Genomic DNA, 72,089 nt, shown 5'->3' with positions numbered 1-72,089 from the left:
TTCATATTATTTCAATTTTCTAGAGGCATATGCTACTACTCTGCCCTGCTGCATCAATACACATCTGAACCCCCTCAAAGACATGTCACAGTAGATCACATAACCATCACCTCCCAATGGAATAGTCAATAGTGGTGTTGTGACGAGTCTCTGCTTCAATCTCTAGAAGCTCTGCTCATAACTGTTGTCCCATTCAAACCTGACATTCTCTATGGTTAGTCGCATCAAAGGCCCTGATAACGCTGAAAATCTCTCTACAAACTGATGGTAATAACTTGCCAATCCTAAGAAACTCTTGACTTCCTATACGTTCCTCAACTTGACCCAATTCACCACTACCTCTATCTTGCTAGAATCCATAGAAATTCCATCTCCTGATATAACATGCCCCAAAAAAGAAACTTTCTCTAACCAGAATTCACATTTGCTAAACTTGGTATATAATTTCTTTTCCCTGAGCATCTGAAGTACTAGCCTTAGGTGCATCTATTGCTCCTCAAAACTCCTCGAGTAGACCAATATATCATCAATGAAAACCACAACGAACTAGTCTAAATACTGGTGAAAGATTATATTCATCAAATCCATGAATACAGCAGGAGCATTCGTCAAATCAAATGGCATAACTAGAAATTCATAATGCCCATACTTGGTCCTAAAAGCTGTCTTTGAAATATCTTCCGCTTTAACTTTCACCTAGTGATAACTTGACCTAATGTCGATCTTGGAATAAACCCATATACCCTAAAGGTGATCAAATAAGTCATCTATATGGGGTAGAGGTTACTTGTTCTTAATTGTTATTTTTTTTATTTCTCTGTAATCTATACACATCCTCAAAGACCCGTCTTTCTTCTTTACAAATAACACTAAAGCTCCCCAGGGCAATACACTAAGTCTAATAAACCCTTTATTCAAGAAGTCCTGCAACTAATCATTTAATTTTCCAAATTCTGTTGGAGCCATACGATAAGGAGCTTTAGAAAGTGGCACCATCCCTGGAAGTAAGTTGATAGTAAAATCTATCTCACGATCGGGAGGCAACCCAGGTAATTCTTCTGAAAATACATCTGAAAACTCCTTAGCTACTGGTGTACTGACAAGCTTCAATTCATTTTCTGTCACCTCCTTTACATAAGCCATAAACCCCTGACATCCGTCCAGAAGTAATCTTCTCGCCTGCATGGCTGACACTAACTGAGGTGGGGATTGCACTCGCAACCCCACAAATATGAATTCTGGCTTTCTTGGTGGTCTAAAAATCACCTCTTTCAGATGACAGTCGATACTAGTATGGTTAGTAGCCAGCCAGTCCATACCCAGTATTAGATCGAATTCATGAAAATCTAGCACAATTAGATCAGTTGGTAATACTCTCCCCTAAATTTATACTCAATAGCCCCTGAACACCCTACGACACCTCACCATTGACCTTGTTAGTGTTGCTACTGATAGTTCAACATCTAATAATTGTGTCTCCACACCAACCAACTTAACATACCCCGCAGACATAAAAGAGTGGGTGGCACCTGTATCAAATAAAACAATAGCTTGATACGATAAAATAGTAAAGGTACTTGTCACAACATTGTCTACGGCCTCTGCATCTTCCGTCGTCAAAGCATAAACCCTCGCCGAGGCTACATTCCTCTGCTGGCCTCCATGAGGCACCTGATAATCTCCTCGGTGTGGTTTGGGAGCAGGTGCGGTACCAGATGGTGTAGGGCAATCTCGTACTAAATGTCCTAGTACACCGCAGTGATAGCAAACTCCTCTCCCTACTCGACACTCTCCTAAGTGTCTCTTTCCACACGTTTGACAAGCTAGGTAAACCTGCATACCCTGAGTCTCACAACCTCTCGTCTCCTACCTCTGTTCCCTACCATAGTTACCTCTCCTCTACTGGCTCCGACTAGATCCCTACTGATAGCTTAAGGTGTGGACCTCTTCTTCTATCCCTGCTCCTTTACACCTATCCGCTCACCAACCTCAGCCATAGCTGCTCTGTCTACCAACTCGACAAAGTCTTGCACTTTAAACACTACTACCTGCTTATAAATTTCTCTCCTCAGACCCCTTTCAAACTACCTCGCCTTCTTTGCCTCATTAGGTATGATGTACAGGGTGAAGCGGGATAACTCTATAAACCTCACCGCGTACTGCTGAACTGACTGCTGTCACTGCTTCAAATTCAGAAACTCCTCCACTTTGGCCTCCCTGATAGTGGCCGAAAAGTACCTGTCGAAGAAAAAATCTTTAAACCGGCACCAAGTCATAGCTATAGGCACCGCCCTCTGTTCCTCTAATAATTTCACTGCAATTCACCATCTTTCAGCCTCCCCTGTCAGTTTAAAGGTGGCAAATAAAACCCTATGCTCCTCCGTGCACTGCAGCACTTCCAAAACTTTCTCTATTTCCTACATCCAGTTTTCAATGACTGCAAGTTCTACTCCTCTTGAAAATTTCGGATGATTCATCTTTGTGAATTTCTTTATCATGTACCTGTGGCCTACAGACGGGCCTCCCTGCTCTCTAGAGCTCCGTGCGATCTCAACCATGACCTACTAAGCCAAACTACATAATACTCCATTTGAATCAAATCTGCCTGCACCCGAGGGCCCTGATCCCTCATTACCGCTCGCATGAGCATTGCCACTACCCGGATCTATCCTAAAAAATACAAATAACATAGCTTAGGGACCCCATCCTTATAACTTACTTATCTAAATCAAAACTCATATTATCTCTCTATTTTGACATGCTTATCTTAATTCAAGATTCAGTCCTACACTTCAAAAACACAACCCCGCAATAGTTTACTATAACTTTCCTGAAATCGTCACCCAGGAAAGACAGAAACCACCATGAAAGTCCTGCCTCCAAACTACAAAAAAAAACCTCAAATTCTTTTCCTATACTCTGGTATTGTTTCCACTACACTCTAAAGTCTACAGAACCTAGCAACCTAAGCTCTGATACCAAACTATAATGACTTGCTAATTTTTCATATATTTTTTTCCACATAATAACATACATAATATCTAGCTAAACTGTCATAGTCATGGTCAACCTGGACCCATGGCTATTAGGGATATATCTGTCATAAAACTCTAATACCTAAGCAGCGGAAAACATAAAATCATATACATGCCATAAATACCAGAAACCATACTAGAATTTTAATAAATCTGTCATAAAACATATACATACATCCCAAAAGACCAAGATGTATCCTAGGGTCATAACCCAAAAATCCAACCTACCATAGCTCATCCACTTACCCTACAGATAGGGAAGCTCAATCCACTTCTACTGCTGTAGGGCTCTATCTGCCCTCCTATGTGGATTTCCTGAAAATTGTTAATAATATTAGGGAGAGACACATCTCAGTAAGGGAGACAAATTAATATCAGTGTGTGGCAACATGAGTATTTTTTTTCATGGTATACATGTAAACATAACATAATTCATAATTGGTATAACAATTGTATCATATTGCATAAAACATGGTTTATCATAACATAACGTATCATACTAAATTTCTATACTGAGAAATCATCATATATAATCATATCATACGTAACTTATTACCCAGGATAGATAGGTAGTTAGCTATCATCATGTCTTACCCCCCCCCACATGACAGGGTTGTGCGGCCCGAAGGCGGAACCTAGCAATGGCTAGCCGACCATGCTAAGTCAAACATAAGTCTATAAGTACAATGGGCCTGTTCCACCTGTGCCAGTCTACCAGGGGAACTACAACACTCCCAAAAAGCCACATCGACTGCCATCTCCCACACTCTACATAAGATGTGTGGTAGTACTAACATATTCATAATTGTAAACATATAGCTACTTTAACGACCTGCTTAGTTTACTACATAATCAAATATCATTTACTTAAAACATAACAAAGTAAACCCGAACCCGTGGGTGATGGGGACACACCTGTCATACACACCAGAAACCTAAGCAGCAGTAAATGTAAATTTCATTCACCCAACTATAGAATACAATATATCATAGTTAACTACATTCCACCATATATTGTTTATACATAATCTTCACAATACCAAAAAAATAAATCTAGGATCTTACAACAAAAACCTACGGACCCTAGTTCAAAAACTCACCCTCCTAGCGGGGTAGTTAAAACTGTCTCAACGGCGGGCTCGGTCCGCCTATCTTTCTGGGTTCCCTGAAATGGTTTAAGCTGGGGTAAGACATCTCTCAATAAGGGAAATAAACTAAATACAGTTGTGTGGCAACATGAATATTTGCATGCTATAATAGATATACAATACATATCACATTTTTGAAAACACTAATAATATCATAACTGAAAAATCATACATTTCATAGTCATACTAAATCATATTGTATTTCACTGTTCATAAAATCATCTGATATAACTAGAAATTCTGAAATTTACCAAAGATGAATAGCTAGCTGATGTCATGTATTACCTCCCATGACGGGTTGTGCAACCCGAAGGCAGGACCAGACAATGGCTGCCGGACCACTGTTGAGTAAAAAATATTTGTAATTACGATGGGCCTGCCACACCCTAGTCCGGACTGCTAGGTGGACGTCTACAACTCTACACTGGAAACCACATCGACTATCCATCTCCCACTCCTTCTACTAGCAAGGGCAGTTAGCACAAGTCTGAACTGAACTGAACTATACAATTACGGTACCGTGCTCCTAAAACTAATCTGAACTATCATTCAGATTCTAATAACATAGAGTACATGATAATATATTGTTTAACATAAATAGATTGATAGCATTTTCTAAATTCTGTAATAACATAAATAATTACGACTTTGCGTCGAATACATGCATAACAGCGGCCTTGCATCGAATAACATAAATAATTACGACCTTGAGCCGGTTATCAATCACGGCCTTGCATCGAACGCATCATACATACTGATGTGATTGAATGTATTGTTTATCATATATTCTGAAATCATAGTTTACTGTATTATCATGTTATTCCTAAAGATAATTGAATCATGTTTTTTCTGTAAATCTAACTCAACATAATGTAATATACGTAAAATAATATTCATGACACACAGATTGAATAAAAACATGAATTCTGTTCTGAAATCACATTTCCTAATATTCCATGCTATAACAATAAATATCCCTGTGTAACAGCAGTATTTTCCCAAACATACATTTTCTCAAATATACTCATATATATTACATGCTTTCTGAAAATTAATCTACTACTAAATAATAATATTTTTTATGAAAAATTATTGTTTTAGTTTACTCCCATACCTGACTACTGGAAAGCCCCTAAAATCACTAGTTTTACATACGCAGGGTTCCTCGTTCAACACCCTAAAAAAAATATCTCCCTGAACAAAACTTCAGTATTTCTTCGAGTACTACATATTCTATAATTGTAGGAAAGTCAAATACTAAATAAAAAGTCTTACCCTAAATTTGGGATGGAGTCCAAGTTAGCCCCATCGACGATCCACTCTAGAAGACTTGAAGAGAACTTTCCCAGGAGTGTCGTGGGGGCCTCGGATGGTCGAACCAGCAAGAATCAGGCCCAGAATCCTAGAAAGAAGGGGGAGGGGACGAACAAGAGAGAGAGCGAGAGAGGGAAATTCGGCATGAAAATTTTGCGCTGAAAACCAAGTTTGAGCTATTTATACATCTACACTCGTCGACGAGGCCACGAAGGAAGTTTGTCGACGAATGCTTATTCCTCATTGACAAAATTCAGAGCTAAAAATAGCCTCTCGGTAACTTCTCATCGACGAGACGCACCCCCGTCGACGACCCCACTAAGCCACTTCATCAATGAACGCAGACTTGTTGTGACCCCCTTTTACAATTTCCTTCCTCTCCTCCCTTTATTATTTAATTAATATAATTCATCGGGTCTCTACAGCTACAGTGTTATGCTTCATAAAACTAAACTAAACTATCCGGGTTCTGATAACATATAATACATTCCATATTAAAACATAATTGTTCCGTAATTCAGAGTAATATTTGACATAAACATATTTCATAATTTCTTACAAACCGTACGTAATCACGGCATCAACGCCGGCATAATTCATAACGTAATATTCACAGCATTTATGTCAGCTTATTTCATAACATAAGGATCACGACATTTACGCCAGCATATTTCATAACATAAGGATCACGGCATTTATGCCGACATATTTCATAACATAATAAACATAATTTCTTACACTTTTCAACATACTTTTAAAACCATAGTTCCTGTACAATTTTTAGGGTTTTCCTGAAAACTACTATAACATACTAATTTGGAAAAACTCATAATATTCCAATATAGCATAATTTCATGAAAATATTGTACTCATGTCACACAAATATACATAACCTTATAAACTCATAATTAATTCTGAATCATATTTTCATACAAAACATGCTTAAATAATTTCCCTGTTCAACAGTAATATTCCCAAAACATAGTTCTAAATCATACATATTTTCCTGAAAATAAATGTTGTATAATAATAAATAATTTTATGAAAATATTGACTTAATTTATCCCCTTACCTGACTTACTGAGAAGCCCACAAAATACTCAGAATTTACACCCGTGTGTTCCCTAGTTCAACACCCTAAAATTGCATTTTTCCCAACCAAACTTCAGTATAATACTATCTAAAGCATTTTTCTTAGTCCAGAAACACCAAATAACTTATAAAATCTAAAATAACAAACTTACCCAAATTTTGGGATGGGGCCCAAGTTGGCCTAACTAACGAACTACTCTAGCAGACTTGAAGAGAATCTTCCAAGAATAGCGTGTTTGTTTCCGATCATCGAAAAGGCAAAAAACAGAGTCGAAATTGAAAAGAGAATGTAAGAGAGACATAGGAGAGAGAGAGAGAGAGAGGGAGGGTTTCCTGAAAATTTTTTCACAAAAAATCTGGAGTTAGTATATTTATAAAATTAAAATTCGTCGACAAGACATGTCACCTCATCGGCAAGTCCATTAAGAGAGTTCGTCGATGAATACTTACTCCTCATTGATGAGTTTCAGGCCTTGAAAATAGCCCTCTTGGTAATTTCTCATCGACAAGACACACGTCCCCGTCGATGAGTCCAAAAGGCTACTCGTCCACGAGCACTCTGCACTCGTCGACGAGACCTTGCTGAAACCCCTTTTAAAATTTATTTTCTCTCCTTTATTTTATTATTTAATTACAATAATTCTTCAGGTATCTACATTATGTGCCAGCAGATAAAGGCTGAGCACCAGAGACCCGCGGGATAAATGCAGCCACTTTACATCCCTGAGTGGAAATGGGATCATGTCTCTACGGATTTTGTAACAAGGCTACCGTCGTAGATCGGTTGACAAAGACCGCTCACTTTATCCTTATCAAAGTCAACTACTCTATGGAGAGACTGATAGAATTATACATTCAGGAGATAGTGTGCTCACATGGTGTGCTAGTATCTCTAGTCTCAGACCGAGATTTCCGATTTATGTCACGATTTTGGAAGAGTTTTCAGGAGGCTATGGGGTCACAATTAGCATTCAGCAAAGTTTTTCATCCTTAGACTGATGGGTAGACAGAGAGGATGATTCAGATACTTGAGGATATGATGCGAACTTGTGTGCTGGATTTTGGGGGTAGCTGGACCCAATATCTGTCGCTGGTTAAGTTTGCATATAATAACAGCTATTAGGCCAACATTGGGATGGCACCATATGAGGTTTTATATAATAGGAGGCGGCATTCTCCATTATACTGGGATGAAGTGGGATAAAGGCGAGTATTGGGACCAGAGTTAGTACAATAGGCATGTAATAAAGTCCGACTTATTAAAGAAAGAATTAGTACAGCTCAGAGTCGGCAGAAAAGTTACGCAGATACACACCGTCGGGAGTTAGAGTTTGATGTGGGAGATTGGGTATTCTTGAGAGTAGCTCCACTGTGAGGGTCTGTGAGGTTTGGGAAGAAGGGTAAGCTCAGCCCTAGGTACATTGGCCCATTCGAGATACTTGAAAGAGTGGGGTCAGTTGCCTACAAGCTAACTTTACCACCAGCTCTATTCAGAATACACGACATGTTTCATGTTTCCATACTGAGGAAATACATCCCAGACCCATCCCACGTGATCAGTTATGTAGAAATAGAGCTTGGAGATTCACTGGCATACGAGGAAGCACTAATGCAGATCTTAGATAGGAAGGAATAGGAATTGTGCACTAAGAAAATTCAGTTAGTAAAAGTCTTGTGGAGGAATCATGTCATAGAGGAACCTTCGTGGGAGCTTGAGGAGGAGATCAGACAAAAATACCCACACCTATTTAATGGGGAACAATATTAGTCAGTATTGTTCAGATAAAGACAATTTTGTTTATTCAGTATAGAGTGATAAATGTATAGTGTATTTTAGATTATAGGATAGGAAGTGTTTTGGTTTTGGGAGAATTTTTTTTTATGGGTATATTTGTAATCTCCCAGAACTGCTTATGTAACCACGGTATTCCTCTGCTATAAGTGAGGGTAATTAATAAAATAAGTAACTCATTTTCCTCGATGGATGGCATTCAATACAAATAGCAAATTTCGAGGACGAAATTTTATAAGGAGGGGAGAATGTAGTAACCCAGATAACTATGAGAATTAAATAATAAATAAATGAGAGGAAAAAAGAAATTTTAAAGGGGACGCAGTAGGGCCTCGTCGATGAACGTTGTTCTTGGGCTCGTTGACGTGGACGCGTGTCTCGTTGACTAAAGTTTACTGAGGGGCTATTTTCGGGGCCTGAAACTCATCGACAAAGGTTAGGTGTTCGTCAACGAACTCCCTTCTTAGACTCATCGATGAGGTGTCATGACTCATCGATAAGGACACGTGGACAACACTCTATATATAGCCCCAAAACCGATTTTTAGCGAAAAAAATTTTCATTTTAATCAATTTTCTCTCTCTCTAACTCATTTTCTCTCACTTCTCTCTACAAATTCGGCTCCGTCTCTCCCTAATTTGACAATCAGAAGCCACCGCAGTGATCTTAGGGAGATTCTCTACAACCTACCTAAAGCAGAAATTCGATTTGGGAAGTTTGGGAACCATCCCAAAAATCAGGGTAAGTGAATTTTTAGGTATTTCCAGTATTACCAGTTTTATCTGAGCTTGGAATTTGTATTGTGAGGGTATATACTAATGTTTTGTGAAATAAAATTAGGGTGTTATACTTTCAGGGTTAGGGTGTTTTTGGAACCCTACATGCATGGGTTGAGGACCCCAACATATATTTTTCCACAAGCCTGGTATATTAAAGTTTAAGAAATTGTGAATATGCAGGTTCAGGAAATATAAGTGAGATGATTTACTTAGGAATTTAGTGATTTACAAAGAAATTTGTATAAATGTGTTATTTCAGGATTTTGAGGATAGTGCGCCGTAAGCATGAAAATAGAGTTGGAGGCGAGCCTCCCAGCCAGTTAAGGAAGGGGAATATGCTATTCTAGGAATTTTGGTATGGTTGTCAGTAAATTATATGTTTTATTAGATTATTATTCAGTACACAAATTATTAGTATATCAGAAAATACAAATTTTATAGTATGAGAATACATTTAATTAGTTATGTGGCATGAGCTCGTAACAGATCAGTATAGAATTTATATAGCATTTAGATATCATGTTTTACAGTATTCACAAATTACCATGATTTCCAAAACTTTAAAGTCATAACACTATGACATTATAGTTTATACAGTTCAGATATTACAGACCAATTATTATAAATATTTTAGTTCAGTTATTATGGTACCTTCGTATCAGTTTACGGTGTTATGGTTATTTTGAAATCATGATGAAATAATAAGGTAATACATATAGTATATACAGTATTAGACCCTGATGAATTAGATCAGTTCTCAGCAGAGCACAGTACCGTTGCTATTTCAGATCAGTTTGCCAGCTACCATGCCACGGAGTTTGTGTCAAGGCGGGGCTGAGGATTGGTGGAGAGCAGTTTACCAGCTACCGTGCCACGGAGTTTGTGTCAGGGTTGGGTTGAGGAGTGGTAGAGGTTAAATCAGGATGTACAGCTTTCCAGGGTATTATCACAGTTACTTTTATGTAGATAGATTTATAAAACAATAGCAAATATTCTATAGTACTAGAATTATGAATAAATAGTACTCAAGAAATGTCAGTTGTATTTTAAACTATATGAATGTACGATGTATTATGATATGTTTTTCCAGCTAGATTTAGTTTCAGTTATCTGTCAATATAATATGTTTGTAAGCTCAATTGTCACACACTAGTAATGACATATTTCCTCTTACTGAGCGTTGTCTCATCCCAAAGATTTAATATTTTTCAGATGATCCAATTACGCGAGCGGATTAGGCTCGCAGATAGAGAGGGCATTTGAGTATTAACCAGGAGTTTTTGGTATATGATACTGGGATGATGTGTATTTATGTAATTATGTGTTGGGGAAAACTGGATTCTGGTATTATAAATATGGATATATGTTTTTTATATTTTCCACTGCTTAGGTATGTAATATGAGCAAGGTTTGTTCAGTGCTCACTTAGAGCCTGGGGGGTTATAGCAGATAATTCAAAGGTATCAGAGTAAATAGGTAAGAAGAAAAAAAAATGGTATAATTTTTGGGTCGTTACAGTTATCTGAAGGCAAACCTCGTAGGACCTAGGGAAAAATGGATTTAAATTAATATTACTTAATTATTTAATTCTTTCTTAGTTCATAAGTTTAAAGGTTGTGATAACTATAGGCTCAGGAAGTGGTGCGTGCTTAAAATTCCAAATCTTAGTATATGTATACACTATACACTATTACCATACTAAGAATCATAAGATTAGCAAGCCAATATAAAATTTGAATAAAATCCACTTTCAAATGGATATGGCATCTTTGTTCGGTAAATAATTCTTAATGCTTAACCCATGCCTAAATGTTGATATCCTAAGTTAAGTATATTTTTGTCCATTGCACAAATTTGGTTTTAGGGAATTCATCATATATTGTTTTGCCATCTAACCCTAAGCCTATCCTTAAACATGAAAGCCTAATCAAATATTGGTCGTCACTCTAGGCTTAAGTACTAATGATCATTAGTCCCTATTCTAACTAGTGCTTACTTAAAGACATCCTTCCATAATCAAAATTAGAGGCAACCACTAAGGGATTCAAGTTTCACTGATCAATCAAAATATTCCCTTTTGTACTTAAAATATAAAAATCTTCTAATTTTGGTTCACCATATCCTCCACAGGAAATCCTTAACAAACCACGATCATATTCGGTAAGGTTTCACCCATTCCTTGGTTCGTATCCTTGCTCCTCTGTGTGATCATATCTAAAGGATACTTTCCATTCTCTAAAGAGCATTGTTCACAATATTCATAAACTCCTAAATACTCTTTGCTCAATCTGTTTGGACATATCCACTTCCATTAAAATATTTTGAATCATGTCCACTCATAATAAATACTGTTGACCTAAACATGGCTTACGAGTCTTAATTTTGATGATAACAAAGTAAGGTTCTTTAATTTGCTTCAAAGTTGTGGTGTTTCAGGAAAAACATATAGCATACTTCACAAGGAATCATTTGAAAGCTTATATCAAATCCAGGTGATAAATATGGAAAGCTCAAGGATCAATGAAGCTCAGAATTTAAAACAATAAAGATTTGAAAGCTCATATCTAATTCAATATTGAAAGATCAAGGATCATTGAAGCTCAGAAACAAAGAGAACTCAAAGCAGCAATGAAGAGTCAAATGTGTCATTAGGAAATGCTTTGTAAGTACTTCAAGTATATTTCAAGTATGAATTTTTTGTTGAAGCTCATTAGGCAAAAGAGACTTAGAGATCTTATTGTAAACTTGGAAAATATTTTTTAAAGAAAACAAATTAACATTCCAAGAAATGAGGAGCAAAGAGAGTTAGTTCAAGTATATTTTGAAAACAAGAATTTTGTCTTGACTGGATCCTGACTAAACTTGTCAGTCAGCTGCCAACTTAAGGGTTTTTAAAATACATAGACAGAAGGTTGTCAACCTACTACCTAGATCTTGACAGGCATTTGATGAGGTAATCTAAGAAACCTATCTGGGTTTCATCAGACTACTATCACCTTATTGCTTGTTTTTTTAAAAACTGAGAATTTCAGTGACAGACGACTACCACCCTACTATTTGTGAAAAATACCTATGTATTTTATTGACAGGTGCCTGACCAAATTTCATCAAGCTACTACCACATGGTAGATTTCAAATTTTATAATGGACAAATTTTTGAAATTTAGATTGCTTGGGGCTCATACTTGGTTAAAACTTGGACACCACACCATGTAAACTTGGGGAACAAGTTAATGATTTTCTACATCTATAAATAAGCCTTAAGACCAATGAATTCAATACCAAGAATCAAATTTAGCATTCAAACTCTCTCAATTGCTCTCAACACTCAAAGGCTCTCTCACTCTTATCTTGTGCACGAAAATTTCTGAGGCTTTACTGATGCTAAATCACCAATCTTGTGCTACAATTCTGAATTCTTTCAATCATTGAAAGAACTATTCGGTGATACACTCTCTTGAGGTTCAATTTAAGTTTCATATTTGAATTACTTTGAAGTGTATAGATTGAATTTGTACTAATCAGCTCTTTTAAGAGCATCTCTTGTACACCTTCTTTTGAATCTTGTCTTGTAGATTGATTGATGGTTCAGGTGCTTGAATCATTGGACCGAATGAGAGGATATTGTTTGGAGAGGCACACTCTAGCCTAATTGAAGGAGTGGTTATTACGGTGTTGTTCCGCCGGAAAGGAACTAATATAGTGAAATCCTTTGGTGTTTTGCCAAAGGTGAGGACGTAGGCTGGGGATAAGCCGAACCTCGTAAAAACTTGGTGTTCTTCTCTACCCTACTCTTTAATTTATGCACTATATTTATATTTGTGGATGCTAAGTGCAGGTTGCAAGACTTAAACATTGAAATTCAAAGAAGACTCTTAATTTTAGAAAGTACATTTCAATTAACCATTTGCTGAAACCCACAAAGGAGTACGTTGATTAATTTGTAGAAATTTTGATTAAGAGAACACAACACAACCCAAATCAAAACAAGACTTGCATTCATATTACACGGTTGTTACCAAAAAGTTGAAAGCAATTCAATAAGGTACAACTTCTTGGTTATTTTGATTATTAGCATTGATCATTGTGTGGTTGGTTTGATTGTTTAAATTTTCAAGCAACTTATGGTGTGTTTTGGTTTTTGATTGTTAATTGATTGAGTTACTTAAGTTTTGGTTATAAAGTACTAAACAAATAAGTAAAGGATTTAAAAAGAACTTAAAATTTTTAAATAACCCAATTCACCCCCCTCTTGGGAACACTATTCTACTTTCAAATACTCTTTTGAACTTAATAATAATTTTATTGTTAATAGTATTTAAATGATCTTCACCAGCTCTCAAACTTTAAATCAAATAATTTAGAGCTTCATCTTTGTGAATTAAGTTAAATGACTAATATGATTGCTATAGGTTTCAACATATATGAAAATACAATAACTGAGAAACCTATGCATGAACGATAAGAAAGAAAAGCCATTTGAACTTGTACCTCTCACACGTAATGAGATTCATAAGAAAAAAGGCAGACATTGGCTTATCACCTTAACAAATATTCATTGTGACTTCTTGGTCCGATAAGCCTAGTGCATTCAAAGTCAAGATTAAATCATTGAAAATCTTAAGAACCTTGGCTAAGATATTTAGAGATGAAAAAGGCATAAAATGATTAAGTGCATAACTCAGAGGGAGCATATATTTTTTATGGTCATACAAATTTAAATGCTCTCATGATCATATTTTATATGCCTTAATGGACAACAGCACTATATTGAACTCAAATCTATCCACTGCTCTTTACTATTTATATTCTTTGATGGATTGATTATTTTTATGAAATGATAATTGCTACATGATTGCATGCTTAGTCTAGAATGCCTCCTGCATGGCGGATGCAGTAATGTGAATTGCATGCTAGTAGTGGTTTTTAGGTTGTTGCATGATTCATATGTATATTTTGTTGAAAACAACCATTTATTAGGTACAGGTTTTATGCGAAAATATCCGATTTACAGACGGCATGCTACCGAAATTTCATTAAAATTTTCCCAAGTAAAACCATGTACATAGATGATTATGATAAAATTAATGTTAAAATATTTTTGAAAGGATGAGTGAAAACTGGAAATTTTAAATTTCATCCTTACATAATCATCAGGTATTTAGAGAGTTAAGCACCTTCCCCATAGAAAGAACATAAATGACTCATATGCATCACTTTCGCTTTTTGAAATATTGAGGCTCTTCTAAAAAACCCTGAACAGTATATCTTACTTTTAAAGCTTTATGATTTGATATGAAATGTTCTTGAGTCATGAACTCTATTGCACGCCTTAATATACATTTTTGTATGCATCTATGGTCTATAGGGAGACTATACTAGGTAGATGATAAAAACAACATCAATCCATACTCATTATAGTTGTGCTTTTGGAAAAAGACTTATACTGCTTGGCATACTTAATGGAATTAATCTTTATCAAGTATAAGCAGTTCCCTGTATCTAAGCATGGATTCAAATTGAAAGGGGGAGCATCAAAAACTAAACTCTTATCTTGATATGTTCTTCACAACCTTTAGCTTAGATTTATTGTGAATTCACTATGGCATGTGCTTAATCATGATGATTTTGTTGAATATCTTGAATGAAAATATATTGCTTTGCCACATGATCTTTGTATTTTCCATATGATCCTATTTTAATCTTCTGATATATCTTGTGGATCAATGTGGTTGCTCTTTCTGGCCATATTATCGATTGCTCTTAAATGCCAAATTAGAATGACATTGCTTGCTTAAGCATTGAATTAAAAAAAAAATTTTGCAAGCATCTGCCCCCCAGTACTTCTTGATGACATGAGAAAGGGGATATATATTTGTATACATATATATATATATATATATATACATATAATTTTCTTGGCAAGAAATGATTTCACATGCGATATATTTTGTTTCTTGCTTGTGTGCTAAATTGCTATGCCCAAATTTTTAAATCAAAAGGGGGAGTTATATTTTCAAAATCATATATCAAAAAGGGGAAATGTCATTTTAAGCTAAGATTCTTTTAATGATCCACTATTTTTTCTTAGGTTAACCCTTTTTGCTGATGCCAAAAGTGGGAGAATTTATATAAACGCAAAATGCTTGACCAAAAGGGGGACTTTGTTTAAGGTAAATGTTTTTATGGGGTAAAATATCTGAGTTGCATGCATGCATGTGTTTGTGCTATAACGATAAAACTAAATGCATATTATTTGAGATGTCTTCTTTTGTGAATATGCTTGACCTATATTGTTTATTGTCAAGTTATGCATATTCTTAGGGGAAGCCTTTTAAGGCTTGTCCCATTTTGCTCTGATGCGTTTGTCATCATCAAAAATGGGGAGATTGTTGATTTTTTGAATCTGATCCCTGTTTTGATGCTAACAAAGCATCTATATCTTATGTGTGTATTTAGTTAGTGAACAGGTTCATATTTCAGCACACACATAAGGTTTAAGGGAAATGGAGGCCAAGACGGATCTTAATGCATATATACCTGCAGTACTCCATGAAGAGAAGGGCAAAAGATCAAGAAGAAGACATTTAAATTTAATTGTATTGCATTTAATTTTTAATTTGGTCAGTAATAAATGCATGGCATTCATGATGTGGATGATAAGTTCACACAACCATAGATTGACCCTAGGGACCAACACTTTTCACAGAAACTCTTTTCTTAAATAACTAACTGGTTAGGGTTAAAGATTAGAGTTAAAATGAAGTTTACAAAAACTTCGGTCAACTGACGCCAGGTTTTTAGGCTTAATTAAAAGTCTCGATTGACCAACCATCGTAAGTTCATTTGACCTTGGTCGACCGAACTGAGAAAGTTGACCAAAGTCAAAGTTTCAGTCGACTGAACCCTTGGTCGTCTAAATGCCTCGATCGACCGAACTGACCAAAAGTCAACATATTGACTTCGCTTGGTCGACCATTCTAAAATGAACATGTCTTCCATGGTTGCCCAAACTGACATGTGTCTGACTGCCAACTACTTGGTCGACCGAACTCATAGTTCAAATTGGCCACGGTCGACCGAACCTCATGAACGGTCAGCCGAAACTTTGGCTATAGTCAACCGAACCTACGAAGGGTTCGTAATCGCCCTGAGACGGTCGACTAAACCTACAGTTCAAAATCGCCATGATCGATTGAACTTATGAATAGGTCGACCAAACCTCTCGGGTTGACACATTTTTAACTGCGGTAATTGGGGTTAAAATTTAATTAAACATTTTCAAAATGGCCTCCATGTCCCTAACAGTCATATTTTTGCCCAACTCTATATATACCTCCTCATAACTCCTGATTAGCAAGTTGATTAGCCCAAAAACTCTCTCAAATTTTATACTCAATTTTTACTCTCTTTTTATTATTTCTTTAATAAATCATTCAAAGAGAGCATAGTTTTAAACATCCTTTGGGCATTTGTTTTTCATATCTAAATCATTTTTACTTTTATCTTGCATATATTTTCATATCTTATTTTGAGAGTATTACTTTGGTTTCTCCCACATAATTCATTTGATAAATATTCTTGAGAGTTAATATTATTTTCTTGTGAATCTTGCACATCTATTGCAAGATTCAAAGGCTCATTTGCTTATACTTGCAAAAATATTTTTGAGCCATAAACCCTAGATTTTCCAGCACCTTATTGAGAAAAATATTTTTGGAGAAATTCTTATTTGGACATAAAATCCTTAAGCACTCATTATACACATCTTTATTCAAAAATTAATTTTGTGAAAAACACGTTCTCACATTGAGCTTATTTTCATATCATACGTGAGTGTGTTGAGCTTATCGTTGTACACATCAGTTTGTATTAGAAGCATTTGTTTGTACAAAATAATTTAATTATCTATTGTATTCCCGACGTGTGGTCGGAAGAGGGAGACTTGGCTTGTGAAAAGTCCTGAATTTGCTTAGACCTAGTTAGAAGAGCACCGGATTGGTTCAAACCTGGTTAGGAGAACTAGGTGCACCAACCTGTAAAGTGTTGTAATCGGTGTTGCTCCACCCGCAAGTGAGCAATTAGTGGAATCCTCTTACTTGTGAGCATGAGGTAGGGACGTAGGCAGTATTGGCTGAACCTCGATATCATATCTTGTGTCAGCTTTATTTATCTGCAATTTATTTTTTGAACCTGTATGATATTTTTCATTACTTTGATTATACTGTTTATATATTGAATTGGTATATGTTCTAGACAAACCCTAGGATGTGGTATACTGTTGCTGGATTAGTTATACCTAGGAATAAATTTTTTAAATACCCAATTCACCCCCCTCTTGGGAATACACCAATTCCAACATATTCCAAATAACTACATAAATTCTAAAATAACTTACTTACCCTGATTTTGGGATGGTGGCCAAGAACCCCAAATCAGCAATCCGCTCTGACTAAGTTGTAGAGAATCTCCCTGGGATCATCGTGGCAACTTCTAATCGTCGAAATGGGGAAAAACAGAGCCGAATGTGAAGAGAGAAGGAGGGAGAGCTGAAGTAGAGAGAGAAAGTGAAGAGAGAAAAGAAATCTTCGCTGATAATTTGATTCTTAACATATATATAGACTACTATCATGTGACTTCGTCGACGAGAGACGTCTACTCGTCGACGAGTCAAAGAAGGGTGTTTGTCGACAAAGATGATGAGTTTGTCGACAAACCCTTAATGACCTGAATTTCCTTCTCTCGGTATCTTCTCGTTGACGAGACACATATACTTCGTCGATAAGATCTAGAAGGACGTTCGTCGATGAGAACCCTGGGTTTGTCGACGAATTCCTGCTAACGCTCCGTAATATAATTCCTTTTTCCTTCTTTTCTTTTCCTTTATTATTTCATTGTTATTATTTTTTCAGGTCTCTACAACACCTCTGGAGATGGAATTTGATTTCCAATCTTCAATTGGAAACCTCCTTCAAGGTACTTCCTGAAGTATCTTACATATATATGTATATATATATATATATATATATATATTAATGTATTAATATATTATATTATTAAATTAATAATTCTTATTAATTAATTATTTAATTTAATTTACTTATTATTATTATTATTATTATTATTATTATTATTATTATTACACTTCCATGCATATTATTTTTGGGGTCGTTACAGAATCGGTGGTGGTTGCCAATCACGATTTCGTTACACCGTAGACAGAATACCTAGAAGCATATCTGATATCAGGCAAATGTCGTCCCTATCAGTAATGGAATGAAGACAACATAAAAATCAATTCCATGTGTTGAAGCTTTCCTCTTGGACAACGGTAAATGCAAGAGGAAAAATTTGCCTATTTGCATCCGGAGACGTAGCAATAAGGAGTTTACCTCTATATGTGTGTCCCATCTACACATATAACATGAGGGCAGTGACGATGGATGCTGCAAACAACCAAAATGCAAATACCAACGTTGCAGTGTTTTCACATTCTAGAATAGAAGTTCACTTCCATTTGACTACGGCACCAGGATTGTACGCGCACATTGCTTCCATCCACTTTGGCAACGTTTGATATGACATCTCCCAACTGTCGTAAACTTGAGTAATGACCTTCTGTTTGCCCAACCACACCTTCTTATATGAGATTGAATAACCGAAGCGATGATCTATGAATTCTTCCAATGTGTTGATTGATGTAGATGCACCTCCTCTAATCATATTCAACATCTCCCCAACAATTAGGGACGATGTGATTTGGTTATGGTTCTACGATAGCAGTTTATTCAAACACGTGTGCAGACCACCATTAAGTGATTTCGAATATATTATGTTTTTTTCTGAAACATTGCATGCAATCTCTATCTGCAATCAAATTCATTACACTTGGCAACTCAAAACACTGTGTTAGATTGCACCACGTAGAAGTCATGACGAGTTCGATCATGATAAATCTGCACCATAACTATCAATTGATCCTTGGACTCAAAGAGCATCCCCTTACACAGCTCGGACGACTCATCCCAACAAGTCACTTGTATAGAAAGCTCCTTTAGGAGTGACACATCTGTGACTTCTACATCAATTTGAGCGTATATTGGAGGTTCATCCATAAAATGTGCATTGTAGATGACATCATTCGTTTCATGGGCGGTGGATTCACATCATCGATGAACTCATTTAACCCTTCAACGATTTCATGCTCATAGGTTTCTTTGTCTTCTAAATTAACATTGCTCGTAATGTTCATTCCCTTGTCCAACACAATGCTTGCAATGACGAACAAATCAGTGGAGACTTCAACGTGCCCTCCCTATTCATCCGTGTGATAAATAGTGATTTCATACGTCAGCGGCTTGAACGACGATCCCAAACCTTCATTCAAATCCACAGCAGTAAAATCATCCCCGCCAAACTTCGCACTCCTGTACGGATCATCCATACTAGGAGCAGCCATTTCATGATGACGTATTGGTTGGATGTCTTCTTCCACTTTAGCCACATGTTCAGCAAGTGTCTCCATCTGCCTATCCTCAGCGACACCAATTTTAGGAATGGTCTCCACATATAACCACATAGTTAAAATATGAGAGTTAGAGCAATGTGCATCCAACAAAATGTGCAGACCGTAGTCATCTGTTATAAGAACAACCTCATAGAAAACTGTATCATTTAACCCTCGTATAGGGTATCTTGCGGTCACCCGCAATACATATTGATTATGATCAATATGCAAATATTTGTATATCTTCGCATACAATTTGTTTAATTTTACCCTATTGCTTACTTGAACTGCTCAAATAGGCTTACTACTATAACTAACACCTTCTACGCCTGTGATAATTCCCTCCCCCCGCCCCCCCCCTCCCATGTACAACAAGACAATTACCAGAACATTACTTGAGCTTCTTGCAATTTAGACCGCTCATCAAGAAATAGTAAAGACCTATGAAAAATATAAAATTGTATACTTTAGACTTCGATTAATTGGACTTGGGCATTAAACTTGGTTTGGCTTGATTTGTATTGATGACTTGGGCATTAAACTTGATCTTTAATTATTTTATACTTCTAAATATGAAGTCTGACACATAGAGCAAAATCAATGTACTTAAAGCAATCCATATTAATAGTCTATTATAACTTGTAGAATAAATTTTTTTTTCTAAATCTAAATATTAAAATTATGAACTCAAATTTTAGTATTTATAAACATAGAAGTAATTTGAAAATGTACATACTAATTTCAAGTTTCTTATATATATTGACTAATAAAATTATACCCTTCAACATAAAGCTCTTAAAATATTTTAAATATTTAAATTACGTATATGTGTCGGACATTTTGAATCAATTTTTAGTGTCTAACATTTTAAATCAATTTTCACTTATATCAAATTACAACCAAAACTATTGGAATTAGTTTAATAGTTTAGATTTCAAAAAAATAAAATAAAAAATTCAAGTTAAAGTAACTCTAGAGGCTATTTTCTTACTTAACGCATGCATAATGAAGGCAATTGAATAATTTTGATAATAATGTCTTAGCTTCTTATTTTCATTTCATGGAGAGCAAAACATGTTTACATTAATTCATACCAAAACATAAACTAGAACAAATTGCACATGAAAATCAAATTCAAGACAAGAACAAATTGCACATGAAAACAAGAATAAATTCAAATAAATTAAATAGGAAAACAGAATAAATCCTAACCTAAAATTGGGTTTTCTAAATGTTGCTTCCAATCACAAAATTTGGTTCGATATAACCAAATTGAATGTATCAAATACTAGTTTATACCACAAATTAATACAATTTTTGAATTAAAATAACGAATCTTAACGAAATAATATCAGAGTTTAAGTAAAAGAAAACATAATAATACATTCATTCCCAACGTTCGGTTCCTCCCTTATCTCACAACCGTCCCCTCTTCAATCGGTTGCAACGGTCACCTGCTGCAACGTCCAATCGTCCGACCGGTCAATCGTCCTTTCTCTTCGGCCTGCTGCTTTGCAATTTTGCGAGAAAAATGGAGGAGAAAGACTTAAAAAATCAGAGCAAAACTCGATGGATGATGCATCAATTTTTGCTGTCACGCCCATCTAACGAGTTTTGGCTGTCACGCATCAACCAACAGACATCCCTCCTCATTTAAACTTGGTGGATGGTTCAAAGTCTTTTACTTAAAAATTACTGACTATCAATCGATTTTTACTTCGCATTAAAGTGGGAATAAAGTTTTCACCGAACCTTTAATAAATATTTTTATATAAAAACAAAAATAAAAATGGAAAAAACTCCAAGTGTTTGCATAATTCCCACTTCTTCAACAAAGAACTCGTATTAAGAAAGTGCACGACCGCATCAATTGTATTAATGAATATTATGCTAACCTGTATTTTCTAAATTTTAGTTCCCAAAACTGGCGACGGTTGGGCTCTCGCTCCCAGTCCCAGCAACGCTTCAAGGAGGCGTGAGAATAACTGGTGGTGGTGTTGGTGGAAGGGCGTCGCAGGGGGGGGGGGGGGGGGGGGGGGGTGGGGTGGAGGGGGAGATGAGGTCAGCCATGTGTGCTTCCAGATCGCGATATGGTGCCACAGTGCCAGCAAGCGTTGCTTACAGCTGTCCCCAATTTCACCCCCGCTGTCCCTTTCCCCTTTCCCTCATTTTCTCTTTATTTCTCCTCAATCCATCATTATAAAAGATAAATAATTAAATTATTATCTACTCTGGTTCTACATACTGCGCCTTTCCCCCTTTCCTTTCGTTGAAGTCCATTTTTTCTCTAATAAAGTCTCTTTTAGCTTACTATTACTTTTTTCCGTGGATTCCGTCACAAAAATAATACCTATAAAAATAATAATAATAATTCAGACCATTTTAGGCACAGAGTAGAGTAGAGAGCGGTGTTTGTCTCGTGATCTAGCACTGTCTGCGTCAAATTCTAGGCTGCTTATCATTTTTACAAATCCACTGAACCTCCAATCATTCACATTCCTAGATCCATTTAAATACCCAAGTAGAGATGCTGTTGGGCTCTTTTCTTTCGCCTTTGGTGTTTACCTGCTGAATTCTGCAGCCGAATGTCCAGTGGTGTTTGTATTGAGGATTATGCATGTGGGTTGGGTGCCATTTTGAAGTTGGAAGATGGGGTTCTTGGTGTTGACGCGGACAGAGCTTCCACTTTGATACTAAGGTTGGGCTTATCTTGCAGTTTGTGCCTCTTTACTTGATGATGGTATTTACCCTCTCTTGAGTTCTTGTAGATTTTTTGTTTGGTTTGTTTTGTTTCTGTCATTTTTTTTTGCCAGAGTCTTTGTTTGACTGCGTTATATGTTCGTTGTTACAACCCGTATTTGTGCAGCATAGCTACTTTTGGTTGGCTTATTTTGTTTTGGTGGGGTTTTTATGGGGTCAACGGAACATTGTTTTGATCGAAGGTCAATTGAAGCAAAACGATAATCATATCATAGGGATGGCAAATCTAAAGCTGAGAGCTGGAATATACAAGATTTCTAACTAATCTTACGAAGCTACCTAAGAAGTCCACAACCACAGTATTTATTTGCTTACAGGACCAAAATCTGACATACGCTATCCCTTTGTTCAATCCCAAACTCCACTTTTTTTTTTTATTTAGCAGTTAAAAGTTTTTTCACCCAGATTACAAAACTAATCACTTTCCTGCATTCATTCTGTACGCGGAAAACATGCCATTATTTGGATTGACAAGGTTGCTGCTTTGTTTTAAGGGATTGGCCTTGGAGCATGGAATTGAAATTGGTTTAAAAATTTGCTTTCTTTTTTAGCATTCATTAATCTCTCCCTCTCTCTCTGTCTTTTTTTTTTTTCCCTTCAATGTAATTAGAGTTTGAGGATAGCTGGAAAGTAAGGTTGGAAGAAGATATTCATTGTCAGATGCCAATTTATTTTATTTTATTTTATTTTTTAAATAACCCTTTCTTATCTAGAATTAAGGGCCAAAAGAGAAGATGATGTTACACATGGTATACAATTTACATTTTTATGACTTTCTCCCAGAAGGAAAGGAGGAAAGAGAAATCAAAATATTAATTGCACAAATATGGGTCCCAACACCTTCCAGAGTCTACAATCTAAATTCAACCATTTAGAAATTGAGCCACAATGTCAAATTTTAATGCTAAATTTGGCGGAAAATGTATTTGGCATGAGAAGTTGGTCCCAACTTCAGAGCTCAAAGAGACAGACAGGCTCTCCCCTTGTGCCTGGCCCCTTCAATTCTTTTCTGAACTTATGGAACACTCTAACTAACAGCGAGTATCGTTTTGTAACACAATTTGTGATAGGACTAGGTAGTGAAACTGAGAATCTGTGCTTGGTATGTCAGATCAGTTGGATTGTTTCTGTATGCCTTGATTCTTAATGAAAATTAAGTGCTCCTGAGTCTTGATGAAAGGTATTTTTATGTTTTGAGTGTTTAATTTTAAAATATTGTCTTGTAAGTGTTTCTTTCTCATTATTAAGGCATTTGGTTGTAATTTTCATAGTTTGAATTTCAGTGTCTTATGGTTGATTAGGTGTATGATTATTGGAATTGAATTGAGTAATATTGTGTTCCCAATATCTTTCTCTCTGTTTCTCTTTTTTAAAAGGGCGATAAGGACTATCATCATTAGTGTTAGTGCCTTGAGATGCTCATGGTTGACTGTTGGGGACGTTCGTCATACTGGCCCCTCGATTGACCTTGTGATCTGCATACATATTTTTAGGCATAGATTTACGGATCCAAGATGCAGTTGTTAGGCTTTACTGTTGTGTATATTTGTACTATGCATACACTTGGAAGTTCTATGATGGAGCTAGTTTTGCAATTTGAATTAAAATTTCAGAATCTCTCTCCTGTATCTCTCCCCCTCTTTGTATGCATGACCCCTTTCCTTGTTTTTCTTACCCTCTCTCTCTTCCCTTCAATTCCCTACTATTCAACATCAGTTCACTGTCAGAGTGTTTTAATTCACTTCCACAAGCCTTCTGTTGCTGTCATCATCGTTAAAACATTTGGGAGGGCAAACCAGTATTTTGGGTTAGGTTTATTATTGGAGTTTTCATTATTTTTGTTTTTTAAAGAATTGATGTGAGAAATTGAGATGTTTGTGAGAGAGACAAAAAAATGAAGTGATAAATTGAAGATAGATTGTGGGAAATTCAAAAGTACTGCAAGAATTTGGGAGCAAATCTTGGGGAATACAGGAATAAACAGAGACTGGGGGCAAGCTTTTGTTTAGGGTACTTGGGTAACAAATTCTCCCATAAACATTGACTAATGTTAGTGATTAGGAAATTGGGTAAAAATGCACAATTCCAAGTATTTTACTCCCTTATAGAAAAAATTACAGTTGCCCCTTTTCATGTGAAATTCCTATTGGTACTTATTTGGTTCCAACGTTGCTTATACCAATAGCCCCTTGTTTGTTATATATATAATGCTGGACTTTGTCTAATCATATTCATTGTGTTCAATGGCTCCAGCATGTTTGCATTGTAGTAATTTTAGGATTCATAATACTTGTATTAAAGTTATGTGTCACTCTTTAATAGCGTCACTGTCATTTATTGCATTGTTCCATGGCCACTAACAAGACCTATGAACCCACCCTCTATTGAATTTTCAAAGATTGATATCCAATATTCTTGGTCCATTTACACTAGGGATTTTGTAGGCCCAAAATTTGAGCAACTAAATGAAAAAAGCTTGCACAAGTCCAAAAATTGTTGGTTAGTGGCTACAAGCCCTAGAGTGGAAGACCTAGATCAGGTAGTATGGTAATCTAATGGGTCTCTGTGGGGTCAGCCTAGGGTATTCTTCCCAGTAAGGGTAGCTAAGTTGTAGGCTAACGTGAAGAAGTGCAACCTTCTGTAGAGCCTAGTATGCTCTTCTGCGCAAGTTAGAAACTAGCAGCTTATCTTAATATGATTAGCGCCATTAGGGAGTGGCTTGATTTTGCGACTATCTTTGAGATCCGTTGCTTTTGCAACTAGTTACTTTCTGTAGGCAATTCTTTTGGAGTTTTTACACTATTATGACGCTCATCACTTGAGAAAATTCTGTTCCAATGGACCCTTTTACAGAGCTTCAAGCAGTATATGACTATGGATGTGGATTTATAATTCAATTCTGGATTGAACAAGAACTATTTATTAATTTAAATTAACATTAAATAAATTAAAATTTTAAATTTAATTAATATATTATTTTTATCGTAATTTAATATGACAGTAATATGTTATAAATATACATTAATAACAAGATTATTATTAATTAAAAAATAATAATCTTATATTTTTTTTAATATAAAATATTTAAATTCTAATTGTAAATAATTAAAATAATTATTAATGAATTTTTAATTAAAAATATTAATAATTTTAATTTAAATTATGTTTAAAAATAATTATATAGTACCCTATAATAAAAGTAAGTATCCAAATACCACTTATTTTAAACACAACGAAACACCACTTACAACTTTTAGCACTTTTTTAGTTTAGCACTTAATATCGGCACTTATTAAATTCAGCACTTTTTTTTCCTGAAAAACACCTCTGCATAAGTGGTTCCAAACGATCCCTAAGACTAAGGTATGTGATAACCTTAGTTGAGTCGTAGTCATTCTTCTTAGTTCATTTCACGAGTGTCAAGGTCATTGGGTTTGATTGCTTTGAAGGATGAATCTTCTGTATTCATGAGGTGATTCAGGGTAATCGTAGAGGGTTTGGGTTCGTAGACTTTTGCATCCATGAGGATTATGTTATGTACACTTAGCACTTCTTTGAAGGATCTCCTAGTTTGGGAGTATGTGAGTGGGTGGTCATTTGGGTAGAGATAAGATAATAACTGTTGGTCCTTTTTAAGGAAGGATGTAGCTAGGATATTTCCTCAATGCTATACTTGTCAGCTAGTTGGAAACAAGACACTTGTCTTTATACTCCTTTTCTTTGCCACATGTGCCTTGAGAGAATTGAGCATGGACTTTGTTCTTGAACTCCCTAAAACACCCAGAGGCATGATTCTATCTCTGTTGTAGTTGATTGGTTCTCCAAAATGACACATTTCATTCCTTCTTGCAACTATGTCCAGAGCTTCAATCAATTGTAGCTAAGTTGTTCTTTAGGGTGGTGGTTAAATTACATAGTTTGATGAGTTCATGATATGGACATCAAGACTGTTATTATTGGAAGGGATTTCAGAAGATGTGTGATAATAAATTGATGTTTTCTTCTGCTTGTTATTCCTAAATTGATCATCAGATTGAGGTTGTCAATCATAGTTTGGGTGATCTTCTTAGGTGTAGTGGGAGAACAACAATGCAATTGGGAGGTCATGCTGCTACCTACTGTTGAGTTTTCTTTTATAAATTCTTTGAGTGGATTTACTTTTGAAGATCTCCTTTGAGCATATTCAGTACTAAATCTTCTGCACCCATTGATGTTGTCCCTTCACCAGCAGATGCCAGTATTTCTGAGGAGTCATTTGTTCAACACATCCTTAAGTTGCATATAATTGAGGAATAAGTAAACTAGCCATGAATGATATGGATTAAAAACTTATGAAGGCACCTTTGAGCTTACCGAGGCACCTTTGATTGTAGGACCGTTAAAGTGGAGGATTTGACCCCTTACCAGGGTAACTTTGATCTTCGTAAATTGTCTTCTAGTGCTCATGTAGGTTCTGCAGTTCTGAAGGCTCCCTCCATTTCTCTGCCATAGCTCCTTGATATACAGTCAAGGCTATTTTGGATATTGAGTTTATGACTTCTACTTAGGGTGATTTTTGAGATATTTGGTGACTGGAGAGATCGTCCTACTTGAGATGTTAGTATGTTACATGGCTTATTGAAGATGAGAGTGCTCTGAGCTGTTAGAGACATATTAGTAGTCAAATTCCTTTCATCCAGTGGGGGAGTATGATGAATGACTGCCATCGTCATTTAATGTGTAGGTTTAGGAAACTAGGGATGCATTTATTAGACCTTGTTGTGTATTTTTCTGGGATGTTGGGGTTTATTTTTAATTATGTGTTTTTAGTTAATCGAAGGGTGTATTGTGTGAATACAATTGGTAGTTGTATGATGGGTTAATTTTGCAATTTGAATTAAAATTTCTGAATCTATGCCCTGTTTCCCTCTTCCTCTGTGTGTGCTGCCCTTTTCCCCTCTGTCTTCCTCTTTATTTTCCTGCAATTCTTGTCTGGCATCACTTTGCCCTAAGGCCTCATGGCTAATTACTTAGTGGACGGCCTGAGAAATATTAGTTTCTATTTCCCTGCCATTCCTGTCTGGCATCACTTTGCCCTAAGGCCTCATGCTTCTACTTCTACATTCTGTTTCTATTTCCCTGCAATTTCTGTCTGGCATCACTTAGCCCTAAGGCCTCATGGCTTATTTACTTGGTGGACGGTCTGAGAAATATTATGGCTTTCTATGCTATGTTTTGGGTCTCATGGCTTATTTACTTAGTGGATGGTCTGAGAATTTTGATGAGTAAAATCTATGTTTCCTACAGCACAAAAAAACTTAAATACTATAATGGAGTTCATTGAAATTGAAGTATGGAAGGCAAATCAATCAACTGTGATCGCAACCAAGAATTTCCAAGAACAGTATGATCAATGCAAGGAACAATGGAAGTGAAGAAGATGATTCAAGTCATTGTTCGGACTGCAATCCAAGACAGGTTCGTGTTGCCTACACAGGATCTTCCAGTGGTTGAAATTGTCATGGCAAACATATTCAATGGTTCAAGAGAAAGTATAATTATATTAACCCCATCACTGCTGCCAGCTAGGAGGACTTAGTTTCAACTCCAACATTTTTGTTTGCAGCCAAGAATATCAAAAATTGATAAAAGGGATGCATTAACTTGAGTAATTTGGAACTAGAGGACGAGTTTTCTTGAGCCAGCAGAGAATGAGGCAATTGGGGAGAAAGAAGCAAAAAGAAGGGCAAATTTATCAGCCAAAAGATTTGATTTTGCGGGTTGATGGTGGAGGATTGACTTGGAGTGTCAATTGAATGTTGTGTTCAAATACCTTTCACAGCACTGTAGCATGATATTACTGTTCCCGAGCACTATAGCTCTCCTTTTCAAGAGGGTATTTTTGAGATATTGTTATTCTATTATGGGTCCTTTATTAAGGGTATTGTTGGGGCTTATTTCTCAATTATTTCTTGTGTTTATTTTACAGCAGTTCCTAGTTGTCTGCATCCAACTCATTAATTGAGCAGTCCAACTAGTTCTTAAGAGAAACACATTTCACACACTCAGACTTGGACAACCTCATTAGCATGGTCTTAATTTTCGTTGAAATTTTTGGTTTCTGACACCTTTGAAATCGAGATGGCAGTCAATTTTCGCTTTGCATAATTTCCATTGAAATCTCAACAAATCATTTGAAATTTATCGAAATATCAAAACTTTAGTGAAACTTGTTAAAATTTTAACTATACAATGAAATTTCCTCGGAATTGAAATGAGAAATTTAGGAGTGAATTGAAATTTCTCTCTTAATTTATTTTATTTATTTTTATTGAAACAAAAGATTATTACAAGTGCTTTTGAAATTATATGAAAAAATAAACTTATAGCAACATTTTATTTAACCATTCATGTCTAAATCATCATTATTTGTATAATATATAATATTTAAATGATTTATGAATTTCATTTGTGTTAACTGAATATGTTTAATGTACATTATCTTACAAATATGTTTGATACACATACTAACTGTCTATTTACCATTTCTAAAGTTTCACAAATAATTCCATGTTGTACTACTGATTTCCTTTATTTTTTCAAATCGAAATCAAAATTGAAATTTGGAGTTGAAATCGAAATTTAAGACCTTGCTCATTAGGATCCTCATTCCTATCCGAGCTCTCAATCTCATGCAAATTAATAGTCTCCTTAACTTTGACATCTTCCAAATCATCCAATTCAACTTTTTAGCGTCTTCTTAGGATGCTGCGACTTCTACATTATCTTAAAACCTTCCCACCAAAAGTTACTCCAAGTCTTCTTCAACCACATTCTCAAAGAAAAAATAATGCCCCATGTTATCTTTTACTCAAGTCTTACATAATAGGGAAGTGACCTCATGTGGGTCTAAAGTGCACTTGATAAGAGAGGTAAAGGCATCCTCCCAATTCCCTTGTTTCTTAATGGATACCCTAACCAAAGAACTCCCATGTGGGTTGAGAAAGCACTTGTTTCTTAATGTTCTCGTCTAATTCCACTTTTCTGCACTTGTTGATTGTCAAATCAAAAGAACTCTCCCTCCAACTGACCAAGGATGAAGGCATTATCAATGGGGTATCTATCAACCCGCAATCTTTAATACATGCATAGAACTTTTCACACTAGAAGTAATAAGCCTAAAATTCCCTTTTTTTTTTAAGGTATAATCTTAGCGAATCTTACTATTCATGATTTGAATCTTACTCGTATCAATTCCACATCAAATCGATTTAAATCTTACTAGAGAACTAAAAACAACTGAATTGTTGTTGAATCTATTGATTCACGCCTTGAATCTAATGAATCTATCTGAATCAATTAATTCACGTGATTTTGAACTTGTCAGATCCAATCAGATCCAGCTATGTTAAACCCTAAAACAACCTTTTTTATTTTTTATTTTTTTTTATTGTTGTTCGTTTTACACAATTGTCTTCCCATCCTTCTCTACATCAATTTTGTGCTTAAAAAGAGGACAAAATTGAATTTTAGGTCTTCTGTTGCCTTGTTTTGCCATTGCGAAGAAGGTTTGATCACTGGTTGGGTAAGGTGGTGTTAAGATTTGAAGGTTGGTTTTATTAGTAGTTTTTTTAATTATTTATCAGCTTTTTTTTTAAAAATAATTTTGCTTTTTAGTTATAGAGAAAATTTGCGTGAAATACTGTTTTTTTTACTACTGATAAACACCAAAAGTTTAGCTTTTAAGTTATTTTTCTCTTGATTCCTTCCCTTAAACAATACAACGTTCATTTAACATGGGCGACATGACTCTTCATAATTTCAAATTGAGTGCAAATTGTGAATCCATTCAATGGCACCTTACTTATCTTGGCCTCCCTTTGGAGGCAATCCAAACTCTAAAGCCATTTGGGATCCAGTCTTGGAAAAGGTGGCTAGGAGAATGGAGGGTTAGAAGAGGGCTTATTTTTCATTTGGGGGTCATGCCACTCTAAAAGCTTCTCTCTTTAATATTTTGATTTATTATCTTTCTTTGTTTAGAGTTCCCTCTAGAGTTGCCAAGTCCTTAGAGAGGTTCATGTGTAATTTACTTTGGCTGAGCCTCGGGGAGGGTAGGCACGACCTTGTTAGCTAGGATTTGGTTTGCAAACCTAAGTCTAAGGGGGGTATGGGTATTGGGAATGTGGTTTTGAAGAACATCTCTCTTATAGGTAATGGCTTTGGGGATTCCCTCCGGAAACTTAATTCCTTCGGTATAAGGTGATAAAAGTGAACTACATAATCAAACGAAATGGGTGGGAGACGAGGCGCAACAACATTACTTCTCACACTTGTCCCTGGAAAATTTGCCTCTCAAGTAGCCACTAAGTTCTTTCCTCTTATTCAGTTCAAAGAAGGTAATGGTAATAAAGTCTATTTTTGGGAAGATTTGTGGGTGGGAGAGACTTCATTGACGTTGAAGTTCCCTCGTCTTTTTAAGCTTTCTTTCCTTTGTAATGTTCCTATTAGTTCTTTCACTTCTTCTGAGGGGTGTCCTTTTTGGGATTTCCATTTTTTGAAGAATCTCAATGAACAACAAGCCATTCAGTTCACTAACCTTACTTCCTTGTTGGACCAGCACATTAATTCTTCTAGTGAGGATGAGAGAGTGTGGAACGGGGTTCTTTAGGCATATTTACTTCTAAATCTTTTCTATCTCATCTTTTGAAAACCCACCAATAGCCCTAACCCTTTTCCTTGGAAACACTTACTTTGGAGGGCTGAGGTTTCGGGGAAGATTTAGGCTTTTGTTTGGATCGTGATCTTGGAAAAGATCAACACACATGATATGCTTCAAAAGAGAAGACCTTATATCGCTTTTAGTCCAAATATGTGCTTCATATGTCATGAAAATAATGAGTTAAGTGCCCATATCTTTGTGCATTTCAAGTTGGCATTGCATCTTTGGAACACTCTTTTCTCTTTGGTAGGGGAAGAATGGGTGGCTCTGGGAAAGGTGAAAGACTTGATTTTGGTTAATTTCAAGGGTTTTGGAAAGAATAGGAATGGCAGAGCTCTTTGGTGTGCGGTGTGTGTTTCCTATTCTTTGGACCATGTGGATTGAGAGGAACGCTAGGATTTTTCAGAAGTTGATCTGCATGCTCATGGCTTTTGTGGGATAAGGCGATTTTCCTTGTCGTGTACCCTGTGGGTTTCCTTAAGGGTCTTTTGCTGATTGACCTTACTAGAGATGGAAGGTAGTGCTCTTGTAATGGAGTTTTGGATCATATTTTGTTTTCTCTTTCTTTGGTATTCTTAGTTGTGTTTTGGTTTTTCCAGCTTTTCTAGTTGATTGAGGAAGACTCCTTGTCCTCCAATCATGTACTTCATTTCTCAGGTTTAATAAATTTGTCTTCTGTTTCTATAAAAAATTATTATTATTATTATTATTAAAATTTAAAATTATTTAACTATATTTGTATATGCATCTAATTTAAAATTGGTTTTGAAAATTTACTGAATCTTATGATTTGATTTTCGATTCCCAAAGTCAAAATTTTGACTAGAATCTTGATTTGACTACTATGAACCTAACAAAGACAAAATCACTCCCTAAAATCCGCTAATGAGAGAAAAAATCATACATGAAAAACAACTCATCCCATAGGGTCACCTAAGGACAAGTCTAGAAGGATAAAAAACTAGCCACCACTTACCCCTTAAATCTCTGATTCTCTAATAAAATTCAAGGCAAATAATCTTGTAAGACAATCAACCCTAGAAGCACAATGAGTATCCTGGTAGAGCTCTCTGAAGGGGGTGATATTCTTAGTCCTTAAGGTGCAAATCCCAAGTACGGTTGACCGTAGCCCCATTCACATAATCAAGCTTATTCTTTTGCAATAAAACAAGGTTAAGAGAAGACCTAACCAAAACTTTACCGACTAACATATGCTTCCTTAGGTCTTCTAAGTCCTAACCCTCAACATTCCTACTGCTAGTTCTCGGATCTTAATAATTTCTACGTTTGTTTTCCCACCTCCACTTTCATCTCCTCCCATTAGTCATTGTTATGCGCCAACTTCTGCAATTCTTTTTTTAATTTTTTCCCCCACTCGTATGTTTAGCTATTTAGGTACTACTGTACCATACACCCTAACATCCTACCCTGGAGGATTGCCCTCTCATTCCCTAATGGGTTGATGAATATATGAATGCCTTCCTTAATTTTCCCCTTTGGAATTCAGATTTAATAAATTTAAAAAAATTCTCTAGAACGCGTAAAATACCTTATTGGTTGTGAATCCCTCCTAGTAATCCTTGTGTGCTCATTCAATTCGTAGGAGAGACAACAACAGGAACAAGAGGAGAATCAGAAATAAGAGTATTTGAGTAATTTCCACAAAAGGACATACTTATAATTGGGCACTAACTTCTGCAATTCTTTTTGAACCTTTCCCTTTTTTCTTGATAAGTCTTAGGAGTACCTGACAACCTAACATCTTGCCCTAGAAGACTAGCTAGCTTAACACCCAATGCCATTTAGGGAGAGCTTGAGGGTCAAAATTGTCTTTCTTGCCCCCTTTAACATAGGCAATTTAATAAATTTAGAGAATTACTCCGGCATGGGTAATTTTTTCCTTTATTGGATGCATAGCCCTCTGAGAAATCTTTGGCATGCTCATTCATAGCAGAGACAATGGAAACAAGAAGAGAATCAAAATAAGAGTATTCTGGTGATTTTCAAAGAAGGAATAATAGCTAAATTCCCCATACCACTCCTGAACCCAAGGATTTGGATTTTCGTACTCCGTCAAACAACTAACATTGACTTGTGGTTACTTGCTAAACACAACTTGTTCTTTAAACCCTCTTCTATTAAACCTGCCTAAACGCCATAAGCCCCCTTGGAATTAGTAATCACTTCATGAAGGATTGAAAGAAAAATACTACCACCTACCAAAGTAGCATAATCTCCACAATCTTCCGTTGCCATTAGTTTATCAATAAAGACCTTTTTCCAAACTACTTCCCAAATCATCCTCCATCTTGTTGGACTGGAAAGAGGTTTAGAGGCTTCAGATTCAAGCTGGTAAGTATTGTCCTTGTTAGGCTATTATTGACTTTTAGAACTCCTCAAAAGAGTGAATAAATTAATGAAGAAATTCTCCATACAGGAATCTTGGCTGAACTCTGCATTGGATCTAGGCTTTGATTATCGACTCATGAAACTAAGACTTTACATGAATGGTTGTAATGAGCTTCTGAACAAGTTTCTTCTAAATAAAGTGACAACCAACTTCAATGTGCTATGTTTGCTCATGGAAGGTCGGGTTGGAGGCAATATGAATAGCACCTTGATTATCACACTTCAACTCCATAGGTTGAGAATGTGGAAAGCCTAGTTCTTTCAACTTGTTCTTCAACCAAACAAGTTCACATATAGTGTGCGCTATAGGCTGAGAACATTGAAAACCTTGTTCTTTCAACATGTTCTTCAACCAAGAAATTCACATGCGGTGCGCGCATAGCCCTATACTCTAACTTAGCACTTGACCTAGCCACCATAGTTTACCGATAAAGATACAATACCCGTTTGTTGATCTTTGGTTGAAAGTTGACCCAACCCAATCTACATCTGTATATCCCTGAATATGAGTGTGAACCCAATCTTGATATAAGACTCCTCTCCTTGGTGCACCTTTGAGATATCTCAAAATGCGAATTACTACACTCCAATGACTTGTTCTCGAGGAATCGAGAAATTGACTTAGAACACTTGTTGGAAAGGATATATGTGGTCGAGTGACTTCGATATAATTCAAATTTCCAACAAGTGTTTGGTATCGACCTGGGTTAGGCAACAAATCATCCATATTTGGCAATTGGCACTAACTTACTATTGAGATCCACGGATGTATGAACAGGTTTGGATCCTAACAACCTCTCTTATCTAAATGATCAATACCATACTTCTTTTGTGACAAGACAGTTCCTGTATGTGATGTTGATACTTCTATACCCAAGAAGTACTTCAACGGTCCCAAGTCCTTAGTTTGAAACTTACCATGTAGGAAAAGCTTTAGGTCCTAGATGCCTCGATCATCATCACCAATGATCACAATGTCATCTACATACACAATAAGCAAAATCCTGCCAGATGGAGTACAATAAAATATAGAGTGATCCAAACACACCGATGGAGGCCAAACTCTAGTACTACAACAATAAAACGGCAAATCATGCTCTTGGAGATTGTTTTAATCCATACAATGATTTCTTAATTCGACATACTAATTATGATTCCCCCTGAGCAACAAACCCAAGCGGTTGCTCCATATATACCTCCTCATGAAGGTCACCATGTAGGAAAGCATTCTTCACATCTAACTGATGTAGAGACCAATGACAAGTGGTGGCTAAAGAAATGAACAAATGTACTTAGGCAAGTTTAGTGATTGGAAAGAATGTGTCTGAATAATAAAAAACAATACACTTGAGTACACCCATTAGCATTAAGGTAGACCTTCAATTGAGCCACAAAACCATAAGGATTGACTTTCACATTGTACAACCAGCGACAACCAACCATAGATTTATTAGGAGGAAGAGATACCAAATCCCAAGTATCATTATAATGTAGTGCATGCATCTCTTCAACCATTGTTATCCTCCACCCAGAGTGGGATAGGGCTTTAGAAATAGATATTGGAAGAGCAACAAAAGACAGAGTACTAACAAAACAGTAATAAGAGGGTGACAAGAAATCATAACAAACAAAATTAGAGGTCGGATGTTGGGTACAAGTGCGTTTACCTTTTCGAACAGCTATAGGAAGATCAACATCATTAGAAATAAGATCATCTGATGAGGAAACTAGAGGCACAGTATTAGAAGATGGAGGAGGCACTTTCCTTTGAGTTGCCGTGTGTATACTTGCAAATTGGGATGATCCAAGAGACAAGAACGACTCAAATTAGATGAAGATGTAAGAGGATTGGGCACAGATAATAGATTTGGATATGGAAGGAAAGGCAGAGGAAGGGACTCATCAAGGTCAGCATAACTCAAGGAATTGGAGTAGTATGGTGTAGATTCAAAAAAGGTGATATTAGCAGAGGCAAATAATCGATGTAAAGTAGGACTATAACATTGATATCCCTTTTGAGTATAGGAATAACCTAGAAAAAATACATTTGATAGCATGAGGAAACTTATCCATTCTTGGACTTAACTGATGGACAAAGGACACATAGCCAAATATACAAGGAGGAAGGGAGAACAAAGGAGCCTTAGGAGAGATAACTGAATATGAGATTTTACCACCAAGGATAGAGGATGACATTTTATTGATGAGGGAACAAGCTGTGAGCACAACATCACTCCAAAAAATTTGAGGTACATTCATTTAAAATAATAGGGTACGAGTGACTTCAAGAATATGTCTATTTTTCCGCTCTGCATCTCCATTTTTTTGTGGAGTGTGGGCACAAGAGGACTGATGGATCATACTAGAGTTAGTCATATAGGTACTGAATTGGGTATGGAAGTACTCCTTAGCATTATCACTATGATTGATCCTATCTGGCATATCAAATTGAGCCATTTTTTGGGAACATAAGGCACAAAATATATCAAACAACTCAGAACGATCTTTCATTAAATATAACCAAGTCATCCTAGAGTAGTCATCAACAAATCTAACAAAATACTGAAATCCCAACTTTGATATGACACGGTGAGGACCCCAAATATCGGAAGGGACTAGTATGAAAGGATTAGCTGCCCATTTGTAGACCTGGGGAGCATAGGGAACACGACGGTGTTTGCAATTGACAAGATTCACACTCAAGATTACACACATAACTCAATTTAGGAACTAGCTGTTTCAACTTGTCCAAGGATGGATGACCAAGGTGACAATAGATTTGAAGTGGTGCAGTTGCGAATGTGCAGGCAATGGGTGGAGAAGGCGACTCAAAGTAGTAAAGTCCACGAGCCTCACGTCCTGTGCCAATTGTCTTTTTCGACTTCAGATCCCAAATAACCACAGAATCAAAAAAGAATGTGATAGAAGAATTTATTGACTTTGTGAGAAGAAAGAGAGATGGAAGGAGTAGGATTTGCTGTTCCTATCCCCTTAACAACAATAGTGGAGCCATCCGCAAGGGTAACTTGAGGTAGATTTTTAGGATTCTAGAGGTTAGAAAAGAAGTTGGTTGCACCTATTATATGGTCAACGGCAGCAGAATCGATAACCTAAGGACTAGTAGGAAGAATACCAGATGACATTCAGATTATAGGATTACCTTTCCAGGCAAAAGTCGCAATGTGATAAGATACTTGTTGAGACGATTGATACTGTAGAAACCTTGAATATTCCTTTATTATAGTCACAATGTGCAGCTCACTCAAACAAGTGACTAATGAGGGCACCATAGTTTTGGGATTTGCAAATTCCCATCTCCACATTCATGAACTCGGACCAATGATCACAAGATTAATTGCTGGAACAATTGGAACAACCACGAACAAGGTGACCCACCATGAACAAGTCACAAATAAATCAGTACAAGGCTGCCACAGCACCAAGAAACTCAGACGCAGCCCCAAGAAAGAAACACACAGCGCTGGAACTATTGGAGAGGTGAACCACAGAAACTACCATGGACAAATCACCAACAAACTTATATAACACTGCCACAGCCTTACAAAAAACAGCTTATGAACACTGTCACTGCTCCAAGAGAGTCAGAAATGGCTGTTACTAACACCGAACAACAACTAGCATATTACCACGAGTTCATGGTCACAACAAAGATTGGATCTTTGAGCAAAACACATGCCCAACAGCTTGATATTTGGTATATGGAAGGAATTAGAACATTGAATCAAAAAACACAGCAAATCTTACTGTTTCAAACCCAATAAACTCAATAACCATTGACATGGTTTGAAATCGTGGTTGCGGGTAATGTCACATAACGGTCGCGGGACGCGGGAGACGCGAGTGTTACGTAACGGGAAGCAAGTGTAATGGTCGTGAATTTTTTTCACACATGCACAACCATGCCAAAATCGAAAAATAAGCATGAAGTCCATTAATACATGATTTTTAATGAATTTTGAAGGCTTTCATTCAACCTACAAATGCTTTTTAATAGGCATTATGATTTTTATATTAATTTTAGTGCACTGTTTACAAAAAAAAAAACAGATTTTTTTATAGTTTACATTACTTTAATGAGTAAAAAGATGTAGAAATGTAATTAAAATGAAGAATCAATTAATTAAAGGCATAAAGTTACTAAAAATGAGTCAATTGGCTCAATACTCGATATACACATTACACATACATGAATTTAAAAAGTGATTGGTATCAAATATCAATAAATAGTTGAAAATTCATGGATATAATATTACAAATTTATAACATAACACATGTCACCACCAAAAAGAATGATGTGGAGGATCTTCATAATTTGCATCTGTATCTCGAGATTGGGATTGGAAATTATTTCCCCATCCTTATGGAAATACATAGCTGAATAAACCCAAGTTTGCCTCATTTTGTTGTTGCTCTTGAAAATGTATTGGTGGTGAAAATCCAGTTGATATATAAGATGCATAATCTCCTCTTTGACCATATGCTGAATAATGTCCATAAGTTGGGGTTGGGGTTGGCTCTGGGTAGTTTGTAGAAGAAGACTCTCTAGATCCTGAGATTCCTGATCCACTAGGATAAAAACGTGAGTCACGAGATGCATAATGTGGATATGTTGGATGAGATCCATATGATTGTGATGATGAACCATCTAAACCAAAGTCGCCAAAACTACGAACCACACCATATGAATCTTCAGTAGAATCATTAGGGTCACCACGAGCACTCCTTCTCCTAGGTTGTGAAGATTGGTTCCCTGGAGGAATACACAAGTCATAATTTTCAAGTGTATCATGTAGTCCATAACGATTAGAAGGATATATATCCCTTAAAAATGATGTCCCTGTGTCATCCATAATCATATTCTACACCGCTGCCACCGCCGCCGCCACACCACTACCCCCCCAACCCCAACTCCAGCATCACTATTACCATCATCACCAATTGGTGGGTTCAAACCAAGATTGTCATCACTTTGTGTACGTTTAGGGCTTGAGCTTGAATCATCATGCACATTTATTGGTGGTTGATCACCTCCTTCAGCAGTACCACTAACTTTTTCATTTAACCAATTTGAATTGTCCTGACCGTCGAGTAATGGTGTCTCTCTCTCCTCTAACCATTGACTCAAAGGATCATCTTCTTCGAAAATGTAGTCCAAATTGATAAGATTGAAACCATCTTCAATTTCTTGTTGCCTTCTTCTCATTGTATGTCTTAACTTTAACCTCATTTTGTAATGTATGAAAACAAGTTTTTGTAGTCTCATGTACTTTAATATATTTCTTGTTTTTGTATGAATGAGGCTAAAGGTGCTCTAATTACGCTCACAGTTCGAAGCTGATGTGGTTTGGCTAAGAACTCTGATTACTATTCTTTGGAGCTCAGGAGCACACAGGCTGCATGAATAATTAAAGAGAGTTTTATGTCAGTATAGCGTATTTTTCAAAAGTCAAATTTGAACATAAAGAGAGAAAATAGAGTCATTCCTCCATTGTTTAGCTATATTTACCAGGATTTGTTTGTTTAAATATAATTAATTAATTAGATGTATTAATAATTATTCTAGAAAGTATTACAGAATATTAGAACAATTCATTATTCAATTTAATGGAACCAATACTTACATGATTAATAGCTCGAATTTGAGTATCTATATCGGGTACCAACTTAGTTATCACTTTTTTAACCCCATCCATGACTTCTCTAGCAACTTCAGGAGAGGGTGGGGCACCATAAAGATATTGTAGGTTCAAAAAATATCCTAAAATTAAATTTAGAAACATATTAATCAATAGTTTTTTAATGCAACTATGCATAATTTAAAAATTAAAATAATAAGAAATTGTATTTGATTTACACTTGCCAACAGCGTGCAAATCTTGGTGCAATTGAAAACTCCACCGGTTGTCAATAATTTTCCAATAGTCTTTGTAGAACCGGCAATCTTTTTGAATGGCCAACTTCGCCCTATCAAATGCCTCGTATATGAAACCCATGGTTGGTTTTTCATCACCATCAACCAACTTAAGAACTTTCACTAAGTGTTCCTGCACTTATATTATATTGGAGGCCTTTTCCCAAAACTCTTTGCCTAAGATGATTTTCTTCGAATCATATTATGATTTTGTCATCCCAAACCTTGAGTTTTTCCAAGCATCAGATGTAAACATTTCCTTTAATGTTTGTTTATGCTTAACAATAGTTTCCAAAGCAATGAAGTTGGTGCCAAATCGAGTGATGGCAGGGCGAAGTAACTCTCTATTATATGTGAATTTCTTCATGAAATTCACTGTCCATTTGTAGTTGTAAATAAAAGAAGTTATTGTTCTTGCATCGTCTAAGACCTTCTTCATGTTACTTTTCTTACCAATATCTTCAAGAATAAGATCTATGCAATGAGTTGCACATGCTGTCCAATAGAGATTAAGCCTTTTCTACATTAATAATTTCCTCTCGCCTTTATTGTAGCTTCATTATCAGTTACTACCTGGACAACATTCTCCTCAATTTCTTCAACCACCTCATCCATTAATATGAAATGAAATTATATAGATTCAATAATTACTACTATTTAATTAAAAGCATACAAGTTCATAATACTATTTGCATATACAATTAAAATTAGAAAATTACCTGAAATAATAATCAATTGTTCTTCTTGGCACATCAGATGCATCAACTGACTTATGAAACACGGTGCCTCTATCGCAATAAACTAAAAAGTTTATAATGTATTTTCTAGTTGGTCCTAACTAACCATCACACATAAGGGTTACACCTCTCTCCTTCCAAATTCTAGCAAAAGAAGATATATAATTTTTCATTTCTTGATACTCTTGCTCCGAATAAATTTCAGATACCTCATAGGGTGATGGGTCCTTCACCCCCTTTCTAACCTCTGCAGCAATATCAAGCATAGACTGCATAAATGGAGAGTCAGCTACATTCGCTGGAACCCGATTATAAATTAGGAATTTTCTAACTGCTTTTCCTAATTTACTTCTTAAACTTTTCAGTAACTTGGTGTTGATTTTTGGTTATTTTGCACTCTTGCTTCTTTCTAAAATAAGATCCATTGCCTTTAGTCTAGCTTCAGGGGCATCAGGATTGATCCATTGTCGTCCACTACCTCTAGCTTCTCGACCACTATAAGATCGAGCTCCTGCTCTATTGAAACCACTAGTAGCACCACTGCCAAAGCCACCTCCCTCATCATAAATATTACCCCCTCCAGTTGTTCTTGCTCGAAATCTTTGTCTCTCTTCCCATTGTTGCTGTGATCGTATGCTTTCTTATCGAGCAAACCTCATACTTTCTTCTTCCGAGTCTTCTTCATTGCTCAAAATCTCCTCTGATTTGGGCTTCTGTTTCATCTTGCCTTTTTTGTTTATTTATTTTCTTCTCAGCATACTGTTGTAGATGTTTCATCATTTGTTCTCTTACTTGGGTGGTCACATTTCAGCATCTAGCTGCTTGACCCTTTTTATGTGCCAAAGTGTTGTTTCAAGCGTGTAATGCCTCCTTTAATTATCTTCCTACACAACCTAAACATAATAACATATCTGTTACCATCCACCGCAGTACTAAAATGTCATGCAATGGCTAGGTAAGTTCTCATTTCCTTTCTCACGTAGCATCTTGATAGACTTGATTTGATAATTTCTACACAAAACACAGAAAAAATACTAAGTTATGGGATTATAGCCTTTATAAAAAAAAAAAATGACAGGTATAATATAATTTTAAATACTTATTACGAAAAATAAAATATAATATTTGATTAAAAATAATAAGTAATGTTTATTTAAAATATTTAAATAAATAAAATTATAAAATATTAGATATTTTATTTATTAGTAAAATAAGAGTGTTTATGCATATATTTAAGGAATGTGTTCTCTTGTTGCAAGGATTTCAATAAATACATATCTTTAAAGTGTGTAAATAATTACAAAAAATATATATTCCTTTATCTTTAAAAAGATATTTTCATTATTTTTTATAACTTGATTTTATTTTCATTTATAACTATAAGAAATTGACATTGCAATTTTAAAGGTGAAAAAGACTTTTCCTCTACTTTCATATACATCACTAATAGAGATCCATCCATACAATAAAATTGACTATTTAACTTTTTAAGCATTTTCTCAGTATATGGATTAAAATAATTTTTTTCTAGAAATTCTAGTAGTAAAAATCAGAATTATTAATGTATTAACTATTAAGTTAAAATTTTGTTTATTATCAATTTTTACTTTATTTGATAACTAAACACAAAAAATAGATCATGTAAAGATTTTTTTTTACCTAATTTCAAATTTAAGGTCAAAATGATGTTTTAAAACTTAAAAAATATTAAGAAAAAAGAAATATGTGATGGAACTAGATTTTCATAATTACTTTTCAAAAAAATAAGACAATTAAAATATTCATAAATTAATAAAAATTTATTTTACATATGATTATTATTGATTTCTAATTTTTTACTCTATTAAATTACTTTTTTTTTTTAAATTCAATTTAACATACATGATACAAGTTACAATTACAACAAAATAGAATTTTTTTAAAAAGAAAAATATAATGAAAAGTTTAAGTGGGCAATGGGTGTTGACTCTTAAACTTATCTCATACGTGCGCTGGAGAGTGGAGAAGTTGAGAATGGAGTGTCGAGCTGAGAGTCTGAGACTAAGAGAGGAGCCTCAAAGGAGTCGAAGCACGAACGGCCAACTCCGAAGCCGAAATCGAAGGGCAGGCCACTGGCGAGTGGCGACGACTGACGGAGGGAGCTTCTGAAGGGCTATCGGCGACTTGCAGAGGCGGCGGAGCTGCTGCAGGGCTGTTGCTGGTGACTCACGAAGCTGTTGCAAGTCTGCAAGGCTGCAAATGCGACCGCTTGAGGGCGTAGATGAGTAGATCTGATCTCACTCTTAGGCTTCAAAGTGAAGTCTTCTTATTTAGCTTCGTCCAACGAAAGTTCAAGGTACAATTTTTATTTTCCTCTTTGAATGTTAGATTGAATGGCAGATCTGCCAAGGATGGGTGGTTGGGAGAGGGGAAAGCAGCAGAAAGCCTGTCTTTGGGGATTCAGGGATACTGGCAAGCTGTCGGCCAGTGTAACGGATCGTTATGAATTGTAACGTTGGGTAACGGCTGTTACAGACCGTTACGGCAATGTAACGGCTGTTACAGCTGTGAATTTTTCCTGCTCTGCAATATCGGCCCGTATCGGTTTCGGGGACTTTAATTTCCGTTACGTAATAGCCGTTATTTAAAACCATGACCATTGATAAACAGCTTCATGAAGCATCAAACAACTATTCCTTGGGTGCCGCACATGAGCAATTAAAAAAGGTGATATCTTTGGACAAAAAACATCACGAAAAAACTCCAGTACATGTTAATAGAGGGATTGGATCACTGCTGGATGATTTCAGGTAAAAAACATGCCTGAAAGTAGCTTCACGTGCCGGCGCATGGGGTCGGCCCTGGCAGCCTTCCACTGGCGCGTGAGGGCGCATGGAGCACTTTCGGGAGATGGGATTTCAGTAGGGGGCAGATCGGCAGTGTCTGGGTGACTATGGTGTTGTTTTTGCAAAATCTATAGTAGATTTTTGGTGTTCTTGAACTGGCAGTGTCGCGTAGAAAATTTCCAGCAACTGATTTGACTTTTGGTTGCTGCTGGCTGTTTTCTAGGGTTATAGTGTTGCTGGAAATTCTTCTATGATGGTAGACATGCAGCGGATTTTGGGTTTTAGGCTTCGGTTTTGATGGTGGCAATAACAATTAGGGTTTAGGTTTCAAAATCTTGCTCTAATACCATATTGAATAATTGGGTGAAATGGAAGACCTAAACTCAATGAATCAATCTAATTTTCTATTTGATTTGGATATAGGATGGCTAGTTGGCTGAAATCTTTCATGGTTGTGCCAATGCTCTGTTAATTTTGAAATGATCTGTACATTGAGAACTCGTTTTGTTGTGGAGAACAGTTCCATTTTCCATGTTTAGTTTTCAAGAATCATGTTTAGCTTATTTTTTTAGTTTTTCAAGATTTGTATTAAGAAGTTTTGAAAATAAAGGACATGTTTAGTTGCGGAAAATAATTTACTTTTTTGGTTTCTAAATTTTCAATGCCTTGTTTTAGTTGTGGAAAATAGTTTTCATTTTATATTTTAGTTTTCTAAAAAATTATTTAAAAATTAGTTAATTTTTCATTTTTACAACATTTGTATGAAATAAATTACCACAACAATAAACAGTTTAGGCACTCTATGTTTGTGGAAATAGTTTTATATTTCATTTCTTATTTTTCAAATAATTACAAAAATGTCACCTTTTTTGTTTTCCATTATCCCAAATTTATATAGAAAAATTGGAAAACATCTTTTCATTTTTTTTTTCTAGATGTCTAACTTTGTGTATGGGAGCATGGAATTCAGATATTAGACTTTAATTTATGTGAATTATTTATAGAATTCTAAATTCACACAAAAATGAATTCAAGTCCTTAAATTCATGATTCCATATATTACCTTATATCAATTTTGGAAAATTGAAAAAAAAAATTTTTTTTTTGGTGATTATTGTGAAATCTAAAAATAAAAAGTGAAAAATTATTTTGCACATTTAAACAAACTCTTTATTTTCTACCTTTTTAATACGAATCTTGAAGAATTGAATAATAAGCTAAAATTTTTATAATTCTTTGGAAAACTAAAAATTGGAAAATGGAAAATGTTTTCGAAAACTAAATTACAAAATCAAACTTTGTTTTCGAATTTTCCAGAGATTATGTAAGAAAACAGATCTAGAAAACAATAGAATTTTCTCTAACTTTCCTATATGAATTAGAAAATTTGGAAACAAGGTGGCATTTTTCATAATTATAAGAAACATTGGAAATGGAAAGCAAAACTATTTTCCGCAAGTGAATAGTGCCAAAATTTTTATTTTTTTTTCCAGTTTTTTTTTAAATACAAATGTTGCAAAACTGAAGAAGCTGAATGTAATTCTTTGAAAAACTAGAAGGGGAAAATGAAAACTGTTTTCCACAACTAATGTGCTTGGCTTTTCACAACTATCTCACATTAGAGTTGAGATTCAATTTAGGCCTTTATAAAATTGAATCCCACTAAGTTTATTACCCTGTAATTCCAGCCATGAGAGCCTCTGAAAAACATTCCTGCACTGTCCATCCTTCCCAACTCCATTATTGCCCGACTCTAGCATTGTTGGTCAACTCCCACGATCGCATTGACCTTATCTGCTAAAATAGCGCTCTCATTAATGTCCTTTCCGCTTTGTGAAGCACCAGCCACCAATGCTTCGAAGGCCTGATAGGTTGCCTGCCAGTTTGACTTCCATAACCCATGGAACACGAGTGGACTGGCAGCCCTCTGAATCTCTAAAATTCTCTGAGCATACAAATCTACCCTCTTATTCTACAGCTGAAGATAGGAAGAAAGGTCCTGTTACCCTCAAGTTTCCACTCCAAGCTCTTTTCTCCCTTCTTGCATGTTCCCAACCAAAACATTCTCAGATGTTCTTGAACCTATCTGTGTTCATCCTCATCTAGAATCATAAACGAATGCCCCACAGTAGTTTGTAATATGTGTTGGCATTACCTGGCTGATCAATGTTGGGAGCTTTCCAATCAGCTTAAAAACTTTAACATGATGCATTCCTGTAGCCCTTCTTTCTATTATCCCCAAAATCCTTCTTAGACATTGTTTCTTTTGGGCAAGCTTTAATTGACAACTTTGTGCTCATTTACCATCTGGTGCTAACATTTTTGCAATACAAGTTGTCTGACGTAAAGCTTGTACTTTTAATACAATGAACTGAAACTTTTTTTAAGGCGAATTATCACAGAATTTTCAAATGGTGAGGAAGACTGTGGTGGAAATTGTGGGCAAATAGCGTAAGACAACTGATTGACTGATGAAAATGCTTTAATGGTTCTTTGACCCCCTGTTCAAAATTGTGTTGATTTGCTTGGGGCTGTGCAGAACAGGTATTAGGATTTAGGCCTTGGTAAGGACGGTAATGTGGTATCCTGTTACTCTTGTAATTCTGACATTAACCTCTTCTTTTTGATTCCTTGTTTTTATTCTCTTATTTGCAAGTTGACTGTGAATGGATTTTTAGGAACTGTGGGAAATTATATCTGGCACAGGCATTTTGCCTTCTCTTGAGGTTGCTAATTAGACAAAGAAATCCTTCAAGAGATTCCCATAGCTATTGCCTAAAGTGAAGCTACAAAAACAGATCTATCTCATTATAGATAGGAAGATGTTGGCTTATCTTTGAAAGTCCTCTTCTACAATGTCTGAAAAAGTAGCAGACAAGGTACAACTCCACAAAATTCTTTCATGCTTGTCATGTACTGCTTGTGGGGCCACTAAGCATGGAAAAGAGTGTTTACCAAAGCTGTCTAGCAACCAGATGATGAAGAAAAGAATGGTCATTTGTCTCATGAAACACAAAGCACATCATTATCTATACTTATGCCCCAAGAGTTGAAGTTTGAGCATAGTGATGGGTCGAGTTGTTTGGGAATCTAGATTTAAAGATTTGGGTGTTTTGACTTCTAGAGCATGATTTGGGTGTGTGTGCCAATAAGATTGACTGGATTCCATGGTCTTTTAGTTTGTTGTTCAATATTGTTTTACTTCTATCTACTGTTCCAATAGTCCTAGCTTAAGGAGGTTCTTCTAAGAGGAGCTTTAGTTGATTATGGGTCATGCTCTCCAAATTAGAATTTTCGGGGAGGGGGTTTGGTTTTAGCAATTTGGTTCCTAGGAAGAATTGGGATTCTAGGATTACTTCCCAAATGAGAAGATTTGGTAATTTTCTAGTTTGACCTAAGAGGTGTTCATTGGATTGGTTTTTATTTTTTTATTTTTATCATTGTTTTTTTTGTCCTCTAGTCCAGCCCTATTATGTAGGTGACTAGGTCTCATTGCTTTTATGTTTATGAATAGGTGGTTGTTGATTTGATCAAGGCTTCACTGGGCAGGTAGGTTGTAGGGGGGTGGGAGGGGAAGAGAGGTCCTTCTTGAGTGTCATCCAGGCTCTGGCCAAAGGCTGGGATTAATATGAGATAAGTCATCACCATCCAGGGACCTGGGGGAGTCCATGGCCTCCTGTGAAGTTGCTCTCTGTGGCTGCATGCAATGCTTTCCTGAATCTGTGTGGGTTCCGGGCTTGTTCATGACGGGGTCCCAAAGGGCATTGCAGTTTTGGGGGCTGGACCAGGGTTGGGCCTTGATAGCTGTTTGGGGGCTAAAGGAGTTAGGGTGCATGGGGAATTCAATAGAGGAGGCCTGAGAGGAGAGAAAGGTGCAAAGAGGTTTCCTGGGTTGCTTTAACAAGAAGGCAGATCAAGGCCCACCCGGAGGTCAGTGGAACTGTTAAAAAGAGGTTTCAAAAAATGTATCTTTTTTGGGTAGGGACCAGCTGTCTCCAAAGAAAGAGCCTTGCTTCATGACACGTGTGAAGGAGCGCGTGTCATCACTCGTCATCTCCAAGTGAATGGTCTGGAATTTCCACAAGGTGCAAGTGTGACTGTGTACAAGATTGAGGAATCTGCTCAAGGAGTGGCTGCATTGGTGGCAGGAGCAATCTTCCTTTGAGGGATTCAGCATCTTTGATCTTTCAAGATGTGGAGATAACTAAATCGTTAGAGCAGCAGTCGAGGTTACTGAGGTTCTCTGCTGAAGAAAGGATCGTGGTTATTTCTCTTCAAGCTAGGAGCATTGTGACGTCACAAAAAATTCTGTGCTTGTAGAGATTTTCACCACCCCTTGGAGTTGAATCCCTTCAGAAAGGTGATGCTCCTCTAACTATTGCTTTTGAGCTGGAGTGTTAGGGTTCCCCTTATTGAGAAATTTTGTTACAAGCCCAGGAATACTCCCAAGAGCTGGGAAACCAGTTCACCTCCGCTTTTGAGGAAGATGGAAATCTTCCTCTCCCTTTGATATTTGATGATTCTGGGGAGGAAAACTTGTTTTCCATTGAGCACCAGGTCAAACGACTTGCTTCCCATGGCCGCTGTTCTTCTTGCATTGCCTTGCATGAGGGTGAGCAAATATTATGACAATGGGTCAATAGCTGCTTGCCATCAGCGCAAGTGTGTGCGGGAGTTGGAAAGGGGGGGGGGGGGGGGGGGTTGTACAAGCTGCTGATAATCAAACTCTCGATTTGTTGATGGGTAAAATTTTTAAAAGATTTGTAGCTCTTATATTGAGCAAACACTGAAAGATCCCTGTTACTCTGCGTAAGAAGGATAGTGAAGGACAATAGGAGAATAAGAAATCAGGTGATGCACCTGAAAATGAGAGTGAGTTTGATATAGGTTTTCCTCGCATGGTGGTCTAGTACTGGATGAGGTTATTGAACAATTTGGATTTGTTGTGATACTGTTTACTAGGTGAAATTTCAAATGTTGCCACATTTGCTTGAAGGTTCAGTGGTTGCTCATATTTTTGAAGATTATGGACTAGGTAAAGAGCCATAGGTTAGTGAACAGTGTAGGGATGGAACTTTGTCACCCATGGAGTAGATTAATTAGAACGATTTAGAAGCTCAACAACTTTTGGACAAGATGTACTTGTGGTTGTCTGGGTTTGGAGGAAAAGAAGTTCAATTGGGTGGCTGTAAAAGAAAGGGGAAAAAGGCCAGTGGGAATTAGCAAATCTGCATTATTCTATCAATTACGAAGGACAGGGTTTAAAAAGGGAGCTTTCTCAGTTAGATTTTTTTAGTTTTTTTCTTATGTCTTTCTTTGTTAGTTTTTCCCCCTCTTTTGAAGATTTCGTCTTCAATTGCATGATTTTAATCGTGGAAGCATATTTTTTTTCTGTTTATGCGTGTGCTGGTGTTGATTCTTCATACATTTTTTTTTTCTAGAAGTGAATAAAAAAATCAATTGCATGATTTTATTGGTGGAAACATTTTCTCCTAGATTTTAATATCTTTATTCTCTATGAGTTTCATAGAGGATTTTGAGCTAGTAGGTTCAATTCCCATGCAAAAAGTGATGAGCAGACAACTTGGATTTGAGTCACCCAAGTGCAAACCCATCCTATGCCGGAAAACATTTATGTGTTTTAGTTAGTATTTTAATTTTATTGTTACTAGTTTATGTTGAATTATCATTCCCATGTTTCTCTCAGCTTAAGCCTTCCAAATATGCTTAGGCATCGAACATTGGTACAAGCTGCTGATAATCAAACTCCTTCTGATTTGTTGATGAGTAAAATTTTTAAAAGATTTGTAGCTCTTATATTGAGCAAACACTGAAAGATCCCTGTTACTCTGCATAAGAAGGATAGTGAAGGACAATAGGAGAATAAGAAATGGGGTGATGCACCTGAAAATGAGAGTGAGTTTGATATTGGTTTTCCTGCATGGTGGTCTAGTACTGGATGAGGTTATTGAACAATTTAGATTTGTTGTGATTCTGATTTACTAGGTGAAATTTCAAATGTTGCCACTTTTGCTTGAAGGTTCAGTGGTTGCTCATATTTTTGAAGAGTATGGACTAGGTAAAGAGCCATAGGTTAGTGAACAGTATAGGGATGGAGCTTTGTCACCCGTGGAGTAGATTAATTAGAACGATTTAGGAGCTCTGCAACTTTTGGACAAGATGTACTTGTGGTTGTATGGGTTTGGAGGAAAAGAAGTTCGATTGGGTGGCGGTAAAAGAAAGGGGAAAAAGGCCTGTGGGAATTAGCAAATCTGCATTATTCTATCAATTACGAAGGAAATGGTTTAAAAAGGGAGCTTTCTCAGTTAGATTTTTCTAGATTTTTTCGAAGGAAATGGTTTAAAAAGGGAGCTTTCTCAGTTAGATCTTTCTAGATTTTTTCTCATGTCTTTCTTTTGTTAGTTTTTTCCCCTCTTTTGAAGATTTCGTCTTCAATTGCATGATATTAATTATGGAAGCATATTTTTTTTCTGCTTTATGCGTGTGCTGGTGTTAATTCTTCATACATTTCTTTTCTTTTTTTTTGGCTAGAAGTGAATGAAAAAATTCAATTGCATGATTTTATTGGTGGAAACATTTTCTCCTAGATTTTAATATCTTTATTCTCTATGAGTTTCATAGAGGATTTTGAGCTAGTAAGTTCAATTCCCATGCAAAAGGTGATGAGCAGACAACTTGGATTTGAGTCACCCAAGTGCAAACCCATCCTATGCCGGAAAACATTTGTGTGTTTTAGTTAATATTTTAATTTTATTGTTACTAGTTTATCTTGAATTATTATTTCCGTGTTTTTCTCAGCTTAAGCCTTCCAAATATGCTTCGGCATCAAACAATGGTACAAGCTGCTGATAATCAAACTCCTTCTGATTTGTTGATGAGTAAAATTTTTAAAAGATTTGAAGCCCTTATATTGAGCAAACACTGAACGATCCCTGTTACTCTGCGTAAGAAGGATAGTGAAGGACGTAGGAGAATAAGAAATGGGGTGATGCACCTGAAAATGAGAGTGAGTTTGATATTGGTTTTCCTCGCATGGTGGTCTAGTACTGGATGAGGTTATTGAACAATTTAGATTTGTTGTGATTCTGATTTACTAGGTGAAATTTCTCATGTTGCCACTTTTGCTTGAAGGTTTAGTGGTTGCTCATATTTTTGAAGAGTATTGACTAGGTAAAGAGCCATAGGTTAGTGAACAGTGTAGGGATGGAGCTTTGTCACCTGTGGAGTAGATTAATTAGAACGATTTAGAAGCTCTGCAACTTTTGGACAATGTACTTGTGGTTGTATGGGTTTGGAGGAAAAGAAGTTTGATTGGGTGGCGGTAAAAGAAAGGGGAAAAGGGCCCGTGGGAATTAGCAAATCTGCATTATTCTATCAATTACGAAGGAAATGGTTTAAAAAGGGAGCTTTCTCAGTTAGATTTTTCTAGTTTTTTTCTCATGTCTTTCTTTTGTTAGTTTTTTCCCCTCCTTTGAAGATTTTGTCTTCAATTGCATGATTTTAATTGTGGAAGCATATTTTTTTCTGTTTATGCGTGTGCTGGTGTTGATTCTTCATACATTTTTTTTTTTTTTGCTAGAAGTGAATGAAAAAAATCAATTGCATGATTTTATTGGTGGAAACATTTTCTCCTAGATTTTAATATCTTTGTTCTCTATGAGTTTCATAGAGGATTTTGAGCTAGTAGGTTCAATTCCCATGCAAAAGGTGATGAGCAGACAACTTGGATTTGAGTCACCCAAGTGCAAACCGAACCTATGCCAGAAAACATTTGTGTGTTTTAGTTAATATTTTAATTTTATTGTTACTAGTTTATCTTGAATTATTATTCCCATGTTTTTCTCAGCTTAAGCCTTCCAAATATGCTTAGGCGTCGAACATTGGTTCAAGTTTTTTCCTTTTGATTTTATTCCGATTTAGGTTTAGTTGTTGTCGAATCATGGTTTTTGTAATTGTTTGTTTTTTATTATTATTGTTCTATCTGTTGGATTGCTTATCTCAGCCTTTCACAGGTTTTAGTGTCAAATCTAGATCCAATGATGATATATGTGATTAATATATCTAAAAATGCTGTTTGTATTGTTCATTTGTTTGTGTAAAACTACATGCTTAATGTTTATGTGATTAGTATTTGTTGCTGATGTTGGAGTTGTTTGATAGTCAAATAAAATATAACACCCAGCACACAAGGGTCTCAGGCCATTGGGGGTCTGAGGAGGGTAAGATGTACGCATTCTTTCCTCCATGCTCGGAGAGACTCCTTGATTTGGAGATGTGTTAGTTGAGTATTTAGTTTAAATTTATGTTGGATTTTCTGTCATTAAAGGGTTTCAAATGTTCTGTTTCCTTGTTTTGGTGGTGTATTAATTGAGTATTTAATTTAAATTTATGTTGGATTTGTTGTTATTAAAGGGTTAAAAATGTTAAAATTTTGAGGCATAGAAAAATATGGAAATTTTGATTTTGATTTTTTTTAAAATGGTGCAAAACATGAATTTTTTAATTGAACTCTAGAAACTGTTAATAGACAAAATAATGCTATATTTAGAGCTAAAATATTACAAATAAGATACATCAATGACAAATATGCTGTGAATTAGGTGGATTAACTACATAAAATATTGGTTCTTTTGTAAATAGTACTAATTTTGGCATAAAAGGTTTTTGCCTGAAATTTTAGAATTCTTCGAGTCATCATGCTTATTGTCCTTGTTTCTTTATTTTGAACAAAAAGAAGATATATTAAGATAAATATTTCAATTTAGATTTAAATCTCAAATTTTTGGAAATTTCAATGGAAATTTTGTAAGACATTCAATTTCAGGGTGGTGGAAAGTGGAACTTTTGAAAAATTTGACACGACTGTGGAGATTTTTAAGACCATGGTTCCTCCACTCTGAATTGAATGACCTAATCTAGAGTTCTAACACTTGATATATTCAATTTAGGAATGGTGGCTGTTATTGACCCTAATTAACTTGAAAGGCCATCCTAACCTTTTTACCCCAAATATTCAGAAAAATGAAAACTAATTTTCAATGAAAAGAAATCCCTTCTTGTATTCTACTTATTCTTGGGCATTTGTTAGGAGAATTTGATTCACATGCAGGTACCAAACCATGTGCTAATTTGGGACATGTATTCTACTTATTCTTGGGCATTTGGGAAAATTTGTTTGGAACTTTTGGGGAGCCGTGTGCTAATCCTTCTTCTATGGAGCTTGTGTCTTCATCATTTTAGATGGTTTGGTATGTGCAAAGGAGCGAAAAGTTCTTTGCTATGATTAGGTGTATGGTTGGAGCACTTTGATGGAGTATTCTTAGCTTCGCTTCAGCTTCCACAAATGGCTTTGTTAGGAGAATTTGATTCACATGCAGGTGGGACCGTGGGACTGGAGAGCCTTGCTTCATCAGTTTGGTTTTCTTTTTCCGTATTTCAGTTTTCTGGCTCTTTTTTCTTGGGGAACTCCTAATCCTTCTTGTTGTATCTTCTCTTTATGCTATTGACATATTTCTTTGTTTATCTTAAAATATAGACATAATTCTAGCAATACGTAAAATCAATGTCCATAACCTGCGAATTTTGTTACTCTGTTGATGCAAGAATTCTTGCCATAACTTGTGTTCCTTATCTGTACTGATGTGACAGGGTTCTTTAGTTGTTGAAGATTGGATATTTTAAATCAATGAGGAAAGACTGTTGACTACAATGGATCCTCAGGCTTTTATCAGATTGTCGATAGGTTCACTGGGGCTGAGAATTCCTGGAGCAGCATTGAATGCTGCTAAATCAGGAATTTCTGCATTCCCTACATTTTTATGTGAGATCCGTCTACGGGGTTTTCCTGTGCAGACAACATCAGTTCCGTTACTATCTTCTCCTGAAGCGCTGCCAGATTCCCAAAACATTGCCTCGAGCTTTTATCTCGAAGAATCAGATCTGAAAGCATTGCTGGCACCTGGATGTTTCTATGCTTCTCATGCATGTCTGGAGATTTCTGTTTTCACAGGGAGGAAAGGGTCTCATTGTGGTGTCGGCATCAAAAGACAGCAGATAGGGATATTTAAGTTAGAGGTAGGTCCTGAATGGGGTGAAGGAAAGCCAATTATCCTTTTTAATGGGTGGATAGGCATTGGAAAGAACAGGCAGGACAGCGGAAAGCCAGGAGCAGAGCTTCATTTGAGAGTAAAACTTGATCCTGACCCAAGATATATTTTCCAGTTTGAAGATGTCACCACACTCAGTCCTCAAATAGTTCAACTTCAAGGCACCATTAAGCAGCCGATTTTCAGTTGCAAGTTTAGTCGGGACAGGTGATATAGATAATATGATGCCCTCTGCATTACTTTGGTATGAAGGAATGGAATGGAATGGAATCAAATTTGTATCTTCATGTTTGCAAGTTGATTCAATTTTTTATTTGGTTCCATTCTATTCCCTTCTATTTCACAAACCATGAGTGACTTTAGTATTTTAGGATAGCTTCACTAAGTAACAAAAAGGAAGTAGAGATTGGTGTGTATATCTGTTGGTATACGTCTCTCTGTTGGCATAGATTTTGATTACATTAAGAGCCAGTTAGGCAGCTTTTGTTGATCCCGCGTGTGCATAGACTTGAGGGCAAAAAGCAACACAGAAATCTTTAGCATGGCCACCAGAAAAAAAAAAAAAAAAGGAAAAAAGAAAAGAAATGAAATATAAATTGATGATGAGTAGTCATAAAGAGTATATTAATCTTAGAACAGCCAGTCAAATGTTTTTCTCATTGAATTTCTAGTTTAACTTTTTCTCCCCAGTTTCTTGGCTTTGAGCTGTCCTTTTCCTTGCCATAGATTCTTAAGGTGTCAAAAGTTTCATAATTAGTTTTCTTGTCTAAAAATTTGTGCCAGGATCTAATAGAGCATGCTGCAACCCTTTCATTAATTAGTGTCCTTGTAATTCTCCGTTATAAATTGACAGGGTTTCCCAGGTGGACCCACTGAGCACATATTGGTCAACTTCTACAGATAGTTCTGACCAAGAGACAGAGAGAAGAGAGAGGAAAGGATGGAAGGTGAAGATACATGACCTCTCCGGCTCAGCTGTTGCAGCAGCCTTCATAACGACCCCATTTGTGGCATCAACAGGTTGTGACTGGGTTGCCAGGTCCAACCCAGGAGCTTGGTTGATTGTTCGTCCTGATGCTTGCAGGCCTGAGAGTTGGCAGCCATGGGGAAAGCTCGAGGCATGGCGTGAGCGTGGTGGTAAAGACACTGTTTGCTGCCGCTTTAACCTTCTGTCTGAGGAACGGGAGGGAGGAGAGCTTCTCATGTCCGAGATATTTATTAATGCGGAGAAGGGTGGGGAGTTTTTCATAGACACTGAAAGACAAATTCGAGCAGCAGCCACTCCTATACCGAGCCCTCAAAGCAGTGGAGACTTCTCAGCATTAAGCCCAGTTGGGGTGGGGTTTGTTATGAGCTGTAGGGTGCAAGGGGAAGGGAAGAGCAGCAAGCCACTTGTGCAATTGGCCATGCGACATGTAACTTGCGTGGAGGATGCTGCAATCTTCATGGCACTTGCTGCAGCTGTTGATCTCAGCATTGAAGCATGCAGGCCTTTCCATAGAAAGTTCAGGAGAGGAACTCGCCATTCATTTTGAGAGCAAAAATAGGTGATTATTTCCACTAACAGAGGAATTGCTCGGTTTCATTATCTCTTCGTCTGATAGTTGTTACATTTGGCATGTACAGGCCCTTGTTGACACATATCCTTCTCTTAAATATATAATCTCACTCTACCCACATGACATGGATTTGTGTGGCCTTGCGTGCGATGATTGTTTGTTTTGTACTTCGTAGGACATACTTTTGGCAGGTTTGGAAGCATTATTAGCCTCTTTTGTGCGTCTGGTTTACTGGTCTTGCTGAAAGGTCTAGCCTAAATATCAACACTGGGATTAGGTACATGGATTTTGAATTTTGGATTTATTTAAATTTTAGGTTAAACATAGTAAAAAATTATATTTAGTTTTTATTTATTTATTTATTTATCAAATTCACACATTCAAACATGGTTGAAGCATTTCATTCAGGCAGGGTTTATTTCTGATTTTAGATTGATGGTGCCTATAGGACGGTTGTGTAGATCTTTTTCATGGTTTCAAACCCCTCTTATTTATTTATTTATTAGTAATTTGATGCCCTCACTCTATAAAGATAGGGGTGTATATGAGTTGAGTCAAGTCGACGCAATAAAATACTTGAATTCGACTTATTCCAAAGTGTTAAGCTTGAAATTTGATTCAAACTTGATTAATTTCATAACTATGAAACTCAAACTTGACTTGGCTATAAGTTTATAAAACTTGTGCTTGACTTGATTAAGTTCTACTCAATTATAAATTAAAATTAAATGCATATATATATATAAAATATATATATACAACATAAATAATAATAAATAATAAAATTAAAAAGCTCGATTAAACTTGAAATTTTACTCGAGTATTATTCTTATTCTTTAACTTGCCTAAAGTATCATTTGACATGTTTTTTACGAGTGCCGGATGATCAAAAGGAGGCATTATTACATGGATGTGTGATGACATTTGAAAGTGCTAAAACCAAAGTGCTAGAGTGCAATAATATGCCAATCTCAAGATTGGGTCACAAAATAATGGCCGAACTATATTCATTGTGTGTAGATTAGAAAAATAAAAATGTTGAACATATAGTTGCATGATTAAATTTTCAAAATGGACTACTAGGGTGCTAGCGGCCACTAGGGTGCTAGCAGACACATAGGTAGATGCATCTCATTTTTTGAGTTGGTGCAAGTATGAAAACTTTATTGGGAATAGGTCCTTGGAGATTCTAGGGGACCCACTAAAGTAATCACTAAACAACCCCACATTGATATAAATACAACACCATAAGTAGTGGGGACTCACTAAAGTAATCACTCCTAAAGTAATCACTAAATTGCCCCGCATTGATATAAATACAACACTACAAGAAGCGGGAGAGATGGTTAAAATCTCTTAGTTATAGGGAAGTCTCATATGGAAAGAAGGTGAAAAGAAAAAGCTAAGTAGGTTGAACTTAACTATTTTCTCTTGGAGGGACCTTTTTCCCAGAAATTTTTGTTGATCTAATCATTGATAGGTTTCTCAATAGCCCAACTCTGGTCATCTTGTTTTCTATGCTTATAGGAAGTTTTTATGCAATAAGGCCCATGCTTGAACCTGAGGTTTCTAACCAAAAAAAAAGAACTTTTACACTTTTGCGTTGTGTAGGAATGTAGGATAATTAACCATGATTTGTGTATGATCTTGCTAAAATAACAAAGGGAATTTGTTCTAGGAGAAACGAGAACACGTTTCAGCGTTCTTTTGTCTAGAAGAGCTCCCTAGTAGGCATATACGTCTCGAATACCTTCAGGACATGTCCTTCTAATACAACAACAATTGTATACCACATATGATCAGGTAAAATTATTGGAAAAGAATGTAGAAATGTCACTAGCATGTAACACTCTAAATTAGGATAAAAGTGGTTGAAGAATGCAAAATTATAGCCACAAAGGAAAGGTGTTGCCAAGGAAGTTCGTCCCTTTTTCATCATCAAGAAGGATAATGGTTAGATAGCCAATCCATACAAGAGGCAAGGAGAGTGGAGATTAGGGAATCTAGTTGAAAAATCATGGGAGAAGGTTAAAAAAAAAACTATTGCAGAGTTGAAGTGTAAAATGGAAAGTATATAACTTCCCTTGGAGATAATGGATCAAATGTTGTCTACGAGGTTCAGAATCTCGATAATAGAATCACATGATGGTGTTGTGGATCCTATAGACCACTTGAAAACTTTTGGGCTCTAATGGTGTTGCATAGGGCTTCAAATGCAATTACATGTTAAGCATTTGCAGCAATCCTCAAGAAATTTACCCAGTTATAGTACTCAAGCTTGAAACAAGGATTTGTTCAAAACCTTTACTCTGCGTTTGGGAGCATAGATTTCATACCTTGGATTTAGATTTAGATGTATTTGGACAAATTTCAATACAATTTTGTATTGCAACTTACCCAAATCCAATACAACTCTAAATCCAAGACCTCTCTAAACATAGGGTTAAAGAATTTTGCACTTAGTTTATGAGGCATTTTATAAGTAGTTGTTGTGTAAGGAAGACATCTCTTAGTCTTATGGAAATTATTTAGAAACTTGGAGAAAGAAAAATTCAAAAGCTTCAACGTTGAGGTGCTGGAAGTTCCCAACTTGGAGCAATGGTTGGTAGTAGCCACGCTAATGTACAGGCTAATTTCTTCCACATTCAACTTTGTAAAGAAATTGTCGAAGACTTTCCTAGGGTTGTTGAAGAAAGCAAAACAAATATTGTAATGTAGAGGAAGTTGAACATGATTGGAGGGAAATTTAGTAAGGAAGAGAGAGGAAGAGGAAGAAAATTATTGCAATACTCAAAGGCCATCTTAGAAAGAGAAATGAAAAGATAACACCCTAGAGGAGTCCAGCTCTACAAAGGAAGTTTATGCACTTCATCACATTGAACATCTCTTAAAGACAAATTCTTATATAGATTCAGGAAGACCCAAGGCTATTGCTTTTGATGAAAAAAAAAAGTCACTTTTCTTTATTGGCAATTGTCATTGGGTCACGCGTGACTCACTCTTCCACAAGGAGGTATTGAAATTGGGTAAATTGTTTCCATTTCTACTAATTCTATTCTTGAGGCTTGCTCGATACACCAACCTCACTACACTCACATACATGTGAAAAAAGATCCCTAAATCCCAACTACCCTTGTGTTTAAATGAAAAACAAAACAATCTACCTTGTTGGAGCTTGCCCATTGGGCCGCATAGGCCCACATACTCTTCCCTCCATGCACTTGCACACACACATTATCCTACCCTAGAATCCTTCACAACCTACTCTGCCCCTCCATAAATATCCTAACTAACCCAATAAAAATTAATATAAAAGAAGGCATTTTTTTGCATGCCATTATTGGATTATGTGGAAGTGAATCATTCCTACTCTAACTTCCCTTTTTTTCAAAAATAAAAATTCCTTCCTATTCTTGGTCCCAACTTGCAGACCTAAGTCTCTTTTCAAAAGGTTTTCCTTTATTTTATCTTTTCAAAATAAAAATAAAGTGGAGACTCCGTTTCTAAAATAAATTGGTTAGTTGGAAAACAATGGTTTGGTTGTTCTACTTGTTTTTTCAAATAGCCATCAAATATTTTGGCAACTAAAACAAGCCACCTGAGCCCGAACCCTAAGGTCTCTCCTCTTTTTCCTTACGAATATGTTTTGCTCATTTTCTTTGAAGGAGATTGGAGACCCTCCTCACCCCCAACCATTCTCTTGCTTCCCCCCTCCACCCCAGGTTTTATCCCCCTCCCCACACTATAGCTTGTCAAGGTAAGATTCTCAACCGAAGACCATGCTTCTTTGAGCTTTTATGCTTGAATACTTGTCATATTTATGTGGTCTTGATGAACAAGTGAGTATAGTCTTCAAAAACCATGTTTGTATATGCTCTTAGAGTATGCTTTCATGTTAGCTTATTCAAAGACAAAGCATGGTAGTGTATAGGTTGTTGTGTTTGAAGGATTCCATGGTGTAAAGTGTATGCCATACTCTTATTTTTGTATTTCTTGTGTATGTGACTTCCTATAATTTCTTGATTTCATATAGAAAGTGTACATAATGCTATGTCGTCCTAAACACATACATCTAGCTAGCTTTTACATTTTCCCATGGAGAGTATGCATATTGTTCTATTTTTACTATTAGATGTGTTGAGATATAAAGCATATTGCCACCTTTATGTAAAGAGAGTGAGTTCCTATAGACAAAAATTGAGAAAATGAAGAGATAAAGATATATATATATATATATATATATAAGGGTGGGGGAGAGAGAGAGAGAGAGAGAGAGAGAGAGAGAGAGAGAGGTGTAAGAAGAAAATTATAGTAGAAACCATGGCCACACCATGATGGTTGCGCTTCCCACAACCAAAAAGGCAAGAGCAGAAGGAAAAGGAGTTTTTAGAGAGAGAGGAGAACGACAGGGATGAGAGTAGATAAGAATGAGAGAGAGAGAGAGAGAGAGAGAGAGAGAGAGAGAGAGAGTTGAAAATTTCATAAGAAATAATTTTTGGAGCATTGATGAGCTCCGACATAGCCAACGAGGGCATATAGCAGGGATAGGTGGTTCAACATAGGCTTTCCATGGTTATGGTCACTGTCACCCCCCTCTCTTGGCAACTCAAGCACATAAAGGAAGAATAAGGATAAAGAAGTGATTCTACTCTCATTCTTCCATCACATAACTTGTATCTTAAGACACACATCACACCCAGATTAGCCCCCTTGCGTTTTAGTTGTGGCACCTTGCCATTCCATGTATATCTATGTCCAATTGGATTCCTAACCACCTTTCTTCCTATAACCAAGTTGGGTTTAACCTATTTTGACTAAAAATATATTTTATTTATTTATTTATTTATTGAAATCTGTAGAATAAAAAGTGCTAAGAAAATTCCAAATAATTCAAGAAAAATGTTATGTTTAGTAAAATTCAAGAAAATTATGGTTGTAAATGTTTTGAAAAAAAATGATTAGGTAATATTAGGGAATTGTGAATAATGCATTAAAACTTCCAAAATAAATCATTATGAAATTCTTGAAAATTGTAAAATAATTGTCATGCCTTCGTGCCAATTTGTGAGTTTAAGTTGTGAATTCCTTGGAATATATGTGCAACACTTTGTTTGTTTACTTTATTGCTTAATTTTTCTTATTTTTCAACTCTTGATTCCAAAATCCTAATTTTGGTCAGGGTTGAGATACTAGGAAGACATGACTAGATAATGTCTTCTTTCCTATATCCCTAGGAAAGATGAGAACTCGTCTCTTGAATATCGAATGATTTAGGGCTATTAAATTCCAATCAACAAGATTTGGTCAAACAAATGAAGAAATGTGTTTATCAAAGATCCATTCTAATTTGTTGACATGCTTGCTAATTTTTTTTTTTCTAAATGTTGCTATTGATTACTTGACCTGCTCTTGCAAGCCTAGTGATAATTGATCATCTTAGGTCATGTAATCAATTTGAATAACAAAATGATGATGAAATTGTGTGAATTGCTATTTGACACCAAAACTCTTCCACTAATTGCCCCAAAATGAATGAAGTAATCGAGACTGCTAATCAAAATGTCAAGAAGATTTTAGAGAAAATGACTCATGTGCAAAGATTGACCTAATATGCTTACCTTTTGCATTCCATGTCTACTATAGATTAGTTTGAACCCTTAAGGACCACTTTGTACACCTTGGTGTACATGGATTCAGTCCAATTGCATAAGTTGAAATCTCATCCTTGAGAATTTTAATGGAAGCAAAGCTCACAGAAGAAAAATGGGTACAAAGACGTCTAAACCATATGAATCTCATTGATCAAAAGAGAATGCAAGCTATCATTATGGCCAACTGTCCTAGTAGATAACAAAGGCCGACAATAAGTGGGTTTGTCCTTGAACTTTAGAAGGAAGAGACTTCGTCATGAAGAAGATCCAGATGGACACTTTTCTTCAAGCTATAAGGCTCCTATATGGTAAGGAAAGTTTGCTCAAGTAGAGTTGTGAATTTTGGTTGTTATGAATAGGGAACAATTTTTTTAGCACATGAACTCAGATGTAACAAAAAAATTTCATGTATTAACCCTCTTCTCTTTTGAATTCAAATCTAAATATATCAAGAATTTCATGTACTAAGGTTAAAATTGATTAGGGATGACCATCTTTGTAAATTGTTTATCTTTTATCCTAATAAAAGAATGATATCTGTTGATGCCCCATTTTTAGCTTGTGCAATAATCATTACATTTTTAGTCCTAAGCCAATGTCTTATTATTACATGAACTTTGAGATTTTAATCTTTAACTAAGGATAAGGATTAATTGACAATTGGTCTTCTTTCCACCACATGAAAAAATAAAAATTATCCATAGTCAACCCTTCTTGAGCCCAAATTGTTTTTTCTTGCAAACCAAATTGGAGGATCGCCATTTTCGCAAAGTATTAAATATGTTAATCCCTAGTATCGGGCAATCTATTTAAACAAAGAAGAGAAAGACAACAAGAAAGACACAATATGAGGTGAAAGAGATAGCAAAATTATAAAAAAAAAAAATGTAAAGGATAAAAAAAATAAGAGATGTTGAAGAAAAAAACAATACGAGTGATCCTTAGATTTATGATAAACCCAACCAAATATTTTTCAATCCTAAGATATCCTTCCTTTGATACACTTAATCAACACCCCTGTTACAACCAAGGACAAAGTTTTCTCTATTTGAATCAATCATTTGATCCTCAATTAAATCAGCAATAAACAACTTAAGGACTTGATCTCACATGGGATATGTAGGCAGCCAGTCAGACGAATGAGAGGTTCAACCCAAATCATCATCATATTTAAGCATTAGAGTGCATGGAATTGTGTGAGTATTCCAACTTGATCTTCCTCATTACTAAAAGTTTTGCAACTAACTCTCAACTATGTTTCATCCTAGTAAAATCTAAGAAATGACTTAATACATAAAGTTCCCCGCTTTTAGCATAAATCAACTATTAAAATTCAACTTTTTCATAATTATGGAAACCTATGTCAAGCATAGGTCATGCATGAACCAACCCCTACTGAAAACTATTAATGAAACTAATAGGATATAGAGGCACAAGAAAGAAAAAAAAAAGGGGAGGGGGAGGGGGGGGGAGGGAAGAAGACTAAGATCACTTCCTAATATTAGGTCAGTATGTTCTCATGAGAAGGATGGTCATTTTCAAAGAAACCATTGAGGTTGGGAAAATTCCTTAAAAGAGATAGTCAATCTCCATTGAGCAATTATTAAACTAGGGAAATTATTAGGTAATTGATTAACCTATGTTCCATGTGAAAGTGAATTCAAGAAAAGAATGACATTAAACTGACACCCCATCATCCCCCACGTAGAAATAAGTAGGCATCATTGATGCCATAAATACAAAGTTTGTTCTCTTAACTACAATAAATTTAATGGATTTTTTATTATTTTATTAAAGTCATAAGTTTTTTCAAATTCTTGTTCACGATAATCAGTCATCATATGGTATGATTGAAACATATTAGCAAGTGAAAGAGTGTTTGCTCATTTTTGGTGAGATTGGGGTAGCCTTTGAGTCTGAGTAATGGCCTAGTCTATGTATTTATCAATATAGGAAGATGGCTTCTTTTAATATGCTTAAGCAAACATTTCTAGAATAAGAAAAAGATTTTCTTCTCAATTAAAGGATCCATGACTTTTGGTGACAATGGGATAGAGTAATACTCCAATATCTTCTCTATTGAATGCAACCCCAATATATATTTTCACCTTCATTCTCATTGACATCTGTATTGTATTTTTATTGCTTTAATATTAATCCTTTCACATTTTGGATTTGACAACTCAAGCTCTCTAATCCTTAAGGGTCAATCCTTTGGCATTTTAGATTTTACAATTCTAGGTTTCTAACTTTTAAGGATAATCCTTTTGTTCTTTTAGGATTTAGCAATTTAGAGTGTTTAATTCCCAAGGTCAAACGTCTTTCTTTGCGGATGTGGCAATTTAGGGTTTCTAACCCCTCAACACAATATTTTTGTGTTTTGGGTTTGACAATTTGAGGTCCTAAATCCCTGACATCAATACTTTGTCTCTACAAATGTGACAATTTTTATATATATTTTTAATTCCCTAAGGTCATTTTTTTTCCAGTATTTAACACTTCGGGGTCTCTTACCCCTAAGATCATTCCTTTGTCTTTATGGATTCAATAATTTGGGTTTTCTAAATCTTAAGTCCAATCCTTTTGTTGTTCTAGGATTTGACAATTTGAGGGCCTTTAACCTTGAGGTCAATCATTTGTCTCTGTAGATGTAGCAATTATGGTTTCCAATTAATAAGGGCAAACTTTTGGTGTTTTAAATTTGACAATTCAAGGTATCCAACTCTTGTAGCCAATCCTTTGTCTTTGTTAATGTGGCAATTCATGGTTTGTAACCCTTAAGGCCAATCCTTTTGGTTTTCTAAACTTGACAATTTGATTTCTTTAAACCCCAAGGTCAATCCTTTGCCTCTTCTGACTTGGCAATTTAGGGTTTCTAATCCCGGAGGCCAATCCTTTTGTTGTTCTAGGATTTGGAAATTTTGAGGTTGTTAACCCTCAAGGTCAATTGTTTTTTTTTTTCTTTTTTTTCTTTTCTTTTTTTTTTTTTTTGTGCAAATGAGACAATTTAAGCTTTCTTATCCTTGAGGCCCATCCTTTTATTACCACAAGATTTGACAATCTAGGTTATTTAACCACTAAGGTCAATACTTTGTCTTTTTTGATGTGGTAGTTCAATGTTTCTAAACCCCAATGCCAATCTTTCCTTCTTCCAAATCTAATGATTGAGGGTCTCCAACCCTCAAGGTCAACTCTTTATCTCTTTTATTTTAGTAGTCTAGGGTCTCAAATCCTTGAGGTCAATTTAGGGCCACTAAGCTTTAAGGTTTTTTATTTGAAAATTAGGGCCACCATGCTCTGAGTTCAATCTATTTATTTTTTTAGGACATGACAAATTAGGTTCGCTAACCCGTTAGGCCAATTCTTTTGTGGTAAACTATTTAGGGTTTATAATTCTTGAAGTTAATCTTTGTTTCTTTGGATTTGGCAATTTGTGGGCTTTACCCCCTAAAGGCAATCATTTCACTTCTTTGCTTGTTGGCATAACTTTAAGTCACTAACCCTCCTATCCTATTCATTTCTCATTTTAACATTTAGAAAAATGGTAATCTCTATATATGATCAAGGTTGTTGTTCAAAGACATTGTTCAAAATGAGACAATTGTTGATGGTCATTCTTCTCACATGATCAAAAACATTTTTTTTTTACCAAAAGCTTATTTTGTATTCCCAACCCACCTTTGCATTTTGACTTTTTGCCTATATATATATATATATGTTAAGAAAGTTCCATGTCATATAATAATCATGATTTTTAAAAAATAATTTTGAAAAATTAGTACATTTTAAATCTCCTGGCAACCTCATTGGTCAATTTGGTCAAAGTCACTTCACTCTTTGTTTCTCAAATGCTTTTTTCCTATGCATATGCACAAACCATAACCCAACTCTTGATTCCCTTGCACCCTAACTTTCCCTATAATCACATACTCCCAAAAAAAACCCTAAATCCCAACAAATCTTGCTTTAAAAAAAAAAAAACTCACTTTTATTTTTGGCAATTGTCAAATGTACCACATCTAATTCATACTCTTCCATGTTCCACCCCAAACACATGCATCCGCAATAGCCTAACCTTATGTTTCCCGACACACTAAGCTTACTAGACTCACAGACACCTAACAAATCCCTAAAATTCCATCAAATCTTGCATTTAATGAAAAATAAATAAAAATTCCCTTGTTGGCTCTAGCCTTGGTTCACATGGGCTTACATGCACTTCCCTCAATGAACTTGCCCTCCTACCTACCCTCACACCCTACCTCACTACACTCCCACACACTAATTCGTCCATGAATATACTAACCTAATAAAAATAAATATAACAAACCTCTTTTTTAGCACACCCATATTGGGATATTTAGAGGGGAATCATTCCCCTCCAACCCTGCCCCACACTCATGTACATAAACCTTCCCCTACCCCTTGCAAATATCAACATTCTTTCATATGCTTGGTCCTAGTTTGAAACCCTAATGTCCCTCTTCTTTCCCCTACAAATGTCCCTTGCTTATTTGAGATTAAGACCCTCCTCACCTAACCATTTCTTGATTTTTAACTCCCTTCTTGTCTATGCTTCCTAACACACTATTACCTACCCTAACCAGGTAAGATTCTCAACCCAAGATCATGCTCCTTTGAGTTTTATGCTTGAATCAAGGATTGCTTGCTATATTTATGTGGTATTGAACATGTGAGTGTAATCCTGAGAAACTATGTTTGTATGTGCTTTTAGAGAATTATATTACATCAAGCTTGTCGACATCAAAGCATGGTAGTGTATAGGTTGCTATATATGAAGGATTCCATAGTGTGAAGTGTATACACTACTCTAATTTTTGGATTTCTAGTGTACATAACTTGCACTAATTTCTTGATTTCTTGATTTCATGAAGAAAGCGTATGTATTTATTTGGTTTAGGTCATAACACACATCTTGTTATTTTTTTTTTGAGACCATGGAGCGTTATGCATATTGTTCAGTTTTTGGCATTGGGTGTGTCTAGATAGAGCAGATAGTTAAGTTTATGCAAAAAAAAAAAAGTGAGTTTGTATAGACAAAGAAGGAGAAAGAGAAAGGCAAAAGACAAGTGAGATCATAAGAGAGTAAAAGGAGAGAATTATGGGTGAGAGTAAAGGTGAGAGAGAATTGTATTAACAGCTATTGCCATACACAAAAATGATGTTTATGCTTCCCTTGAACCAAAGAGATAAGAGCATAAAGGAAATAGGATAAGAAGTCTTTAGATAGGGTTGAGCATGGAGAGAAAGAGGTAAAAGTACAAAGAGAGAGAGAGAGAGAGAGAGAGAGAGAGAGAGAGAGAGAGAGAGAGAGAGAGAGAGAGAGAGGGAGAGTTGAAAAGGTTGGTTTGGTGAGGTCCTGCGGTGCCTATGGTCACTGCCACCCCCTCTCTTTCAACAATTCAAGTGCACAAAGGAAGAATAAAGATAAAATTCTCATTCATATGATACAATGCATGTTATGCAACCAAGAGCTACTTAGATTCTTATATCGTCTAACACGTGTCTACTTAGATCCCCCTCACCACATTTTATCCATGTAGATCAGGTCAACCTAGTTTGATTAAGGTCAACTTAGCCCTACCCTCCTATCACATTTCGAAGACTTCACATCTTATGAAAGGTTGTGAGAGTTGGTATTAGAGCTTGGCTAATTGCTTTGTGATTCGATTACCTTTAGATTGTTGGAGTATGTGAAGAATCGGTAATACAACCATTATACGCTCTAATATCAAGAGAATTAATGTACTAAAGGTGTAGTCTAAGATAACTAACTGTTAGCCTTGATGGCTACACCATCATGGTTTATTGTGTTTTGACGATATTAACCTATATGTGGTTCCTAGTGTTTTCCTATCTTTGCAGCTCATGTTTAGTACAGGTACTCATACATGAAGTACTAGATCGAAGGCAAAGATTGGACCGAGTAGACGTCAAGAAAGAAAGATCAAATGAACACGTACTCGGAAGAACCCACAACCAAAGGAAGCTTAATTGTAGAATTATTTGTAATAAGGGTTGTGTGTGTGGTAGGAACTTTTTGTAACTCTTGCATTTTGTTTCTTGATGATTTCTGAGAAAGAGTTGAGCAAAATTGCATATGCATATTAGGACACTTGAGTTTATAGGTTTTCACTTAAGCCACAAACTCACATTTATAGTTTTCAAATATAAAACAAAGAGTTTGTCAAACGAATCCTAAACTCAATTTTGTTTTCCAAAGGGACAAGTTTTCAACATCTTGGTTTCATAATCATTTTCATACTTAGTCCTAGTTTTATCAAAATGAGTCTTATGTCCTAAGGGTTCAAAAAAAAGTAAAGTATATTTTCAATAAAGGACATACAAGTATATAAGATATCAAAATGATTTTTCAATTGTGTTTTTATTAACAAGATATCTTATAATCAAGGGGAAATTCATTTGAACAAGTATTAAACTTTATTAGACTTAATATATTTTATATACTTTTGCCCAAGAATGTTTTAAGTCATCAAAAGGCTTTTTAACAAGGAAAAACCGAGCAATCGTCGTTTAACATAGTGCAACCTTGAGTCCTGAATACCTTTCGATATTTGAGGCATAACTTTTTCTAGAAAAGTCCAAATAGGACGATCTTGGTGTCCATAGAAAGTGAAGATTAAATTCCACAACTTTCATGTTGATAACTTTTTTTTTTTAATTTGGGTAATCGTTGATACATACAGGAAACAATCGACAGTTTCAGAGAGCCTAGAAAAATTGTCGACGATTTGGGACGATGATAGAACACCAACGCCTAGAAAATGGCTAATTTTGCTTGGGAGTTGCTCCCAATGGCTAGTTAAAGGCTATAAGGGATTTTTTGCTACATATACAAGTCCATAGACTTGTTTAGTATGGTTTTTGATTTTTGTTAATCATTCCTCTCTTACTCATTAATCTTGTGTGAATCATTCCTTGAGAGATAAGAGTGAGGATTTGATTGTATTTCATATCAGCTCATTTGAGGAGCGGTTTTTTGTATATCAACTTCGTTGTAATAGGTTCTTTGTGAACTGCTTGGTGAAAGTTCTGCGTGAACCAAAGTGAAGGCTCTTTGTGAGCAGGTAGGGATTTGTTCCTGAGTGTAGGGTTGTGTACCTGAGTTGTAAGGCTTGCTCTGCTGGGGAATGAGCGTTTATAGTGGATTGTGGAATCCTTGGCCTGGTGCTAAGGCGTGGACGTAGGTTTGGTGCTAAACCATGTTAAAACCCGGTGTTAAGTTTTTCTCTCTCTGCTCTTTATTTACTTGTCTTGTGCATGTTTTATATTTTATCTATTGTGATATAATTACTTGCTTCTTGCCAAGACATTTATTTTTTAGAGAAATTTTAAATACGCAAAAAGAGTCCTTCACCACCCCCCCCCCTTTTTACTCTATATTGTATATTCGCTGCGGGGCTCACGTATATACTCCACGGGCTACGATCGTCTAACACTAACAATATGGCTATAGAGATGGCTCAATTTTTGAAATGTGTTGATTATTGGAGGGATCACATAAACAACAATAGAGTTTCATTCATGAATTGTAAAAATACTATAACACAATATAGATGATCTTACTACAATGATGAAACTAATGGTTCATGCTCTAAGGAATTCCAATTCTTTAAGGATATAGTATGGAAGAATAAAGGTGTTAGAACCTAGCGCATATAGGGGTATTTGTGATTCTAAGGAGTTGGAAAACTTATTATTTAACGTGGAGCAATATTTTCATGCAATTAGAGGAAAACTGATAAGGTAAATCATGTTCCCATGAAAGTAATTGATAAGGTAAATATACCAAAATCTGAAGATGAATATACAGAGGAAGACTGGAAATTAGTACAAATCAATGCTGCTGCAATGAACTTGCTTTTTCTGTGCATTAGATGTAAATCAATTTAAAAGGGTAATGGCATGTAACTCGGCTAAAGAAATTTAGGAAAAATTAGAAGTTACATATGAAGGCACTAAGGAAATAAAAGATAGTAGGATAGACATGCTCACCAGTGAATATGAAGCATTTAAGATGACAGCTGATGAATCTATTCAATCCATGTATACTAGATTCACACACATCACAAATTCTTTAATTGCACTTTGAAAAACTTACCCTACTTATGAGTTGATCGGGAAAATACTCAGGGGACTACCTCCCGTGTGGGAAGAAAAAGCTACAACAATAGCAGAAGGGAGAAATCTCAAGGAGATGTCGATGGACGAACTCATTAGATCACTCATCACCTATGAACTGGCAATAAATTAGAGAAAGTATGCGCAAAGCAAAGCAAGGAAAGCCACAACACTTAAGGCATCATCAACCAACTCCAGTAAGGAAAGTGCTTCAAAATCAGATGACGACATGGCCTTGTTAACAAAGAAGTTCGGGAAGTTCTTGAAAAAGAATAAGAAGTTCAAAAGAAAATTTTGGAACTCAAAATCAGAAAGAGGAGAGTCAAGCATGAAGAAAAAAAAGGAAGATCCTCCAACGTGCTACAACTGCCGAGAGGTTGGACAAATCAAGCCTGAGTGTCCCAAACTAGTGAAAACCTCCAAGAGAAAAGAAGAAGGTGCTGAAATTCGGTTAGGATGCACACAACACTAGTTGTCCATAATCTGAATCCAGCGACGACGAGATTGCCAATCTGTGTCTAATGGCACATGATGACCTTGAGGTACAATCATCATTTTTTTCATCCTCTTATTACTCTAGTGACTTTAAAAATGAAAATGACATGATTTCATATGATGAACTGAAATAAGAATATTTCTACACTATTAAAATGCTTGAGAAGAAAACAAAGAAAATTTCTTATTTGAAAAGCAAAGTCAAAGAACTTTCAAGTTTAGTTGAAAGCCAAAATGAATCTCATGTATCTCTTATGAAAAACAAAGAATTGAAAATTGAGGAGTTAGAAAAGGATTTGAAAGATAAATCTAAAATCATTTGTAAATTTACTGAAGGACAAAAGAATTTTGAAAAACTCCTAGGAGCTCAAAAAAATTCTCTAGAAAATGAAGGTCTTGGTTTTAATGGTAAAGAAAATCTAAAACAAAGACATATTCACATGGGATATTTTGTAAGAGAGTCAAAATCATATGTTCCAACTAAGGATTATCATAGAAACATTACATGTTTTAAATATAAAAGGTTGGGTCACATAAAATTTGACTATCCTTTCAAAAATAAGGATGTTAAATTAAGAAAGTATGGAAGGTAAAAGGAGAATCTAGCACTAACCCACCTGGACCCAAGAAAATTTGGGTACCAAAGCTGGTTGTCTAATTGTGTCTTGCAGATATGTTTGAGATCATCATCCTCAAAAGACAAATGGTATATGGATAGTGAATGTTCACGTCACATGACCGGGGAAAAAGCGAAGTTCACATCCATCACACCCAAGGATGAACGATTTGTCACTTCTAGAGATAATGCTAAGGGAAGGATAACAGGTGTAAGTAAATATGGTAATAATTCATCATTAATCATAGATGATGTTTTACTGGCAGATGGTTTAAAGCACAACTTATTGAGTATAAGCCAACTATGTGATAAAGGTTACAAAGTGTCTTTCGAACATGACAAGTGTATAGTTGAACACAAAGCTGATAATAAGATACTATTCACAGTTGAGCGTCATGAAAATGTATATACCACCAATTTTGATAACTTAGCCTCACAGAGTGTGACATGCTTCTCTGCTATGAATGAAATTAGCTGGATTTGGCATAGGAGACTAGGACACGCAAACATGGATTTAATCTCAAAATTTGTTAAGAAAAAATTAGTTAAGGGACTGCCTAAGACTAAATTCGTCAAAGATAAAATATGTGATGCATGCCAACTAGGAAAACAAGCAAGAACAAGCTTTAAGAAGAAGAAAGAAATCTCCACTACTAAGCCACTTCAAATGCTACACTTAGACTCATTTGGTCCAAATCCAATTCAAAGTTTAGGAGGAAAATCATACGCATTTGTCATAGTTGATGATTTTTCAAGATTTACATGGGTACTATTCTTAGGTCACAAAGATGAAGCATGTGAACAATTCATAAACCTCTATAAGAAAATCCAAAATGAAAAGGGATATACTATCACTAAAATTAGAAGTGATAGGGGTAGAGAATTTAAAAATCAAGGCATGGAAGACTACTGTAATTCATTAGGAATAGCCCATAACTTTTCGGCCCCTAGAATACCACAACAAAATGGTGTAATTGAAAGGAAGAATAGGTCTATATAAGAAATGGCGAGAACTATGCTTAACGAACATAAATTACCTAAGTATTTCTGGGCTGAGGCAGTGAATACTGCCTGCTATGTTTTAAATAAAGTGTTGATTAGACCATCACTTAATAAGACTCCATATGAGTTATGGAATGACCATAGACTAAACATATCATATTTTCATGTCTTTGGTTGTAAATGTTTTGTGCTTAGAGACAATGAGCATCTAGGAAAGTTTGATGTGAAATCAGAAGAAGGTATCTTCCTAGGGTATGCCATAGATAGTAAAGCCTATAGAGTATATAACAAATGAACATTGATGGTTATAAAATCTACTCATGTTGTGTTCGATGAGTCAAATCCCTTCTTCAAAAGAACTAATGAAGATGAAATTGAGATAAACAAGGAACTTAAAAAACTATCCATTGAGAATGATTCAGAAAATAAAAATGAACTTAAAGAACCGTCCACTGAAACTAATCAAATTGAATATGAGGTTAATGAACCACCTAGAGAATGGAAGTACATTAAGAATCATCCCATTGATCAAATAATAGGTGAACCATTATGTGGAGTAGCTACTCGATCCTCTCTTAGGAATATGATTAGTCATTTTGCATTTCTGTTTCAAGAAGAACCTAAGAATGTGAGTGAAGCTATAGAGGATGAATCATGAGTGTTGTCCATGCAAGAAGAGTTAAATCAATTTGAGAGAAACAAAGTATGGACGTTAGTTCCTAGACCTGAGGATAAGTCAATCATTGGAAAAAAAATGGTTATATAAGAATAAAAAGGAGAAACATGGGATTGTTGTTAGAAATAAGGCTAGACTAGTAGCTCAGGGATATAACCAGGAAGAAGGGATAGATTTTGAAGAAATTTTTGCACCTGTAGCTAGAATGGAAGCCATTTAAATGCTTTTAGCATATGCAGCTTTTAAGGACTTCAAGATATATCAAATGGACGTCCAGAGTGCATTTTTAAATGGCTACATAAGTGAAGAAGTGTATGTAGAACAACCTCTACGTTTTGAAAACCATAAGAATCCAAATCACGTGTATAGACTGACAAAAGCCCTATACAGTTTAAAGCAAGTTGTTGACCTTATAGGTCACATTCGGTTTTTATAATGACAAATACTCAGGTATTTTATAATTGTCAAGTGTCTATGCAGGTTCAAATGAACATCCCAAGGAAGGACACTTGAAGCAACCAGAAGACCCTGAAGACCTTTCATACTTGTAATCGTAAATTCAATAATTGTAATAAGGGTCTGTAATACTAACTTAGGATGTGGACTTTATTTTCCTTACCTACACATCATGCACAGTGGATATATGGTAAGCTCAATAAGGCCATAGTAAGATTCTAGGTTCCAACACTCACAGACATAGCATACAATATATTGTTGTGTTGAAATTGTGCTTAAATTGAACATTTTCAAACAACTTGAGAGAGCTCGGGCG

The 72,089-nt window shown here is 35.8% G+C and overlaps 1 protein-coding gene and 1 long non-coding RNA gene across 3 annotated transcripts; one reads left to right on the top strand and one right to left on the bottom strand.

Annotated features, from left to right (window-relative positions):
* Positions 1 to 20,909: 20,909 nt before the first annotated feature.
* LOC131166972 (uncharacterized) lies at positions 20,910 to 21,674 on the bottom strand. Its single transcript, XR_009139919.1, has 2 exons — positions 21,563 to 21,674; positions 20,910 to 21,174 (listed from the first exon to the last, which is right to left on the bottom strand). It is a non-coding gene; the product is annotated as an uncharacterized LOC131166972 (long non-coding RNA).
* On the top strand, positions 21,622 to 54,834 carry LOC131166971 (uncharacterized). 2 transcript variants are annotated; one of them, XM_058125670.1, is made up of 3 exons: positions 21,622 to 22,365; positions 52,698 to 53,362; positions 54,009 to 54,834. In XM_058125670.1, exons 2-3 carry the CDS (start codon positions 52,758 to 52,760, stop codon positions 54,688 to 54,690), a joined length of 1,287 nt encoding a protein of 428 aa, XP_057981653.1. In that variant the 5' UTR covers positions 21,622 to 22,365; positions 52,698 to 52,757; the 3' UTR covers positions 54,691 to 54,834. The 2 variants fall into 2 exon arrangements, with proteins under 2 accessions (XP_057981653.1, XP_057981652.1); XM_058125669.1 differs by having other exon boundaries at positions 21,703 to 22,407.
* Positions 54,835 to 72,089: the final 17,255 nt, after the last annotated feature.

The sequence above is a fragment of the Malania oleifera genome, chromosome 10, assembly GCF_029873635.1.
Source record: "Malania oleifera isolate guangnan ecotype guangnan chromosome 10, ASM2987363v1, whole genome shotgun sequence".
NCBI classification, from domain to species: Eukaryota; Viridiplantae; Streptophyta; class Magnoliopsida; order Santalales; family Ximeniaceae; genus Malania; species Malania oleifera.
This window is presented reverse-complemented; position numbering and strand designations above follow the sequence as displayed.

Coding starts and splice junctions, on each gene's coding strand:
- LOC131166971 (XM_058125670.1), top strand. CDS start 52,758: ATGGATCCTCAGGCTTTTATCAGATTGTCGATAGGTTCACTGGGGCTG. Junction 53,363..54,008: donor TGCAAGTTTAGTCGGGACAG/GTGATATAGATA, acceptor ATAAATTGACAG/GGTTTCCCAGGTGGACCCAC.